The sequence below is a fragment of the Carcharodon carcharias genome, chromosome 22, assembly GCF_017639515.1.
Source record: "Carcharodon carcharias isolate sCarCar2 chromosome 22, sCarCar2.pri, whole genome shotgun sequence".
Lineage (NCBI taxonomy): Eukaryota > Metazoa > Chordata > Chondrichthyes > Lamniformes > Lamnidae > Carcharodon > Carcharodon carcharias.
The window spans coordinates 54,084,164-54,156,252 of record NC_054488.1 but is presented as its reverse complement, the minus strand read 5'-3'; the positions used below and the strand labels follow the sequence as shown (position 1 = coordinate 54,156,252).

At 43.1% G+C, this 72,089-nt stretch overlaps 1 protein-coding gene across 1 annotated transcript; it reads right to left on the bottom strand.

Annotated features, from left to right (window-relative positions):
* Positions 1 to 31,319: 31,319 nt before the first annotated feature.
* On the bottom strand, positions 31,320 to 54,283 carry chmp6b (charged multivesicular body protein 6b). Its single transcript, XM_041217431.1, has 8 exons — positions 54,105 to 54,283; positions 41,744 to 41,853; positions 39,467 to 39,554; positions 38,288 to 38,374; positions 37,294 to 37,359; positions 37,086 to 37,166; positions 35,595 to 35,658; positions 31,320 to 33,555 (listed from the first exon to the last, which is right to left on the bottom strand). Exons 1-8 carry the CDS (start codon positions 54,165 to 54,167, stop codon positions 33,503 to 33,505), a joined length of 612 nt encoding a protein of 203 aa, XP_041073365.1. The 5' UTR covers positions 54,168 to 54,283; the 3' UTR covers positions 31,320 to 33,502.
* Positions 54,284 to 72,089: the final 17,806 nt, after the last annotated feature.

The window sequence follows — 72,089 nt, the reverse complement described above, 5'->3', positions numbered from 1 at the left end:
ATGTTTATAAAATATTTTTGGGTTCCCTTTTATGCTACCTGCTAATATTACTGCATACATTCACTTTGCCTTTTTAAAATCCTTTTACAATTTCCCGCTGCACACACTCTATTATACCTGGTTTTTGATTGTACAGATACAACCTCTGTTTTATTTTAACTTCTCTCCTTTTTCACCTAAGAAGCTCTATTTTGGTTGCCCTATCTTTACTCCTTACAAGAATATGCTTGGTTTGTACCCAAACCATGTCCATCGCAAAGCCCTGTCCTTGCTTATTTCCTGTTTTCTGATCCAATCTTTGTTTCCAGTGCTAGCTCCTTTGTCACAATACTGAAATTGGCTCTCTTCCAGTTGGGTATTTTCACTTTGGGTTTTTCATTGTCCGTCTCCATAACTACTTTAAACCTAATTATGTTATGATCATTGTTACCCAGATGATGTCCCCCTGAAACACACTCCACTTGCCCCACTTCATTCCCCAGAATTAAACCCAGCACTGTTTCATTCCTCATTGGGCTTGAAACATATTGATTTTTTAAAAAGTTCTCCGGTACACATTTTAGAAATTAATCGTCTTTCTTAACCTTTAACATAGTCTGCGGTAATTGAAGTCCCTACTATTACTGCTCTAGTTTATGTTGGTGGTTCTCATGGTGACTAGGCTTCATGATCTGTCTTGCTCTTGGTGTTCCTTTATCCTTGTCCATGGAAAAACTCAGCATTGTGAGGTGGGCTTTGCCTGGCAGTGGCCGTGACTAACATTATGCTGACATTTATATTTTCACTGCTGTGAAATCGTGAGAATTGGGAGAGCAACATGAACGTAACAGAAGGTAAAATTACAGAAATACACAGAAGCACAGTATGGTGCTTTTGAACTCATCCTAAAATTGCATCTGTTTTGCTAAAGGATGATTACTACAGTTCTGAAAAGACCAAGAACCTCACACGTTAATATCAAACAGGACAGGAACAAATGAAAGCATTAATCTTCCTTTAAGCATTCCATGTGGTAATGACAGGAGAGGGAACATTCAGTGCTGAGCACCACAAATACATTTTAAAAAATGATTTGACCACTTGAAAACCACCAGAACAATGGTATATTGAAACTTTAGTCTGGAGATAACAACAATACATTCAGTATCTTGAAATAGTACAATAATGTTGCCCAGAAGCTAACACTAACTCAAAAAGCCCAGGGAAATTTTTCCAGCAACATTTTCAGAACATATTGTGCATTTCAGATTCTTTAGGAATGAGAAAAAAAACAATCATCTGATAAGGATGGTGGAAATTTGGAGCATTTTCCCCCAAAAGTTGAGACCAGGTTAATTGAAAAATGCAAAACTGAAATTGATAATGTTTTTGTTAGGCAATGGTATTAAGGGGTACAAAAGCAAGGGGAGGGGAGAAGAATGTCTAATTAAATGGCTTTACAGGCTCTAGTGATTGAATGGACTACTCCTGTTCAGCACTCAGGGGTAATGACGGCAACAGAACTGAACATCAGACAGCCAATCTGATTCCAGCCTGACACCTTGGGTGGAATTTTTCATTTTTGAGACTAAGTGCAGTGGTGAGCGGGTTTCATGGCGCATTTCCCACCGAGTGTCATGGCGGGGACTTGCACCTCATTTCACGCTCGGAACTTCATTAATTATGCATAGGCGAGTAGCCCACCAAAACACACAACGGAGTGGGAACGGATTCGCCTGTACCACCATAACCTAATGGGTTGGTGGTCCGGGCGCCATACTTAAACACCTACCCAAACACACAAATTCACTCTCTCTAGCTCAGCTGTGTGGAGGAATCGTTTCAAGATGGCTGCGCCCAAGAGAGAAGCTGCATCAAGGTTCAGCAATGACTCCCTTGAGGCCCTCGTCCGTGGAGTCCGCCAACACCAGGCTGTCCTCTACCCCAGGAAGCCCACCAGCCTCACCTTGCTGCCCTGGGAGGTGGTGGCAAGGGAGGTCAGTTCATCGGACACCCACCCAAGAAGCGCAATCCAGCGCAGGAAGAGGATGAATGATCACATCTGCTCTGTCAGGATAAGTTAACCTTCAGCTCACTCCAATCTCACACTCTCATAATGGCACCATGCACTCAAAGGGTTGCACAGCTTAAGGATTGTACACAATATTAGCGGGGGACACATCAACCACTGATTGTCTCACGGACACTTTAACATCACCAGTATCTCATCTATCATGCTGCACAAGCATCATCCACAGCCCTTACAGGGGTCGGCTCAGCACACACAGTAGGCATGCATGCTTCCAAAACTCTCGTGCGTCACATTCCATCCATTTGTCTCCATGCAGGCCAAGCTTGCCCATAGCAAGAAGGAGAGATCCCAGAACGGAGGGGGGAGGGCCGCCATCCAGGAGCTCTCCAAAATCAAGGAGGATGCCACCGAGTTGGTGGGAGAGGACAGAAATCGCTCCTGTGGGTAAGGCAAGATCGGCCTCTCCCAGGAAGCCAGTATGGATGTGCCCTCCATGAGTTCATCACATCCTGACATTCTCAGTGAGTGACATGCAATGTTGCATTCAGCCTGTTCATGAACTAAATCTATCTTGCCTCTCTTACAGGCACCAGCAGATCCAGATAGGCAAGCAGAGCTACCATAAGCCTCAGCCCACCTCAAAGGAGGATGATGAGGCTTCATATGAAGAAGACCAGTCACTGCAGGGTAGATGCTGAGAGGCTGTTTCCCCTTGTGGGAGAGTCTAGGACCAGAGGGCATAATCTCAGAGTAAAGGGTCACCCATTTAAGACGGAGATGAGGAGGAATTTCTTCTCTCAAAGGGTACTGAATCTGTGGAATCCTTTACAGCAAGGGACTGTAGGGGCTGGCTCGCTAAGTATATTCAAGGCTGAGATTGACAGATTTTTAATCAGTAAGGGAATTGAGGGTTATGGGGAAAAGGCAGGAAAGTGGAGTTGAGGATTTTCAGATGAGCCGTGATCTCATTTAATGGCGGAGGAGACTTGATGGGCCGAATAGCCTACTTCTGCTCCTACGTTTTATGGTCTTATGGAAATCTTTGCAAAATGCTTTAGTAACTTATACTCCTTACAAGACAAAAGGAATTAGGCATGATCAGTAGCCTTGGAGGCTTAGCTGTAATTAGTCCTCAGAATCAGAAGGCTGTCTTCATTGGTAGTGCCAAAGCACAAGACCTGCAGTCATGATGGTGTCTCCAAACATGCACACATCTCAGTGTCTGCTAAAAGTTTCTCATTAAGGTAATGACAACTGCATCAAGTCCTTTGACGGAGCATTTGCACTGATGTGCAGACTTTCACTTCCCAGAGCGCAACGATACAGGTTTTGCCGGTGACCTTTCCAAAGATTAGGGCCTGGTGAATCATGAGGGTTGAAGGTGCAGTCCGAATGCTGAAGTTGCTCTCGATGTTACTGGTTGTAAAGACTTTCAGTGCACTGGCATGGCACTAAGGAACAGAAGAAATGTGGCCATGTCCCGTTGCCTTCACCTTACTCCTGCTGGAATCTTGTGGCTGTCAGCGTGGCACGGGCACATCTTCCACATTCTGCTTCTTCGATGGCGTCTTCACGTAGAAGCTGATCCTCATCTCCCTCTTCAGATTCCTGCCCTTCTTGTTCTTCATCATCTGAGGAGCTCTCGGCCTCCTCCATGTCTCCCTCTGGCAAGGGATCCCTCAACCTTTGAAGCACCAGGTTGTGAAGGGCATAGCAGATCACGATTATGGGGGCCGCTCTCTGTGGGGAGTACTGCAGAGCCCCACCTGAGCGGTCCAAACAACGGAAACACATCTTCAGGATGCCAATGGCCTGCTCAATGATGAATCGTGTCAACCTGTGCACCACATTATACCTCTTCTCTGCGGCACTCTGAGAATAATGCACAGATGTCATGAGCCATTCTTTGAGCTGGTACCCCTTATTCCCAAGCAGCTAGTCCTATATTCGCTAAGGCCCTTCAAGTATGTGAGGCACCCGGGAGTGACGCATGATTTATGAGTCATGGGAACTCCCAGGGTACCTGGCACAAACATACATGATGTGCTTCTGATGATTGCACACCAATTGAATGTTTAGGGAGTGAACCCATTCCTGCTAACGAACTTCAGAGACTGCTGCCCTGGAGCTCTCAAAGCCACATGTGGGCAATCGATTGCATCCTGTACTCTGGGGAAGCCTGAGATCGCTGCAAATCCCAGAAATCTAGCAGCCTGGCTAGCTTCATCAAGTATGAACTTCACATAATGATGAGCCTTACTGTACAGGGCATCTGTCACCTCCTTGATTCATTTATGTGCTGAGGACTATGAGATGCTGTGTAGGTCCCCTATGGAAACCTAGAATTATCCACAGGCAAAAAAATTGAACCTTCAGCGACACTGGCAGGTGATGTCCTCCCAGGGCAGTTAGATCCTCCTGCAGAATGTGGCATTTTTGATCCACTACATCTCTTGACAAGCACAGACAGGCGCAGCCTTGTCTGTCGGACATCCCCGATAAACCCTTGGTCGTGAGTGTCGCCTCCTTGGGATGGGTTTAACATCCTCATACTCTGGGTCTTGCTGGGGCTCCCCTGGACCATGGACCCCAGGCTGGGCCTTCTCTGAAAGCTGGACTAGGCCGCAGCAGCCCTTCTTCTCCTCCTCAGTCGGATCATTGCCATCAAGAAGGCAGTATTGAACAGAGGCGTCATTATTCAATACACCTTCTCCCTGGACTGATAGATGTAATAGCTTAATGAACACTAGACAGATACAGTAGACCTCTCACTCACAAACAGAAAGCCAATGTCATGCCCTACAGCTGTGTCTGCACTACTAGCTTTTCGCTGTACAGCCTTGCAGCTGAGGTGCACACTCAGACCTAGGTGGCCACGATGCCAACCCTGGTACTTGACATCTCAACCCCACAGAGGTTGGAAGCGGTTTGGACACATTCATGAAATGTGCCACCTTCCCAAAGGCACTCCTGCAATCTCTGACCTGCTATGCTGATCAAGCTCAACTTGAACTTCAGCAATGACTGGATGCCCTTTGGCCCATTATCGATGCCAATTGGAGAAAGCACATTAGAGGCTTTCATTGATGATCTGGTAGATATGTAGCAGCTGTGCTTCCTTAAGGGTTGCTTGCATTTTCCATTGTCACATACCCCTCTGTTAAAGCTCAAACAGAGAAACTGCATTCCAAAGTCAATGACTAGCCCAGTGGTTATGGTACTGGGTTTATAACCCCAAGATCAAGAGTTCAAATCTTACAATGGCAAACTATGAAACAATATAACTTCATCTGAAACAAATGGAAACGGGTTTGTACTCAAAAGAGTTACTTTCGGTGAATGTTGGCTGTGAACACACTAATGCCTAAACCAATATAGTGTGCCGTGTGATTCACCTCAAAAGTTTGAAGTCAATGACTCCTGCAGTCTCTCGTTGAAGCACACCAAAAGGCAATGGCTCCAACTGATCCATCTTAAGGAAGTCTTTTCTCTCAGCCCTGACTCTATTTCAATGTCGAGACTTCAAGGGTGCCTCCTGAGACCTCCCACACTTACTCAGACCCCTCCCGTACAGATTCTTTTCTACTTTCGATTTCAAATTGCGCAACAATTTTGGGCTCCAAGATGGTAATGCTGCATTTTTACTTTGAAACCAGCTTTGACCCTCCTCCTGTCATTGTTTGGGTCCTTCCAATCTTCCTCAGATAGAGCTCCCTCTGTTTATTCTCCATCCTCCCCTAGTAACTCTGGATTCCACTTTAATTGTAGTGGTCATTCCAGCCCACCCACTTGAACTCACCACTGTAGGAATGGTGGACAATTAAATAACTCACCCAAATATCCTCATCCTCCACAATGGAGGAGCCAGCACATTGGTGCAAAAGATAAGGCTGAAGCATTCATAACAATCTTCAGCCAGAAGGGCCAAGTGGATGATCCATCTCGGTCTCTTCCGGAGGTCCCTAGCATCATAGATGCCAATCTTCAGTCAATTTGATTCAATCCACGTGATATCAAGAAATAGCTGAAGCCACTGGATACTGCAAAGGCTATGGACCCTGACGATATTCCAGCAATAGTACCGAAGACTTGTGTTCCAGAAATTGCCACGCGCCTAGCCAAGCTGTTCCAGTACAGCTATAACACTGGCATCTACCCAATGTGGAAAATTGCCCAGGTATGTCCCTGTACACAAAAAGCAGGACAAATCCAACCCGGCCAATTACCGCCCCATCAGTCTCCATCATAAGTAAAGTGATGGAAGGGGTCCTTAACAGTGCTATCAAATGGCACTGCTCAGTGATGCTCAGTTTGGGTTCCGCCAGGGCCATTCAGCTCATGACCTCATTACAGCCTTGGTTCAAACATGGACAAAAGAGCTGAATTCCAAGGTGAGGTGAGAGTGACTGCCCTTGACATCAAGGCAGCATTTGACTGTGTGTGGCATCAAGGAGCCCTAGCAAAACTGGAGTCAATGGGAATCGGGGGAGAACTCTTCACTGGTTGGAGTCATACTTAGCACAAAGGAAGGTGGTTGTGGTTGTTGGCGGTCATTCATCTAAGTTCCAGGACATTACTGCAGAAGTTCCTCGGGGTAGCATTCTAGGCCCAACCATTTTCAGTTGCTTCACCAATGACCTTCCTTCCATCATAAGGTCAGAAGTGGGAATGTTCTGTGATGATTATACAATTTTTAGCACCATTCGCAACTCTTCAGGTACTAAAGCAATGCATGTCCAAATGCAGCAATATGCAGGCTTGCACAATATCCAGGCTTGGGCTGACAAGTGGCAAGTAACAATCACACCATAAAAGTGCCAGATAATGACCATCTCCAACAGGAGAGAATCTAACCATCGTCCTTTGACATTCAATGGCATTACCATCGCTGAATCCCCCACTATCAACATCCTGGGGGTTACCACTGACCAGAAACTGAACTGGACTAGCCATATAAATACCGTGGTCAGAGGCTAGGAATCCGGCAGCGAGTGACTCACCTCCTGACTCCCCAAAGCCTGTCCACCATCTACAAGGCACAAGTCAGGAGTGTGATGGAATACTTTCCCATTGCCTGGGTGAGTGCAGCTCCAACAGCATGCAAGAAGCTTGACACTGTCCAGGACAAAGCAGCCCACTTGATTGGTACCCCATCCACAAACATTCACTCCCTCCACCACCAACGAACAGTAGCAGCAGTGTGTACCATCTACAAGATGCAATGCAGGAAATCACCAAGCCACCTTAAACAGCACTGTCCAACCCCACGACCACTACCAATTAGAAGGAGAAGAGCAGCAGACGCGTGGGAACACCACCACCCAGAAGTTCCCCTCCAGGCACTCACCATCCTGACTTGGGAATATATCACTGTTCCTTCACTGTCGATGGATTAAAATCCTGGAACTCCATCTCTAACAGCACTGTGGGTGTATCTACACAACATGGACTGCAGCAGTGCAAGAAGGCAGCTCACTACCACCTTCTCAAGGGCAATTAGGGATGGGCAATAAATACTGGCCTAGCCAGTAATGCCCACATAAGAACATACATAAGAAATAGGAACAGGAGTAGACCATTCGGCCCCTCGAGCCTGCTCCACCATTTAATAAGATCATGGCTGATCTTCTTGTGTTTCGATTTCCACATTCCCATCTAACCCCGATAACCTTTGCTTCCCTTGCCTATCAAGAATCTACCTACCTTTGCCTTAAAAATATTAAATGACCCCGCCTCCACCAGCTTTTAAAGCAAAGAATTCCAAAGTCACACAACCGTCTGAAAGAAAAAAATTCTCCTCATCTCTGTCCTAAAATTTTAATTTTAAATCAGTGCCCCCTAGTTCTGGACTCACCCACAAGAGGAAACATCCTTTTGATGTCCAACTTGTCAAGGCCGTTCAGGATCTTGTATACTTCAATCAAATCACCTCTCACTCTTCTAAACTCCAGTGGAAACAAGCCCAGTCTGTCCAACCTTTCCTCATAAGACAACCCACTCATTCCAGCTATTAATCTAGTAAACCTCCTCTGAACCGCATCCAATGCACTTACATCCTTCCTTAAATAAGGAGACTAAAACCACACACAGTATTCAAGGTCTGGTGTCACCAATGACCTGTATAACTGAAGCATAACGTCCTTACTTTTATGTTCCCTCTCGTAATAAAGGATAGCATTGCATTAGCCTTCTTAATTACTTGCAGTACCTGCATACTAACTTTCTGTGACTCATGTACCAGAACACCTAGATCCCTCTGCATCTCAGAATTATGCAGCCGTTCTCCATTTAAGTAATACTCTGCTTTTTTATTCTTCCTGCCAAACTGAACAACTTCACATTTTCCCACATTAAACTCCATTTTCCAGATCTTTGTGAACACACTCAACCTATCTATATCCATCTCCAACCTCCTCATGTCCTCTTCACAACATACTTTCCTACCTATCCTTGTGTCATCTACAAATTTAGCTACCATGTCTTCACTCCCCTCATCTAAATGTTAGGTGTAAATCGTAAAAAGTTGAGGCTCCAATACAGTGTTACTCCACTCGTCACACCCTGCCAATCAGAAAAAGACCCATTTATGCACACTCTCTGCTTTCTGCCAGCCAGCCAATCTTCTATCCATACTAATATGTTAACCCCTACACCAAGCGCTTTTATTTTCTGTAATAATCTTTGATGTGGCACCTTACCAAATGCCTTCTGGAAATCCAAGTACAGTACGTCTACAGGCTCCTCTTAATCCACTGTGCATGTTACTCCTTCTAAAAACTCCAATAAATTGGTTAAAAATGATTTTCCTTTCACAAAACCATGTTGACTCTTCCCTATTGCCTTGAGTTCTTCTAAGTGCCCAGCTATAACCCTCTTAACAATCAATTCTAATAACTTCCCCACAACAGATGTCAAGCTAACTGGTCTACAGTTTCCTGTTTTCTGCCTCCCTCCCTTCTTGAATAGAGGGGTTATATTTGCTACTTTCCAATCTGATGGAACCTTTCCAGAATCTAGCGAACTTTGAAAAATTAACACCAGCACACCGTCTACCTCATTAGCCACCTCTTTCAAGATCCTAGGATGTAGTCCGTCTGGACCCGGAGACTTGTCAGCCCACAACTCTATCAATTTGATCAGTATCATTTCCCTAGTGATTTCAATTTCACCAAGTTCCTTTCTCCCATTCACCTCCTGATCTGCAGCTATTACTGGAATGTTTTTTGTATCCCCTAGAGTGAACACAATATTTGTGTAGAAGCAAAATATTTGTTCATTTCTTCCGCCATTTATTTATTATCTACAATTAACGCCCCACTGTCATTCTTTAGAGGGCCAACACTCACTTTACTTACTCTTTTCCTTTTTAAATACCTGTAGAAACTCTTGCTATCCATTTTTACATTTATAGCCAGCTTTCTCTCATACTCTAATTTCTTTCTCTTGATTAACCTTTTAGTCATTCTCTGCCATTCATTAAATTCTGGGCAATCATCTGTCCTGCCACTCATCTTTGCGGAGTTGTATGCTTTTTCCTTAAGTTTGATGCTTTCCTTAACATCTTTAATTAACCAACAGATGGTGGGTCCTCCCCTTAGAACTTTTCTTTATAGTAGGAATGTACTTATTCTGAATACTCTGAACTATCCCCTTAAATGTCTCCCACTGCTTCTCTATTGATCTATCCTCTAGTCTAGTTTCCCAGTTCACTTCAGCTAGCTCAGCTTTCATCCCCACATAGTTGCCCTTATTTAAGTTTAAGATACTAGTCTTAGACCTGCTCTTCTCCCTTTCAAACTGGATGTAAAATTCAATCATATTGTGGTCATTGCTACCTGGGGGTGCTTTACTCTGAGGTCATGAATTAATCCTGTCATATTACCAAATACCAAGTCTAATATAATCTGACCTCTGGTTGTTTCCAGAATATGCTGCTCTAAGAAACTATCTCAAAGGCATTCTAAGAACTCCTCATCCAGGTTACTACTGCTAATTTGCTTTTTTCCAGTTTATGAGATTAAAATCAACCATGATTATTGCTATCCCTTTATCACAAGTATTCTCTTGAATACTTTGTCCTACACTGTGGCTACTGTTAGGGGCCCTGTTGACCACTCCCACTAAGGACTTATTTCCCCCACTATTCCTCATCTCCAGCCAAACCGATTCTACATCCTGATCTCCTGAACCAAGGTCACCTCTAACTATTGCACCAATGCCCTTTTTGATTAACAGTGCTACCCCTCCACCTTTACCTAGCTTCCTATTCTTCTCGAATGTCATGTACCCCTCAATATTAAGGACCCAGTCTTTGTTGCCCTGCAGCCACATCTCTGTAATTGTTATCAGATCATATTTATTTACTTCAGTGTGGGCCATCAATTAAATTACTTTGTTATGAATGCTAGGTGCATTGAGATAGAGGGCCTTCAGTTTTGTCTTTTTGTTACCTTTGTAACATCTAGTCTTGACTGCTGATGTATTCTTAGGCTTTTTCTCTTTGTCCCTTCCTGCCATCTCTGACCCTCATTTCTCATATTACTATTTTGCTCTCCTGTCTTGACTCTACACCTTGACTTGCTACCTGTACCATGCTTGATCCCTCACCCATCTTGTTTAGTTTAAAGCCCTCTCTACTTCCCTAGTTATGCGATTTGTAAGGACACTCGTCCCAGCATGGTTCATGTATAAACCGCCCCAACGGTACAGCCCCCACCTTCCCCAGTACTCATGCCAGTGCCCCACAAACCGGAACCCACTGCTCCCACACCAGTCTCTGAGCCACACATTCGTCTCTCTTATCTTATTTGCCCTTTACCAATTTGCACGTGGCTCAGATAAAATCCAGACATTATTACCTTTGAGGTTCTGCTTCTTAATTTGGTACCTAGCTCCTCATACTGACTTTGCAGAGCCTCTTTCCTAGTTCTACCTATGTCATTGGTGCCTACATGGACCACGGCAACTGGATCCTCCCACTCCCACTCCCATTGCAAGTTTCTCTCCAGCCCCGAGCAGATGTCCCGAACCCTGGCACCGGGCAGGCAACACAGCCGTCTGGACTATTGCTCTTTGCTGCAGAGAACAGTGTCAATCCCTCTTGCTATACTATCCCCTACTACTGCTACATTCCTCTTGCTCCCCCCCCACCCTCCGCTTGAATGGCTTCCTGTGCCACAGTGCCATGGCCAACCAGCTCATCCACCTTGCAGACTTCGCTTTCATCCACGCAAGTTGTGAGCACCTCAAACCTGTTTGACAATTGCAAAGCCTGAGGCTCCTCCCCTCCTGTCTGCTCGGTCCCATTACCTGCCTCACTGACAGTCACATTCTCCTGTTCCTCACTGCTGACCAAAACAGATGACCCTCTTCTAAGAGGTGTAACTGTCTTCAGGAACAAAGTATCCAGGTATTTCTCCCCCTCCCTTATGTTGCGCAGTGTCTGCATTTCGGCTTCCAGATCAATAATCCTGATTCGGAATTCCTCAAGCTGCTTGCACTTCCTGCAGACGTGTTTGTCGTGGATCACCTTGGTGTCCAAAAGCTCCCACATCTCACAGCTGCAACATAACACCTGTCCCGCCATTCTAACTTAGTGCTTTTTAGTTAATTTACTTCAATTAGCTTCTTCCTATGTATGCTACAATTTACTGTGTTTATTGAATACCAGTACCACTGACAACTGAAGGTTATATGCTTCTTAACTACAAGGTATGTGATTTAGATGTTTGTTTAAATTACTTTATTTTTTATCACTTTTTTAAATCTTTATTGTTTGATTTTAATTTTAAAGTTTTCACATTTTGTTATTTTATTTTAATGTTTTAGTTCTTTTTATTTATAGATCTACCTAAGCTGCTTTTTCACACACTGTCCCTTTGACTGAGCACTTACCAGCCAATCAACTTACTAGCTTCCTGTGACCTCACAGTTGCTTTTTTACTTTTACCCCGAATGCAGCCTCACAGCAGCTAAATCAGTGAAACAGTGAAACAGCAAAACAGCGCGTTCTTCAGCTCCACTCCATCTCCCAGCCACGTAGACTGATCTGCAATCCCCGGTCTGTATTTACAGGCGTTCCTCAGCTCCCAGCTTTTCCCCGCAGGTGGGCTCCACTCCAACTCCCAGCAAGGCATCCCATTAACGAATTAAAAAAAAGGTGTCCCCATGCCCCATGTGGAGCTCAGCCCTCCCCATCTCGAAGCTGCGTGCACTGTCACATACCAAGGACCAATGCTCCCACCCCTCACCAGCCAACCAGGAAAGCTTTGCGTACCCTCTCCTTATTATGTTTTCCCGAGTTACAGGTTGCAGATGCTTCCCCTAACCCTGACCATCTCATCCACAACCCAGTACTGAGCCAGACAAGCCCATGGCCACCAATGGTAAGACCAAGCTGTGCCTTATCCCAATTGAGCACACAAACCTTATCCCTCCCTGCAGCGAAATTATGACCTGCATGCCACATATAACCCTGTAGCATGGCCTGCTAAACCCCAGGGCTGCCTTTAATCTCTCATCCTGACTGAGAGGTCCACAGAGCCCCAGGATTGCCTTTAATCTCTCACCCTGACCAGGGACTATGACTGTCTTTCAATGAGCTCCCCTATTCCTTCCTTCTTTATTGATGACAACACAGTCTCTCTCTCCGCACCTGCCTCCTCCATGCAACCTGTCCCTTGTGCAAGCCTTTCCCCTCCCCCACCTCCATGAGTCTCCATGCAACCCATCCCTCTTGTGCCACACTAGCACAACTCCCACCTTGCCCCCCTTATATTCTGGAGTCTGTGTACATCCCCTCCAATTCCCATCCGCCCCATTCTGTGTCTGTTTTCTGGTCTTCCATGTCAGGCTCCAGCTTCCCCACCCTCGGTCACACCTCTGCCTGCCATCATTCCCTACCCCTTCAACCCTACCATTGTCCTCCATGTATCTGTCCTCCTCACCCTCCCCCTCAACCCCACCATAGCCCATTGTCCCCAATATCTCCGTAATCCTTCTCACCCACTACCCCCTCTCCCGGTTGCAATGCTGGTCTCTGTCTCACAGTGCAGTCCTGCCTGAGCCCTGCAGGACACACCCTCCCAGGTTACAGAGGAAGCACGTGAGGAGACCTACTCTGCGCCCCCACCAGTGTGGCATCACTGTTATTGGTGAGAACCCAGGGCTTTGCTGCTGCAGGTCGGCTTTGAATGTTGCACTCAGCTCAAAGTCATGAGTGAAGTGAGGGCCGACAGCTGCACGCCACTCACTTCCAAACGTGATTTAGACTTGTCTAATTTCCCATTGATGTGGGACAAGATTGGGAGGTGGAATGTAATTCCAACGAGTAGTGTTTTTAATGAGTATTCATGACATGGTAATGCATGCAAATGGGGCTCCCCCCATGGATCAGCGGGAAATCCAGCCCACCATGAAAGGGGCGAGGGGAAAATTCCAACTGATTTCCCATCGGCGGGATTCTGATACTTGGCCGCTCTCCGAAATTTCCACTCCCGCCTGCCACGAAACCCGTCGCAGGCACCACCCCCCCCGCCCCGACCCCGCGGAGATGAGTTTCCATCCCTCAGTATGTAGCTCCTAATAGACTCTCTCAGTCGTGCCTGGCAACAGACTGCTTATCCTCCTTCTTAATTTGGAAATAAATGTGTGTGCGTGGGTGAGAGAGATGTGGGGAACCCTACTGCCACAGCAAAAGAGAAAAGCAATTAAAAATGTAGGAGCGGGTGCTGGAACTGTTAGCAGTGCTCAGGCTTAAAAAGAACTAATGGCAACAAGCCAGGCTTTGGATTTGTACAAGGACCTCCTAATGTCAGGTTCAGAGCCTCTTAGGTGCTGCAGACCTCTGAAAGGGAAAGGGAGCACATCTTACATTTAAATAATAAAAGGCAAGATCAAAGTCATATATACCACTTGGCTGTAGTGAGGAATATTTAAGACTAACACGAGATTCACTGTTTCAATAAAATGTTGAAACTAAAGTAAAAATGGCATTACAGCGTACCACTTCAGAACTTAAAAACATAAGGTCAGCCATAGTCAGCAAATTTGCTGACACATCACTGGTGAAGTGCAATCTTGGGAGTGTGGGACTGGACTTGAAAGTCCAATTCCCACAGAGAGGAAGTGAAATCCAAATCATGCAGTGAGACATCAAGATAATGCTCAGGAGTGATATTCGGCAGCAAAAAACTGAGTCAGGCAGCAAGCCCATTTAAATTCATATGCATGCACTGAATAAGGTGCATTGATTTCAAATAAAAAGGTCAGATTTCACAGGTAATATTCTTAGCTTGACGTCGGCACTTGCAAGTGAGTAGCAACAGGAACTACCAGTGGGAAAGCTGCCAGCGTCACTGTGACTCTGGAGGGTGCAGTTCTTCTGACATGTTTAAAGTGCTGTGGCTGACTCAGACAACCCAATGAAAAAAAATGTTTCAACGTGGGAAGAGTATGAAACATTGCTACCCTTGCAGCCACCCACCAGCTAATTTACATTATTTTACAAGAGGCTTAGTCATCAGTAACAATATGTTATGCGCACATGTTAACGGAGGAGACATATGCCACAGCCAGAGTGTCATCCGAACATTTTTTTAAAATACTGACTGTTGCATTTGTGTATTTGGATTAAAACGTGGTGTTTCCCCCTTTTTGACTACAGGACAGCTGATTTTAAACAGCCCAGTCCATTGTAAAACAATAACAGTTTAACAGAGTGTTTAACCAATTTTTCATTATTGAAGTGTGATAAAGAGCTTCTGCATGAGCAGAGCAAGCTATATATTTCATTTACCTGTATGTGAATGTGTACTGGTAATTAAGTATAACTTCTAATTGTGTCCCTGATAGCTCATCTGGATAAGTAGCTGACCAATACACTTCAGGCTCACTCCCTTAACCCTGCAGAATATTCTGCACTTTCTTGGTTTTTTTAATTCTTTCATGGATGTAGGCATCGTTGGAAATGCCAGTATTTGGTGGGCATCGTTGGAAAGGCCAGCATTTGTTGACCATCCCTAATTACCCTCGAACTAAGTGGCTTGCCCAGCCATTTCGGAGGGCAGTTAAGAGTCAACCACATGGTTGTCGGTCTGGAGTCACGTGTAAGCCAGACCAGGTAAGGGTGGCCGATTTCCTTCCCTAAAGGACGTTAGTGAACCAGATGGGTTTTTACAACAATCTATAATTTCATGGTCACCATTACTGAGATTATTTTCAATTCCAGATTTAGTAACTGAATTAGAACTGAAAGTCCACCAGCTACCACAATGTCCCCACAGCAATAGCCTGGGCCTCTGGCCTCACTCCAGTTACATGTCCACTATGCCAGTCTGGCACCAGGGAGGCAACAGAGCATGCAGGACTCATAATGAGTTACAGAAATGCCTGTCTGACCCCCTAACTACGGAATCTCTTATAATGACTGCATTTCTATTCTATGCTGTTCTCTCCTGTGTAGTTCCTTGCCCACTAGTGTCATAGTTTGGACTGCAATCCTTAGGTGTCGTCTCTCCCAGCACTTTCCAGTCTCGTGTACCCATTGTATGCGGCACGCACCCCGAAGCTTCCTGCACCTCCTGCCTTTTCCAGATGGCCAACTACCAACTATCCTGAGCTCGTCCTGCCTATTGGATGACCAACCCTTAGAACATTCAGGAGACTCTCATCCTCAGTTATGACCCCAGCTGCTTCTTAGGCTAGGAAACCCAGAGCTCGAGCTCAAGCAGCTGGAGACACTTCCTGCACATGTGGTCCCCTAAGATGCACAAAATTTCCTTAAGTTTCTACACGGTACAGGAATCAGCTGCAAACAAACTTCAAATCCTCAAACTGCTGCAGTAAGATTTGAACGTAGATTTTCTGTATTACTAACTTGCATAATGACCACGACACTTCCATCCCACTGAATACATTGATGAACCCAGATGGGTTTTATGACAATCCAGTAGTTCATGATCACAATTATTAATAACAGCTTTTTAATTTTGGATTTATTTAATTAATTGAGTTTACATGTGCCAGCTGCCACAGTGGAATTTGAATTTATGTCCCTGGCACATTAATCCAGGCCTCTGGATTATTAGCCCAGTAACATAACCATTGCGCTACCAGACCTGTGAAGCAAGCTGAGCCGTGAATTGGATTCAAGGTGAGGTTGTCGCAGACACAAGGCAGGATACTAACCACTGTTCAATCACTACGTCATGCGTGCACTACTGCAGATCCACCCACCAAAGTGATGGAAGATGCCATCAACAGTGCCGTGAAGCAGCAATTACCTATGCTCAGTGTGGTTTCCATCAGGGACACTCAACCCCAGACCCCATTACAACCTTGGTCCAAACATGGACAAAAGACCGGAATCCCATGGGTGAGATAAGAGTGACTCTGCCCTTGACACCAAGGCAGCATTTAGCTGAGTGTGTTTGCTAGGAGCCCTAGCAAAATTGAAGTCAGTAGAAATTGGAAAAAGCTCTCCGCTGGTTGGAGGCATACCTAGCCTAAAGGAGGATGATTGTGGGTGTTGGAGACCAATCATCTCAGTTGCAGGGCATCACTGTAGGAGTTCCTCAGGGTAATATCCTCGGCCCAACCATTTTCAGCTGCTTCACCAATGTCTTTCCCTGCATAATAAGGTCAGAATGGGGATGTTCACTAACGATTGCACAGTCTTTCATACCATTCACAACTTCTCAAACAGTGAAGCAGTTCTTACTTGCATGCAGCTAGACCTAGACAAGTTCCAGCTTGAGCTGATTTTTTTTTATTCATTCATAGGATGTGGGCTTCGCTGGCTGGGCCAGCATTTATTGCCCATCCCTAGTTGCCCTTGAGAAGGTGGTGGTGAGCTGCCTCCTTGAACTGCTGCAGTCCATGTAGTGTAGGTATACCCACAGTGCTGTTAGGGAGTTCCAGGATCTTGACCCAGCGACAGTGAAGGAATGGCGATATATTTCCAAGTCAGGATGGTGAGTTACTTGGAGGGGAAGCTCCAGATGGTGGTGTTCCCATGTGTCTGCTGCCCTTGTCCTTCTATGTGGTAGTGGTCGTGGATTTGGGAAGTGCTGCCTAAGCAGTCTTGGTGAATTCCTGCAGTGCATTTTGTAGACGGTATAAACTGCTGCTACTGTTCATTGGTGGTGGAGGGAGTCAATATTTGTGGATGTGGTGTCAATCAAGCAGGGTGATTTGTCCTGGACAGTGTCCAGCTTCTTCAGTGTTATGGGAGCTGCACTCACCCAGGCAAGTGGAGAGTATTCCATCACACTCCTGACTTGTGCCTTGTGGACAGGCTTTGGGGAGTCAGGAGGTGAGACACTCGGCACACGATTCCTAGCCTATGACCTGTTCTTGTAGCCACAGTATTTATATGGCTAGTCCAGTTCAGTTTCTGGTCAATGGTAACCCCCAGACTGTTGATAGTGGGGGATTCAGTGATGGTAATGCCATTGAACATCAAGGGGCGATGGTTGGATTCTCTCCTGTTGGAGATGGTCATTGCCTGGCATTTGTGTGGTGCGAATGTTACTTGCCACTTGTCAGCCCAAGCCTGGATATTGTCCAAGTCTTGCTGCATTTGGACATGGACTGCTTCAGTATCTGAGGAGTCATGAATGGTGCTGAACATTGTGCAATCATCAGTGAACATCCCCACCTCTGACCTTATGATGGAAGAAAGGTCATTGATGAAGCAGCTGAAAACGGTTGGGCCTAGGACACTACCCTGAGGAACTCCTGCAGTGATGTCCTGGAGCTGAGATGACTGACCTCCAAACAACCACAACCATCTTCCTTTGTGCTAGATATGACTCCAACCAGCAGAGAGTTTTCCCCCTGATTCCCACTGACTCCAGTTTTGCTGGGGCTCCTTGATGCCACACTTGGTCAAATGCTGCCTTGATGTCAAGGGCAGTCACTCTCACCTCACCTCGGGAGTTCAGCTCTTTTGCCCAAGTTTAAACCAAGGCTGTAATGAGGTCATGAGCTGATTGGTCCTGACAGAACCCAAACTGGACATCAGTGAGCAGGTTAATGCTAAGCAAGTGACACTTGATAGCACTGTTGATGATGCCTTCTGTTACTTTACTGATGATGGAGAGTAGACTGATGGGGCAGTAATTGGCCAGGTCGGATTTGTCCTGCTTTTTGTGTACAGGACATACCTGGGCAATTTTCCACACAGCTGGGTAGATGCCAGTGTTGTAGCTGTACTGGAACAGCTTGGCTAGGGACGCAGCAGGTTCTGGAATGTAATATGTGGAAAGTAACATTTGCACCAGACATGTGCCAGTTAATGACCATCTTCAATGAAAGAGAATCTAACCCTTGATATTCAAAAGAATTATCATTGCTGAATCCCTGACCATCAACATCCTGGGGGGATTACCATTGACCAGAAACACAACTGGACTAGTCATGTAAATACTGCGGCTACAAGAGCAGGTAGGATCTGGGAATTCTCCTAGTTTCCAAAACCATGTCCATCATCTACAACATACAAGTAGGGGGTGTAATGCAATACTCTTCACTTGCCTGTATGTGTGCAACTCCAATAACAATCAAGAAGGTCAACATCATTAAGAACAAAGCAGTACACTTGATCAGTACCCAAGTGACCACCTCAAACATTCATTCCTTCCATCACAAAAATAAAAATATCTGGAAAAACTCAGCAGGTCTGACAGCATCTGCGGAGAGGAACACAATTAACATTTTGAGTCCGTATGACTCTTCAACAGAACTAAGGAAAAATAGAAAAGAGGGGAAATATAAGTTGGTTTAAGGGGGGGTGGGACAGGTAGAGCTGGATAGAGGGCCAGTGATAGGTAGAGATTGCCAAAAGATGTCAGACAAAAGGAAAAAGAGGTGATGAAGGCTCACTCCTTCCATCACTGGTGCACAGTGACAGCAATGTGTACCATCTACAAGATGCACTGTAACAATGCTAAGGCTTCTTCAACAGCACCTTCTAAACCCGCGATCTCTACCATCTAGAAGGACATGGGCAGCAGACGCATGAGAACATCACTAACTGCAAGTTCCCCTCCAATTCTCACACCATCCTGACTCAAAACATTTTTCACTGTTCCTTTACTGTTGCTGGATCAAAATCATGGAACTCCTTCTTAACAGCACTGTGGGTGTACCTGCACCACATGGAATGCAATGATTCAAGAACACAGTTCACCACTACCTTCTCAAGGGAAATTAGGGGTGGGCCTTGCCAGGCACATTCATAATCCCATGAATGAATTTTAAAAAGTGCTGAGGACAATCGTTGAACAGCAGTCACCAATGTGGCTGAGGTCAATACAAACTGCCGAAGATTAGGTAATGGCTTTGTCGCTCAGGCATTGTGTTGGCATTGGGCTACATCAAGAGGGATTCCCAAACATTACCGCTTCAATGCTGCTCCACACATAGGGTTATCAATGCTGCATTTTGAAGCACAGAACACATGAGCTGTTCTAATAGTAATGCAATACATCAACATGATGCCTACAAATTGAAGGAGGGGTTGTAATGCTGCATTCCCTGAATTATTAAAGAAAGTTAGTAAAGTTTCCTTCATGTTGCATCTTAGCCATCCTGAAGCCCATTGTTAGCAGAGAACTCACAAGTAGAATTATGGGAAGAAATGAGCAGCCAGTATCCGGTGCCAGTAAAAAGGTTATGGCTTTAAAACATGTGTGGCTTCGGGTAAACCAGGTTGGTACATGAGAGACGGGCTGTATTTTTAAACAGGCCAATTACAGGCAAAAGACCGGCTATCAATATTGAGAGTAGAGATTCACTGAAACAAGATAGGGAGGTGAAGTTGCAAAGAGTTTAAAGAGCATCATATGTAGTTAAAAGGAGGAGTGAGCAGGATAAAAAGGGAAAATAAATGTAGGTAAAAGGAAACAGAAACCAAACAGAAAAAAAAGTGAAAGGATTAGTAAACCTCCATACTTGAATCCAAGAAGCATTCATAATCAGAAGTCATAGAGGCATATATAGTAATAAGAAATTAGCTTATAGGGTTGATCTGAAAGATGATAATTCATTCAAAATACAGGAGCAATGGAGAGGCATGCAAAATGTTAGGAAAGACAGGGAAAGACAGAAGAATTCATAAACTTGGTAACCAGGAGGCGGACTGGAGCTCTGTTCCATTTTCCACTAGTGCTGCTTAGCAGATAGGAACACTTTTGGTTGGCATATGCAAGTGACACAATAAGGACAGTACAATCAAAGAGGAATCCTATTTTGCACCAGTTCCATTCATTAGAACTAGTTAATAATCTTGCCAGTATAAAAGGTAACAACCTGAGCTGTTGGGAACTAGAGAAAAAGCAAATATTTTAATATAAGTCCAGTAATTAAACTGGTAGCATATACAAAAGCCTTAGCTGCAACTGCATTTTGGTATTTCTTTTGTGGTTGCCAACTACCTTACCTCTGCACCTCTGCCATTTGCTGTAAAACGGACATTTTTCTCCTCCTCTCAGAACCTTACAGGTTGCTCATTGGGAGTACCCCCTTGTTGGAAGAAGTTGTGATTGTAGAGGTTATAGCTATCCTGAACTTTACTCCACAGGCCCATTCAATGCTGCCTCTGAATACAACTCCATCATTAGTTAATCAGGTATGCAGATACATTAAGCAAGTGCTAAATGCAAAATTTGCCACAACAATAAATTTGATCTGCTTCCCCATAGCCAACAAGCAACAAAATGGCAAGGCACAGCAATTTCGGAGTCTGGAAGATTCATGGTTCAAAATTATTTACATCAATACGGACATACGAGTTAGGAGCAGGAGTAGGTTACTCAGCCCCTCGAGCCTGCTTTCCAATCAATAAGATCGTGGCTGATTGATTGTGGCCTCAACTCCACATTCTGCCTACCCCCGATAACCTTTAACTCCCTTGTTAGTCAAGAATCTATCTACCTCTGTCTTAAAAATATTTAATGACCCTGCCTCCACTGCTCTCTGGGAAAGAGTTCTGGGCAAAGAATACAAAGGTTCACGACACCTTGAGAGAAAAAAAATCATCTCATCTCCATTTTAAATGGAAGACTCTATTTTTAAACTGTGTCCTCTAGTTCTAATCTCTCCCATCCTTTCAGCATCCATCCTGTCAAGTCCCCTCAGGATCTTATACGTATTAAAAAGATGACATCTCAATCTTCTAAACCCCAATTGATACAGGCCCAGCTTGTGCAATCTTTCCCTGTAAAATTATGCCCCCTCACTGGTATCAGTTGAGTGAACCTTCTCTGAACTGCTTCTAACGCATTTTATCCTTTCTTAAATAAGGAAGCCAAAACTGTACACAGTACTCTGGGTGTGGTCTCACCAACACCCTGTACAACTGTATCAAAGCATGCCGACTTTTATATTCCATTCCCCTTGCAATAAACAACACCATGTCATTTGTCTTCCTCATCACATGCTGTTCCTGCATACTAACTTTTCCTGATTCATGTAACAGAACACCCAGATCCCTCTGTACCTCAGCAATCTCTCTCCATTTAAATAATATGCTGCTTTTCTATTCTTCCTGCCAAAGTGGACAAGTTCACATTTTCCCACATTATACTCCATCTGCCAAAATTTTTCCCACTCACTTAACCTATCTGCGTCTCTTTTCAGAATCCTTACATCCTCCTCACAACTTACTTTCCTGCCTGTCTAATGGTTTTGAGCAAAGGAGCCAAATTTATAAAGGTAGCAAAAAAGCATTCTTGTTAAGCAGCTTTTGAGTCAAGCAAGTAAATGCTTACTTTCCCAATTGGGTTCATGCATTGACATAAGTCCCTTTCCTACAAGCAACAATTCACTAAGTTCCGGTTAATGCAACCTTATGAAACCAATTTCTAGATTGTCCCAAAAACAATGCCTTCACACACAAGAATCGTGCCACATAATTTAACATAAGAAATAAGAACAGTAGACCATATGGCCCTTCAAGCATGCTCCACCGTTCAACGTGATCATGGTTGATATTCTGCCTCAATTCCACTGTCCTGCCCTCTCCCCATATCCCTTGATTCCCTGAGCAATCAAATATCTATCTATCCCAGCCTTGAATATACTAAACAGTAGAGCACCCACAACTCTCTGGAGTAGAGAATTCAAAAGATCCACAACCCTCTCAGTGCAGAAATTTCTCCTCCTTTCAGTCCTAAGTAATCAACCTCAACCTGAGGCTGTGCCCTGTGTTCTAGATTCCCCAGCCAGGAGAAACAACTTCTCAGTGCCTATCAAGCCCCTTCAGATCACCTTTCATCCTTCTAAACACCAGCATGTGTAGGCCAAATGTGTAGGTCTCTCATCATAGGACAACCCTCTCATCCCAGGAATCAATCTAGCAAACCTTCACTGGATCGCCTCCAAGGTAAGTATAACCTTCCTCAGATATGGAGACCAAAACTCTGCACAGCATTCTACAACTGATCTTCACCAAAGCCCTACACAATTGTAGCAAGACTTCCTTCTTCTTGTGTTCCAGTCCCTTTGCATTAAAGACCAACATGCCATTTGTTTTCCTAGTTGTTTGCAGTACCTGTGTGCTAACTTTTGTGTTCCCTGTACAAGTACACCCAACGGTGCTAACTGAGTGGCAGCAGGGTTCAGTGCTTGGCTGCTGCAGTCTAACAGGACCTGAGATGACTTGCATTTCACAACAGGTAGGTCCCACATCGACCCTGCTGTCGGCTGCATGTCTTATATAGCTGTATAAACTGTACTTGCGCAGGCAGTGGAGGTGCTTGGCAGAAAGATATAATTAATACAACATTATCTGGCACAGCTTCTATATGGCCACTAATCTACGGGAAAGCAGAACTAATGATACCAGTGAGATCAGTGAAGCCTCGAGCAATGCTCTCCTGCAACTGTTCACCAAGCTGCTGAAGCCAAAAGACAGCCTTCGTCAATATGGTAAAATACACCTTTTACTGACTGCAGTCTAAACATCCATTAACGATGTGAAGACCACCTTTGAGCCTCTACTTCAAAATTACAGAAGCTGCTGCAGACTCCATGGTGGCCTACGGTTGTGTTGAAACATCTAGTGCAAAGTTCTTTTGCAGACTCTTGCAGCTGAGCCCCAGTCTGCGACACAGTCTGATGCAGCTCACTATAGCCTGCCCCAAAATGTGATGCTTCGCCAGGATGAATCTTTTAAACTCAGAACCTCCCAATGTCCCAGGCTTTTCATGCAGCTGATGATCCCTCTGAATCCTCCACAACAGATGGAATTTGCTGTAAAGTGTTTGCTTTGTTACAGGCTTGTGTGTTCTGTAGCACAACTAAGGGTGTGGAAAAAAAAATAGTATGGTTTCCTCAACTGCATAGCTCACATCGCTTTGAGCAGGAGCGAGAAAGCAATTTCATCGTATGGCTCACCAACAATTCATGTGGAGGACAATAGCAACAGAACATGTCCTTCTCCTTGCCTTCTTCATCATCGTTTCTTCAGACTCTGTTCCAAGCTTCTTACTGCTTTTTCAGCGTTGGCAGTTTGGGGGTGGGGAGGCCCCTCTGTCAAATCTCCTCTCAGCCTTCTCTTCTCCAAGGAACCTCAAGGGTGTAACATTTGGACAGAGGAACCTCATGTCACAACTTCTCTTTGAAAAGTAACAGTAAACCAAGGGTAATCTGGAACGCAGTAAAACCCAGAAATCACAGAATTGTTACAGCCATTTGGCCCACTGTGTCTGCACCCACTCTCCAAACGAACAAGCCACCTATTGCCATTCTCCCGTCTTCTTCCCATAACCCTGTATGTTCCTACTTTTCAGATATCAGTCTAATTCCCTTTTGAATACCTCAATTGAACCTGCTTCCGCCATACTCTCAGGTAGTGCAGTCCAGACCCCAACCACTTACTGCATGAAAAAGCTTTTCCTCATGTCGTTTTTGCTTCTTTTGCCAAATACTTTAAATGTGTCCTCTTGTTCTCAAGCCTTTCATGAGTGGGAAGTTTCTCCCTATCTACTCTGTCCAGGCCCCTCATGATGTTGAATACCCCTATCAAATCTCCTCTTAGCCTTCTCTTCTCCAAGGAAAACAGTCCCACCTTCTCCGATCTATCTTTGTAACTGAAGTTCCTCATCCCTGGGCCATTCTTGTGAATCTTTTCTGCACTCTCTCCAATGCCTTCACATATAAAGTGCAGCGCCCAGAACTAAATACAATACGCCAGCTGAGGCCGACCGAGTATCTTACACAAGTTCAACGTAACCTCCTTGCTCTTGTACTCTATGCCTCTATTACTGTATATTTCATTAGCTGCTCTCTGAACCTGTCCTGCCACCTTCAATGACTTTTGCACATATGCACCTTGGTCCCTCTGCTGCTGCACCTTTTCAGGGTTGCATCCTTTATTTTGTATTGTCGCCCCATGTTCTTCCTATCAAAATTAATCACTTCATATTTCTCCGCATTGAACTTTATCTGCCTCTTGTCTGGCCACCACCCCCCCCAACCCCACCCCCCGCCCTGTCTATGTCCTTTTGAAGTTCTAAGCTACCCAATTCACAGTTCACAATGCTTCCAAGTTTTGTATCATCTGCAAATTTTGAAATTGTGCCCTGTACACCAAGGTCTAGGTCATTAATATATATCAGGAAGGACAAGGATCCTAACACCAACCCCTGGGAACTCCACTACAAACCTTCCTCCAGCCTGAAAAACATCCATGAAACACTACTCTTCGTTTCCTGTCATTCAGCCATTTCATATCCAGGTTACTACTTTCCCTTTTATTCCATGAATTATAATTTTGCTCACACGTCTGTTGTGCGGCACTGTATCGAATGCCTTTTGGAAGTCCATCAAAAACATTATCCTCATCAACCCTCTCTGTCACCATTTCAAAAAACTCCGCAAGTTAGTTAAACACGATCTTCCATATGCATGCTCTTTCCTTAGTTAACCCGCATTTGTCCAAGTGACCATTAATTTTGCCCCAAATTACAAGTTTCTCCACCACCGAAGCTAAACTGACTGGCCTGTAGTTGCTGGGCTCATCTTTACACCCTTTTTTGAACATTTGCAATTCTCCAGTCTTCTGTAACCATCCCTGAGCCTAAAGAAAACTGGAAAATTTATGGCCAGTGCCTCTGCAATTTCCACTTTCACTTCCCTCAGTATCCTTTGATGCATCAGTAAGGGGTGCATGAGGAGACAGGCAGCTACGTCAGAGGGATGCAGTGACTGAGTGAGTAGCGAATTTTAGCCTGCAGTGACAGTATCTGTCAATCACCTGAAAACAGTTGGTTCAAGTGGTGTTAAGTACTGTAACAGGAAGCTAAACCAGCTAGTGACTCAGAGGGTCTACAAAAGAGACAGGCTTTTCAAACCGCATGACTGGTAAGGGGCGCACAAGGAGACAGACAATGATGCTGTAATAATCTCTGGATTATTACCTGAACTATGTGCAAATTGGCATAGGGCAGATAAGATTAGAGAGATGAATACGTAGCTCAAAGACTCGTGTGGGAGAAGTGGGTTCCGGTTGTGGAGCACTGGCACCAGTACTGGGAAAGTGGGAACTGTATAGTTGGGACGGTCTACACCTGAACCATGCTGGGACAAGTGTTCTTGCGCATCGCATAACTAGGGAAGTACAGAGGGCTTTAAACTAAACAAGGTGGGGGGACTGAGAGATCAAGCTTGGGTCGATGTGGCAAATCAAGAGGTAGATTCAAGGCATGAGACCATAATAGTAATATGGGAAATTAGGGTCTTAGAATAACAGGAAGGGGCAGAGAGATAAACCTAAGAACACACCAATAGTCAAGACTAGATACTAAAGATAACAAAAAAGACAAAACTAAAGGCTCTGTGTCTGAATGCGCATAGCGTTCATAACAAAGTAAATGAATTGACAGCGCACATTTAAGTAAATAAATATGATCTGATAGCCATTACGGAGATGTGGCTGCAGGACGATAAGGATTGGGTTCTGAATAATGAGGGGTATATGACATTCAAGAAGAATGGGAAGCTAGGTAAAGGTGGAGGGGTAGCATTGTTGATCAAGGATGGCATTGGTGCAATAGTTAGAGATGACCTTGGTTCAGGAAATCAGGACGTATAATCGGTTTGGCTGGAGATGAGGAATAGTAGGGGAAAGAAGTTACTAGTGGGAATGGTCCACAGGCCCCCTAACAGTTTATGACAATTTATGACAAAGTATACAAGAAGAAATATTGAATGCTTGTGATAAAGGGATGTCAGTAACAGGTGATTTTAATCTAGATATAAACTGGAAAAATCAGATTGGCAGTAGTAGCCTGGATGAGGAGTTCATAGAATGCTTGAGATAGTTTCTTACAGCACTACATTCTGGAACCAACCAGAAAGCAGGTTATATTAGACTTGGTATTGTGTAACATGACAGGATTAATTAATGACTTCAGATGGACTTCATCCTAGGGTCTTAAAAGAGGTGGCTGAGGTAGGAGATGTGTTGGTGTTAATTTTCCAAAATTCCCTAGATTCTTGAAAGGTTCCATCAGACTGGAAAGCAGCAAATATAACCCCTCTATTCAAGAAGGGAGGGAGGCAGGAAACTAATCGGCCAGTTAATTTGACCTCTCTCATGGAGAAAGGGTTAGAATCAATCATTAAGGAGGTTATAGCTGGGAATTTAGAAAAACTCATGGTAATCAGGAAGAATCAGCATGGTTTTGTGAAAGGGAAATTATGTTCAACCAATTTAGTGGAGTTCTTTGAATGAGTAACAAGCACTGTGGATAAAGGGGAGCCTGTAGATGTACTAGGATTTCTAGAAGGCATTTGTTAAAATGCCACATCGAAGGTTATTGCAGAAAATAAAAGCTTATGGTGTAGGGGGTAACGTGTTAACATGGATAGAAGATTGGCTGGCTGGCAGAAAGCAGAGAGTATGCATAAATGGGTCTTTTTCTGATTGGCAGGATATGACAAGTGGAGTCCCACAGGGATCTGTGCTGGGGACTCAACTTTTTACAATTTATACCAATGACTTACATGAGGGGAGTGAAGGCATGGTGGCTAAATTTGCAGATGACACAAAGAAAGCATGTTGTAAAGAGGAGGTGAGATGGTTGCAGATGGATATTGATACGTTGAATAAGTGGGCACAATTTTTTTAAAGATTCATTCACGGGATGTGGGCTTCGCTGGCTAGGCCACCGTATATTACCCATCACTGGTTGCTCTTGAGGTGGTGGTGGTGAGCTGCTTTCTTGAACCTCTGCAGAACATGTGGCGTAGGTACACCCACAGTAATGTTAGGAAGGGAGATCCAGGATTCTGACCCAGCGACAGTGAGGGAATGGCAATATATTTTCCAAGTCAGGATGATGAGGGACTTGGAAGGGAACTTCCAGGTGGTGGTACTCTCATCTATCTGCTGCTCTTGTCCTTCCAGATGGTAGTGGTCGTGGGTTTGGAAGGTGCTGTCAAAGGAGTCTTGGTGAATTCCTGCCGTGCATCTTGTAGATGGTACACACTGCTGTTACTATGCGTCAGTGGTGGAGGGAGTGAACGTTTGTGGATGTGGTGCGAATTAAGCAAGCTGTTTTGTCCTGGACAGTATCAAGCTTCTTGAGTATTGTGGGAGCTGCACTCATACAGACAAGTGGGGAGTATTCCATCACACTCCTGACTTGTGCCTTGTAGATGGTGGACAGGCTTTGGTGATTTAGGAAGTGAATTACTCGTTGCACGATTCCTAACCTGTAACCTGCTCTTGTAGCCACAGTATTTATATGGCTAGTCCAGTTCAGTTTCTGGTCAATGGTAACCCCCAGGATGTTGATAGTGGGGGATTTAGTGATGATAATGCCATTGAACATTAAGGGGCTATGGTTGGATTCTCTCTTGTTAGAGATGGTCATTGCCTGACACTTGTGTGGTGCAAATGTTACTTGCCATTTATCAGCTCAAGCCCAGATATTGTCCAGGTCTTTTTGCAATTGGACATGGACTGCTTCAGTATCTGAGGAGTCACAAATGGTGCTGAACATTGTGCAATCATCAGCGAACATCCCCACTTCTGACCTTACAATGGAAGGTTGGTCATTGATGAAGCAACTGAAGATGGTTGGGCCGAAGAACTCCTGCAGTGGTGTCTTACCTCCAACAACCACAACCATCTTCCTTTGTGCTAGGTACGACTCCAACCAGCAGAGTTTTCCCCATGAGTCCCATTGACTCCCGTTTCGCTAGGCTCCTCAATGCCACACGATGTCAAGGGCAGTCACTCTCACCTCGGGAGTTCAGCTCTTTAGTCCATGTTTGAACCAAGGCTGTAACAAGGTCAGGAGCTGAATGGCCCTGGCGAAACCCAAACTGGGTGTCAGTGAGCAGGTTATTGCTAAGCAAGTGCCGCTTGATAGCACTGTTGATGACCCCCTTCCATTACTTTACCGATGATCGAGAGTAGACTGATGGGGCAGTAATTGGCCGGGTTGGATTTGTCCTGCTTTTTGTGTACAGGACATACCTGGGCAACTTTTCATCTCGCTAGGTAGATGCCAGAGTTGTAGCGGTACTGGAACAGCTTGGCTAGGGGCGCAGCAAGTTCTGGAGTTCAAGTATTCAGTACTATTGCCGGAATATTGTCAGGCCCCATAGCCCTTGCAGTATCCTGGGCCTTCAGCCATTTCTTGATATCACGTGGAGCGAATCAAATTTGCTGAAGACTGGCATCTGTGATGCTGGGGACCTCCAGAGGAGACTGAGATGGATCATCCACTCAGCACATCTGGCTGAAGATTGTTATGAATGCTTCAGCCTTATCTTTTGCACCAATGTGCTGGCTCCTCCATTGTGGAGGATGAGGATATTTGGGTGAGTTATTTAATTGTCCACCATTCCTACAGTGGTGAGTTCAAGTGGGTGGGCTGGAATGACCACTACAGAGGAGACTGAGATGGATCATCCACTCAGCACATCTGGCTAACGATTGTAGCAAATGCTTTAGCCTTATCTTTTGCACTTATATGCTGCTTGGGATGGGTATACTTGTGGAGACTCCTCCTCCAGTGAGTGGTTTAATTGTCCACCGCCATTCATGACTGGATGTGGCTGGACTGCAGAGCTTAGATTTGAAAAGATCCGTTGGTTGTGGGATCGCTTAGCTCTGTCTATCACTTGCTGCTTATGCTGCTTGGCACGCTAGTCGTGCTATGTTATAGCTTCTCCAGGGAGACACCTCATTCTTAGGTATGCCTGGTGCTGCTCCTGGCATGCCCTCCTGCACTCTTCATTGAACCAGGGCTGATCGCCTGGCTTGATGGTAATGGTAGAGTGGGGGATATACTGAGCCATGAGGTTACAAATTGTGTTTTGAGTACAGTTCTGCTGATGGCCCACAGTGCCTCATGGCTGCCCAGTCAAGTTGCTAGATCTGTTCAAAATCTACCCCATTTAGCACGGTGGTAAGTGCCACACAACACAATGGAGGGTATCCTCAATGTGAAGGCAGGACCTTGTCTCCACAACAACTGTGCGGTGGTCATTCCTACTTAAACTGTCGTGGAGAGATGCATCTGCGGCAGAGGTTGGTGGGAATGAGGTCGTGTATGTTTTTTCCTCTTGGTTCCCTCAGCACCTGCCACAGATCCAGTCGAGCAGCGATGTCAGTTAGGGCTCGGCCAGCTCGGTCAGTAGTGGTGCTACTGAGCCACTCTTGGTGATGGACATTGAAGTCCTCCACCCAGAGCACATGCTGTGCCCTTGCCACCCTCAGTGCTTCCTCCAAGTGGTGTTCAACTTGGAGGAGCGCTGATTCATCAGCTGAGGGAGGGAGGTACGTGGTAATCAGCGGGAGGCTTCATGGGGTCTGGAGCTGATGTTGAGGACTCCCAGGGCAACTCCCTCCTGACTGCTGTATACCACTGTGCCACCACCTTTGCTGGGTCTGTCCTGCTGATGGGACAGGATATACCCAGGGATGGGGATGGCTGTGTCTGGGACATTATCAGCAAAGATATGATTGCGTGAGGATGACTATGTCAGGCTGCTGCTTGACTAGTCTGAGAGGCAGGTCTCCCAATTTTGGCACTAGCCCCCAGATGTTAGTAAGGACGGCTTTGAAGGGTCGACAGGGCTGAGATTGCCATTGTCGTTTCAGATCCCTAGGTCGATGCCGGGTGGTCCAACCGGTTTCAATCCTTTTTTGAGACTCTGTAGCGGTTTGATACAACTTAGTGGCTTGCTAGGCCATTTCAGAGGGCATTTAAGAGTCAACCACAGGTAATACAGGTCAGGTAAGGACGACAGATTTCTTTCCATATAAGGAATTATTGAACCAGATGGGTTCAACAATCGACAATGGTTTCACGGCCAGTGTCTGCCTTAGCTGGTTAAATCGGTTTTTAACTTTCTGGCATACACAAATAAGACTGGCAGGAAATTTTGACATAAAGTACCTGACCATCAAGATCAATGCAGAAACCAGTGTAAATTCTGATGTTATTTTCTAATTATAACAATCCTGGTATTTCAGGCCATTGAGAATGTGGACACCCTGCAGCAGTCAAATAGAGCAATTATTGCTCTAAATGAGCGTGCAAGATCTAAATTGCAAAGGCTGTAAAAACAAAAGCAAATACAGGCAACAAAAGCTGTGTGAGACAAATAAATCATTTGAAACAGGAATCAGCAAGCTGAAACAGCACTGATAAATGTTATAAATAAAGTAAATCAAAATTACTTCAAAGTAAGCCAGGAAAAGCTTCTTCAATCAGTGACAATTGGCTAAATATCAGCCATGATATTAGAGGTGAAAAAAGGTGCACATTTCAAATGTAGCTGGAGGATATCATGAAGGAAGAATTGGGATAGTAGAGGCAAAAAACATTGATTGGCTAAATTACCTTTTATCAATCCCAACCTTTCTCCTGAGTCATCAATGTGATCATGTTTCATTTAAATGAAGACTCATGGACAGATTACGTTATCAACCCCTGTAATCTTTAAAACATTTTCTAAACTTTCATCCCACATATGCACACACATCATATTGTCAGAGATGGTTAGTCATAGTTAGTCACAATTAATTTTACAATTTTTTTAAAAAAAGACAAAGAATTGACATCACAACTAAAGCACATCTAATAATTTTTTTAAATGTTAGCCTTATTTGCCCCCCTCAGTACTTCAATTGAAAGTGACTTCCACATTGTCCTTCTCCAATAATTATTTGTAACACAAGTGTTGCTTTGAACACAACGGTCCCTAAATGAACGAGCATAGTTTCAATTTCAAAATGTTTCATATGTATTAAAAGACTAAAGCAACATTTCCACAAAAAAAATTGCATTCCCACTTCTATTTATTGAGAAAACATCAAAATTCAAATTATGGTTATTTTTATTCTACTTTGTAATAACAAATACAATTTGTAGAAATTTTTTTGTTTTTACAGAGGTCAAAAAAGCTGTGAATTTGTAAGTTTTAAAGCACAGTACCAAAAAGGTCATAACACCAAGATTATAAGGCAATTGCCACAACCATTAAATCATCCTTGACAGAAATTTTGATTTTGTTTGGCAAAATACTTCTGGGCACAAATCTTACATTCATGTATCCAAGTACAGTGTTTGATACATGCACAAAAGTTTATCAGGTTATGTGCTATAAGTAAGAATTTCAATCAAGCTGTAATCTTCAAATTTTAATGATGAAAACAAGTTTTATTTTAGGTATGAAAGCAAGCTTACCCCTTTTAAAAAGAGTACCTACTACAACTGATTAAAAATAAATATACAAGTAATTTCTTACACTTCTGTGACTTGTCATTCGAGTTTGTCAGAAAAAAAGGTTCTTACTCCCTGCATGCACCAGACACACTCACACACACACACACACGCATACACACACACAGTACACCCAAACACTTTGCCAATGCTGGTCTTGAACTGCTTTCAACAACAGTTGGGTGATTTGCCCTCACGTTTTCTTCCCTGTGGCGAAATGCTTGGCCTCTATTCAGCACCACCCTCATGGCACAGGCATGATTAAGAATCTCAATCATATCGCCTGGCCTTTCACTTGTACAAGGTTGTTAGTGTAAGGACCAACCACCATTCTTCTCTCACCACCTTGCAATACGTAAAAAAAAACTTTTTTTATAATAAAACATTTCTCAATAACTATGGTTGTGCACAGTAGGATTTACGACAAAAATGTGTATCCACTCAGGGTGACTGAGTTTTCATAATGTTCTGGAGGTGGCTTTAACAGAATAGTTCCATGTTGAACAGATCTTCACTACATGCAAACAGAACCTAGTATAAGGTGACCAAAGGATACAAGTACAAGACAAGAAACATGTAATTTAACCTTGTGGTACAAAACTATTCTGTTTGGTGTCTAAGGAAATCAAGCTGCAATTAAATAACATATTTGTAACATGATTATAAAACAGAACAATGAAAGTTTGATTAGCAGCTCAAAAATCATTTTCAATCTTTACTTACAAAGCCCAAACCTTCCATTTCAAATTCAGCATCACACAGCAAGAGATTTTACAAGTACCCAGTGGCATTACAAAGTAGTTCCAAACTTTTTTTTAAAATAATTTGGATAACTATAATGGAACCAGGTGAAACCTTGATCAACTTATTACATTCCATTTTGTAACCATTATTTCAATTCTATCCATTTACAAATTTAGCAATGATGCTCAACTCTATCCATTTACAAATTTAGCAATGATGCTTAGCCCAAAGCACTGCCCGCAGAATTCCATCGCACAGTGTTACAGAGTTCATTTGAGGCTCTTATTTATGTGGACGTTACAAATATAATAAAGATTTTATAATACTGCTTTTAGCCCTATAAATTAAAAATCTTCGGTATAAGCCTTTTTAAATACAGTTCAAATTTTTTAATGTTTCATGTCAGAGAATTTGTTAAAAGAACAGAATACATTTACAATGAGTATCCCATCACAGTGCCAAATGTTCTATATCTATGGGGACTTTTTACACACCTGGCTATTCATTCCCTTAGTGATTGCATTCCCTTCAATGCTGTACTGCCTAGAATCTTACTTAAATAGTATAAGAAAAGTTGAAAGTTTACAGATATAAATGCATCTTGTCATATTTATCCACTATTATATTACTGGGTCAGTGCAGACTTATCTGGAAACTATTTCAAATTTTAGGACTAAACAGATCCTGAAATGTGTACGTTAGCTTGATTGAGAATACGTCTCATATAGGAATATTAAGGAAACACTGGCTTTAGGATTCTGCAGCACGGCTCAGTTTTTGGACTTTTTAAAAGTAAAAACTACATTAAAAAAAAGTCAAGATGGAATTTTCATTTTAAAAAAGTAAATAATGTCATGAAAGAGTAAAGGTTCTCCTGATATGCCTGTAGAGTCTGAATTTCTCAACCCTCAAAACGGGTGGTGAATCATGATCAACCCTATAAAACATACTGAAGAGAAATTATATACGACAATGTCACTGAAAGTCCGAATTTCAGTTATGATGCTGCCACCATCTCTTGTTTTGCTGTGTTTTTAACTGGTTCTTTTCCTGTTTAAGAAAAAGAAAAAAGTTAATTCCCCATCTGAATTTGCTTGAAAGAATATAACTTTTAAAATCCACACAAGACACAAACTAAACTGTACCTGAATGTTGAAATCCAATGTCAGCATCAACCGCTCCTAGTTCAGAACTAGGGAACAGCTCCCTCCACACTGTCCCAATCTGCCATGCTCCAAACCCAAGAACATCCTTTATCAGTGTACCATTTCCTACTCCCCATCCCAGCTACCCAATTAATTAAATCCAAGTGTTCAAAATATTGCTTGGTAGAGCACCACATGTTTTTGTACAGTGGAATTAAACAAAATAAATATTTTAAACATTCAATGATGTCAATTTATCATTTTAAACAGGTAAGCGATGTCTGAACATGCAAGATTCATTGAGCACTTGTGAAAAAGAACATGCTCAAAAGTTAACATCCAACCGCAAGCGCAGTATAAAGTCGTGTTTCACTTCAACAACCGTCACTTCTGTATAATTTATATCTATTTTGTTTTTGTTGTCTCTCATTTACGAATATCTGTCATACAAATCCATCATTTTACTCATTTTTCTATGTTTTAAAAAGAAGTTGGAAAAACTCCATCTACCAACACGTTGCTGGTAGGCTTATAATAATATATCTTGCTTCTTTTAAATCCTATCAAAAACAAGCAGACTCAAATAGATCTTACACAAAACCGTGGACAGAAGATAAGCAGGCTTCAGCTCCTAAATCTACTTGAAAAGATGTTATGTATGGTTCCCCACTGGTCCTCGGATCCTAATCAATTATTACATTTGCTCATATTCAAAAGCTGGGGTGATTTGCACTGGCATCCAGAAGTAAATCTTTCGAAAAAGGACATTGAGCTCATCCAAGTGACTCCAAAGATAACTGGTCCTCACTACAATGAGTGATATCTCAGCTAAATATTGGGCTATAATTTGCTGTGGCAGGGTATTTAACTTGCTCATCATGTTTAGATTTCTATATTATTTGCGTGACAAGCTGCTGAAAAGAAGAGCTGATTATGTCACAATTAGGTAAACCTGGGATCTGAGTGAACATGACAAACAACCGTCCATCTCCTTAACCAACTGGATTGTGAAATTAACAGCTCAAGAACAGGGAAGCAAGTGTTAAATTAAATGGCTAAATTCAATATCAAATCAGGTACAGAAAGAGAAGGAAAGACAAATTGAATTTAAAGAAGGAGAAATAAACATTTACAACAATTTAAATCTGAAGTAGAGATTTTACACTTGTAAAAGTTAATTTTCAGTGCCAGAGAGGGTGATTGACTCTGATTAACAGCAATCACATTGTTAAAAGGGCATTTAGACTAAAATGGACAGAATTTCACTCTGTGATGAGGTCGAGTTTCTATCTACCACATAAATATCATAATCTAATGCATTTCAACAGTGAGGCAGACAACGAGGTACCAATTTTGCCAAACTAAACGGTAGGGCAACTTGACCACCAATATTACATATTGGTGTTAAACGACACATCTGTCCTTTGCCTGAAGTTGCTGTACCATTTAGGCATAAATAACAGAGCAACATCATTTTGACAACAAATTATGAACCATTAGAATTTAGATACAACAATTGAAAGAAGAGGAAAAAACACTCCCTCCTTTAACTACATTCACATCCACAATAAATATATAAGAACCGTTAGAGGTAAAGTGGAGCTACATCAGCTTTCTTTCAGAATACACCACAAAACCTAGAAAAAAGAAAAAAAATATACACAAGATCCTGAGAGTCCTTTCCTGAGCTCGTGCTACTGGCAGGGAGTTTCAACCACCAATCACAAGTTTCACCCACTGACCATGCACATCAAAAATTCACAGATATGCTACCCACCATTCACTGTTCATTCATTTTTCAAATGGAGTACTATAAGTGAAAATTATGTCACTAAGGAAAATTATGCCAGTTAAAATATCCAAAACAAAGTGGACAAGCTCTTTATGTTTAAAGACTTCCTACAAAACTGAATTTAGCTAATAAATTATAAATCGCTTGTGTACCTTTCTCCCTTGCAGATATGGTCGGTAGCGGCTCTGTAGGAACTTCTGGTAATTCAATTTCTTCCTGAAAGGTTAAAAGATGACTTTTCCATTAGTAACTAATGCCTATGCAGGTATCAGAAAATATGTACTTCCTGCAAAAGCTTTCATACGATTACGTACCCAGGCTACAAAACAATAATTCACAATTGGAGGAACACAAATATAGATAAGAAAATTGCGAGAAACCTAAAGTGGTCAGCAGTGAAGGAACAGCACTTGCTGCTCACTCCACTTTCCACTGACCATAGACTTCTGGCAAGATTTTGAGCAGCACCTTGTTATCACTGGTCATCTAATATAGCGCGGCACTGTCAAGAGGTGATGTGTAGCATATGTGCGCAGGGCAAGTAACCAACCATGAGCTGAATTTTTCAACACCAATAGGGGCGAGCAGGTGTGGTATTTCCAGTTAACTTACTGATTTCCCTGCACCACCTTGCCTCCTGGCTATTATCCTAGAGGTGGCTTAGGGTTAGCAGGGCTACCCGCACAGAAGGGACGGATAGCCAATTAAGGGTGTTTAAAGGCCCACTGTCAGAGGCTGGTTGAATTTTCTGGGCTTTGAGGCCCTTCCTGCCTGCCTGACCAACTCAGCCACTGGCTTCCCTGTAGAGGGTTTACCTCTCCACAACAGTGGCCTGATTGCTAAGGACAAGTTAAAAAGGGTGAAAAGAAGGTGCCACCGTGGGCCTGCATCCTGGGTCTTGATCTCACAAAGGCAACCTGCTGTAGGGTCTCCTATTGGCCATCAATCTTCGAGAGCCTAGACGGGCAAGTCTAGCCTCTGGTCATTAATTGGCCAATTTAGGGGGTAAAAAAAAAATCACGGTTGGGTGACTGTTCCCCACACAATGCTGGCTTCTGCTCCCCCATTCACCCTCCCCCATTTAACACTGTCATTAGGATCCCTAGGCCTGCAGAAAGAATCCTTCCCAATACATCTTTTCAACCATTCATCGTAAAATTATGCACAGAAAGTGAAATAAAGTGAAAGGAACAAAGATGGGATTAATAGAGATAAGGAAGTAAAAGAAAATATTTAAATCCCCAACAATACATTTTGAAGGAATGAGATTCCTCAATTGTAAATTAAATTTTCAATGCCAGGGATATTGTTTGGCAGCAACTAATACTTATCGTGGCACTAAAACTTCACTTACACCTGATTGTGCTAGTCTTAAATTTTTATGGTGTGTTTAGTGAGCAATACTGCAACTTAACATCCTAACATGGATTTCAGTGCCAAGTCTTTTTGGAAAGTATCGGAGCGTAGCTTGGGGAGGAACAGGGCAATTTGAGTAACAATTTCCAGATTTCTGTATTTGGCTACAGGTGTGTGATCCAACTTAGATGGTCAGAGTAACAACGTAGGAGAGCGGGTTGTGTATTAAGGGGCTGGTAAACTTTAGGTGTTAACTGTTGAGTAAATAGATGAATTCATATCCTCACCTGAGTTATAACATCTAGTTCAGCCAGAATGGCCTCCTCATCTTCTTGAGATATACCCCCAGATAAAATTTCATCAATTTGCTGAAATAACAGAACATATTGTTATAACATATTGTTTAGAACACATTGGACAATCTTTCATTTTTCTTGTTTTAATCCTACATTTGTAGGCATGTGTAAAATTGTAGCTGTGTATCATATCACTCACCCGCTGGTATTCAACAGCTTCCTGGGTCTCATCCATTATTCTTTCTACTTCTTCAATAGACATGATCTAAAAGAAAAAAGTTTCTTCAGTGCTACCACACTAATTTAAGAACACGGACATTATACAGGGGAAAAAAAAGAAATCACTGTTATCTGATGTGCTCCGGAAATGGGAGGTGCCAGTTAATCAAATAAGCCAGTTAACTAAGGTGCAAGGTGTGTTCTGCATTTTCATCCAGAAAGGTCCAGGGTGATCATGTAGGCGTTGAGGTCTCGTGAGAGGTGCGGGAGCACACGAACTGAGTGAGCAGCACTGAGGGGAGATGGTGCTGCAGAGCAGTGGGAAGCTGAGACCGGAGCAAGGACAGGCTCCTGATAGCAACTACCGGCAAGTGCGATGTCTCCAATCTAAAAGTAGACCCAACAGACCCAAACCCAGAACTCCATTTAATTGAGAATTCTAGTTTAAAAAAATTACTGCAAGATCATTCATTTCAAAAGAGAAAATGCTTTTGTTTGCTCTGAGCTGGGGAATTTAAATTTAATTAATTCATTAATCTGGAATAAAATTGCTAGACTCATTAATTGTGATCATAAAACTACCAGATTGTCATCAAAAGCCCATGTGACACACTAATATCCATCAGGAGACAAAATCTGCCAACCTTAACCGGTCTGGTCTACATATGACTCCAAATTCACAGCAATGTGGTTAACTCTTAATTGCTCTCTGAAATGTGTAGCAAACCAGTGAGGGTCGTATCAAACTGCTACAGATGGAACTGTTGGTGTACCAATGGGTTTTCTTACTACACATGGACAGCAGCGGTTCAAGAAAGCAGCTCAACACCATCTTCCCTAGGGCAATCAAGGGACTGCCAATAAATGCAGGCATTACCAGCAATGCTCCCATCCAAGAATGAATAGAAGAAAATTTAAAAGGTAGGAGGTTTCACCAATTCTATAAATAGTTTCTACTTTTCACGGATACATACCTCATGCATTTTTTGAAGACAATCATTTCCAATTTTTAGTCCTTCAATAACTTTCATTTCTATTTGAGCAAATTCAATATCCTGAACCTTTAAAAACAAACAAGAATAAAGTAAACGTATTACTTTCACACTTCAAGAGAGAGACAGGTTTTATTTGTTACAGCAAGGCTTGTACTAGGAAAGGGGAAGAAGAGGCTGTAAGGAGACAGAAATTAAGTGAGCAGGGGATAGCAGCTTGCTATTATAAAATTGTGAAACATTCTTGGCTACTTAGTCATAATTAGACAACCTAAGTCAACTTAATTCAACAACATACCAAAAAGCAACCTTTTCCCTTTCTGTGTACTCATTATGAGGAATATTACTGCTGTGTGACAATTTGCCAATTCCAACACTCAGTATTTATTGTAAGCATTGAAATTCCCAAACTGGGTGTACCATTTGGATGCACAGTAAAGCTCTCTACACTTTGCCTAACAAAGTGCTTCACACCAACCCCAAAAAACATCTCTCGCTACATTTCCATTTTACACTGTAGCAATTCTGAGTGAGTGGCAAATTAGGGATGTTTGTATTTTGCACCAGTGCTGACTAGGAGTTGGAGTGAGTCTATTCAAATGCATTTTACACAAGGAACTTACTCAGAAGCCTCTCAAACGCATTCTGGGGTAGATTTTAAACCACTTTTTTTTAATAAAAGAGGACCAGTATACAATGCATGGCACAATTCAGTTTCGTCCTACCCAGTAGGTTTTGTTTTAAGTAATCTTGCCTAAATAATTAATTGGAGTGAGGAGAACTTAAATGGGGTAAAGAGAGGCTGAGGAGAAAACCAGGGGTTAAACATAAGGAAAAGGGAGGTAGGGATGACAGAGGCATGGAGTAGGAGTAGAGGAGAAAATGTGGAACAGTGGGAAGTGGAAAAAATGGTGAGGAAGAAGGATCAGAGCAAAAGAAAGAGGAAGGATTGAGCAAGGCTTGGGAAAATGCTAAGGCAAGGGAAAGAATTTCTGTAGTGAAGCTCAGGAGAATTTGCCCAGCAAGGTAATCCTACATTCCCAGTAAGCTCAAATTAGGGTGCGTGCACTTAAATCAAGATCATAACAACAGATAATCTTTCCTTTCACAATCCGACACATTTGTTATCCACATTATCCAGAACTGAAAACATTTCCTTACCATTTTCTCAAGGTTGCTAATCTGAACTTCAGTTTTATCAAGAAGTTGCTCCTGATATCGTTTCTTCTTGAGCAAAAATTTGGCTTTCCTGAAGAACAAAGGGAGTCTTAAGCGAGTGACATTCAGATCTTAAAAACTTGTTGAGTTGGTGCCAGTTTATCTTCTATGATTCTACATGAGCATACGAGAGCAAAAGTTTGTCACGGTCCTTCCCTCCCAGTATACTGACCATCTGTCTTATCAGCTACCTCTAATGAAAATCCATCAAGGGATCAAATATAACTAAAACAAAAATCTTCAAATCTATGTGAGAAGAATACACAAAGATATTGTAACCATTGTAGTAACCTGTTCAGGCTGAAATCAGGGATTAAATATTCTGAGTAACCCATATCTGCTAACTCTGATAGTTTAAATGCATTTAACAGAGGCTGACCCAGATAATCCAACTGAGCTTCCTTGTCTGTGCTTATCTTTGAGAATTTAGACAGCAAATATATTGAATCCTGCTTCCTCACCAACTATCTTAGTGGCTTTAAATCTGCAGAGATGAGATGAGAGACACATGATGACTGAGTGTTTGGAAAAATCTGAACTGTTCAGAGAGTCACCATACATTTCTAAAAGAGTACGTCACATCTAATAAACTTAGTTGAATTTTTTGAGGGGATATCTAAAAGGATATATAAGGGATTGTCAATGGATGTTATTTATATGGACTCGCAGAAGGCATTCAAACAAGGCTCCACATAAAAAAAGAGACTGCTAACAAAAATGAGTGTGTATCAAATTAGAGGCAACTATTGGCTTTGATGGGGAATTGGTTAGGAGGTAGGAGACAGAGAGCAGAGTTATGTACTCAAATTTGGTGGATGTGACTAGTAGTGTCCTCAGGGACCTGTACCAGGACCAAAGCTTTTCGTTGTACTTATATAAATTACATGGATAAAGGAATAGAGAGCCACATATCCAAGTTTGCAAACAACAGTAAATTAGATGGCACAGTGAATGGTCTAGATGGCAGCGAAAAGTTGCAAAGGGACCGTGAGTGGGATGGACCTCAATGTGGCGAAATATAAGTACATCACTTTTAATCTAAAATGATAGATCAGGTGTATTTCCTAAATGGTGAGAAGCTAGGAACTGTGGAAGAGCTGAGAGGTTTAGTAGTCTACATACAGAAGTCACTGAAAGATAGTGGACAGGTACAAAAGTGAGTTGAAGGGCTAATGGAATGTCAGCTTTATCTTAAGCAGGCTGGAATACAAAGGGGTGAATGCTATATTATAGCTGTACAGAGCTCTGGTTAGACTCCGTCTGTAGCACTGTGTTCCATTTCGGGTAAAACGCCTTAGGAACAGCAACTGGGCCTTGAAGTGGGAGCTGCGCAAATTCACCAGAGTGAGCCCAGGGCTAAAAAGGATTAAATTATGAGGACAGTGTACAGATTAGGGCAAAAGTAAGATGCAGATGCACGAAATCTGAAATAAACTCAATAAATGCTGGACTCACTCAGCTGGTCAGGCAGCATCTGGGGAGAGAGAAACATAATTTGACAGTTCTGATGAATGATCACTAACCTGAAACATTAACTCTGCTTCTTTCTCAAGATGCTGCCTGACCTGCTGTGTATTTTCAGCATTTTCTGTTTTTATTGCATAGACTAGGCTTGTACTCCCTAAAACATAGATCAAGGAGTGATCTAACTGAAATGTTTAAGATGATTTAAGGGTTTGATGGGAGAGCCAAAACAAGGGAGCATAACATTAAAACTAAAGCCAGGTTTTTCAGGCATGGTGTCCGAAAGCTCTTCTTCACATAAGAAGCAGTGGAAATCTGGACCACTGTCCTCCAAAGAACTGCTGAGGCTAGATCAATTAAAATTTCAAAATGGAGATTGATACTATTTTTTGGGCAAGTGTATCAAAGGTTATGGAACCAAGGCAGATAGATAGAATTAGATACAGATCAGCCATAATTCATTTGAATAAAGAACATGTTTAAGGGGCTGAATGGCCTACTCATGTTCCTACATTGTGAAGGAAAAGGGATTTGATTTTTTGTAAAAGAATCATCAAACTTAGAAAGGGCCAGACATTCAGCATTTACATTCCCAAGTTCCCAATATCACAGCATTTTTTCCTACACACTTAAGCTACTAAACAGTGGAAGATCAATATGGACTGGTGTAGAATACTACAATTAATTGTTGAATTTTAACAAGTCAGTAAGTTTCACAGGTTTACAAAATACTTAGTCTAATCCTATGATACCCACTCTTTTTTGCCACCACGAAGCAGCTGTCGAGCTAGTTCACGCTCCTTTTCAAGTTGAATAGCAATCTTCTTCTGGAACTGCTTCAACTTATCACGTTGCTGCTTTAGTTGCTGGAGAAATAAAATGGAAAGAATTAAGTACAATTTTTTAAAAATTAAATCAACATTTCACCAACCAATTTAGAAAGGGGTTGGAACACCCAATACAGTTTACTTAATACAGCATTTTGTGTTTATTTTATTTGGATTTTAGATATTCCCCTATTTCTTAAATAAAAGCAGCGTTTGAAGTAATCAACTGGAATGATAAACTTTTGTTCACAAGGTTGAGAAAGGTAAAGGAAGCCATCTTAATTCAACCACAAGAAAAAATATCACATTCCACCACTCCATCCACACACCACCCCATCCACTCCCAGGAGTCCTAGACCCCAGTGTGTGAACCACTGCAGTAGCAGACTGGCAACTTGCAAAATTGAGAGATGAGTCCCAGTACAAAATCATGAGCATTGCTCAGAAATGGTGTGTCTCATGATGAATTTACAAAAGCTGGCATATCTGATCATTCTGGATTTTCAAAATCCAAGTGCCACATAAGAAGTTATGACACAAGATTGGGGCTCACAGGATTGGGAGTAACGTATTAGCATGGATTGAGGATTGGTTAATGGACAGAAAACAGTAATAATAAACAGGTCATTTTCAGGTTCAGTGCTGGGACCTCAACTATTTACAATCTATGTCAATGGTTTAAATGAAGGAACCAAGTGTATCCAACTTTGTTGACAATATGAAGTTGGACAGAAATTAAGCTGCAAGGAGGACACAAAGAGACTGCAAAAGGATATAGATCAGGTGAGTGGTTGGGCAAGGAGGTAGAAAATGATTTATACTGTGGGCAAGTGCAAAATTTGGTAGAAAAATAGAAAAACAGGATTTTTTTTTAAAGGACAAGAGACTAGAAAACGAAGGTATTCAGGGGCACTTGGGTGTCCTTGTACGTGAACTACAAAAAGTTAACGATTGCAATGAGCAATTATGAAAGGAAATGTTGGCCTTTATTTCAAAGGTTTTGAAGGATAAGAACAAAGAAGTCTTACCGCAATTGTACAGGGCCTTGGAATACTGTGTACAGTTTCTCCTCGTCTTTGAGAGAGTGTAACAAAGGTTCACTAGACTGATTCATGAGATGAGGGGATTGTCTTACAAGGAGCGATCGAGTAAACTAGGCCTATTTTACCAAAAGTTTAGAAAAATAAGAGGTGATCTCACTGAAACATATAAACATTCTTAAAAGGCTTAACAGGGTAGATGCTGGGAGGACATTTCCCCTTTAATCACTTTTGAAGTGAAGTCACTATTGCAATGTAAACATTGTATCAATTTGAATGCAGCAAGGTCCCACAAATAGCAATATGATAACAGACCATTTATGTGATGTAGGTAGGAGGACACTAGAGTTCCTTTGCTCTCCAAATATTTTATATCCCCTTGTATAGGGAAGAAGAACCTCAGCTTAATGAGTTCTTCTGGATGATGGCACCTCTGGCAATGCAGCACTCCCTCTGTACTGCAAGTGCCAGCCTGGATTATATGCTCAAGTCTCTAGGTTGACACTTGAACCCACAACCTTTTGACCTGGATGAAGTGTGCTATTATTGAGCCAACTCTGACACAAAGCAACATGAAAATTCGCACAAATTGTGCGAATACTGCACAGATATTGAATAGAACGATCCCATGGATAAGAGTACCTGTATAACTCTCAAGTATGCAGTCTCCTTCACTTATGGAAGGAAGCTGGTTCGCTTATCTACCAGTCTGAACCACTTTGGATGCATCATCCGTTCAAAAAAAATCCCATAAGTAAAAACAAACTGAATATTTAAAGTATAACTGAGGTGACATACTGAATATTAGAATTTTCAGATCAGTTTTGACAAAATAGTCTTTGCCTCATATGCATTTATAATACTTTATAATTCATTGACAGAAATGGGTTCACCAAGAATAAAAAGAGCTAAAATTCAGCTAAATGTTATACTGCACAATTACAGAATATCAACCACCCATAGCAAGGTATTTTGAACGTTATGTAAATTGGTGAAATGAAGCAATGGCATCCCCCAGTGGTGAGAAAATACAAACACACAGTTTAAATTGGATTTCTTCACAACACGTAGCATAAAACATGAACAGTGTTTCAAAACTTAATTTCAATACATTTAGAATATCACATCTAATAGAAAAAGCTAAACAAAATAAATTGTAAACAATAGAAAGCAATGCTTTAAGCATATAAATCTTAACTAATGCTGAAAGCAGATCATCTGGTCATTTGGAGCTTGTTGTGCACAAATTGGTTGTTAGATTTGCTACGTTACGACAGTCACTGCAAATTACAAAGTATTTAATTGGTTGTAAAGCACCCTGGGGCCTCCTGAGGTTGTCAAAGGTGCTATGTGAATACAACGTTGCTCCATTATTTCTGATTTGCTTGGCCTAAATAGCCAAGTGGTTATGGTACTGGGTTTGTAACCCTAGGATCAAGAGTTCAAATCTCACAATGGCAAACATGTAACTTCATCTGAATAGGAACAGATGGAAATGTGTTTGTGCTCAAAAGAGTTACAACGTTGCTCTTTTTAATATGGCATTAAACTAGAAGAGACGCAAGTAGTGAGTGGAAGGAGATGAAGTTGATCCCCACTTTTGAACAACTGCTTTAGTCAGGAAAAATCACCTTAATTTCAATCAGGACCAGATGGTGCACTTGAATAAATTAATTTCTGCAAAGCTCAGGCATGACCTGACTGCAAAACAAAGTGGCAAGAAACTCTGTCTGAAATTGCATGGAATGTTAATCCAGTGTGACACCAAACCTAGCTTAGAGTGTATGTCTTCAACTTATTTAAGAGCTCTGTAAATATTTAGCTTTCCAACTGCTGGGAGAGGGTTCTGCGCTAGTACATGTCCAGGCATGCACACATATCTTTCCTAAACAGGCGGGTGATTTTATTATTGCACACAGTTCTATGGGTCCAGCAGTTCACTGGCACTGTCATCAGTGCCAGAGGTAAACGCATGGTTAGAGTGGGGAGTTGCCCAACATTTTCCCTACTCCCCAAAGACGAGGAACTTGACATGGGTGGGAAGTCAAATCTACAAGTCCCTCCGCTGGTCAGCATTGGATTTGTTCCATCATCGCCGGTTCTGGCTCCCCTGTGGATATGACAGGTGTTGGTGGTCAGAATTTTCACATTATAGATGCACAATGTCACGAATGAAAAATGAACAACTGTGGCACAATGAACACAAGTTTAGTAACTGATCAGTAATGACTGGGGACTACTATATAATCATCCTGTACTTTAATAACTGATCACAAGACTCAAATGGCAGCATTAAATTTCAGTTTCACAGCAACTGGAATATATTTACCAACCATTATAGTCCTTGCCCACAACACGCTTCACAATAATCAGTTCTGCTTCCACCAACATGGCATTAATATGCTTTTATGGGGAGATGGTGGCATAGTAGTAATGTCATTGAACTAGTAAACCAGACCAATAACCAGATTCAGTAGCCCCAGGCTAATGCTCTTGGGACATAAGTTGAAATCCCACCATGGCAGCTGGTGAAATTTAAATTCAATTAATAAAATATGGAATATAAAGCTAATCTCAGAAATGGTGACCATGATAACTATCGAGTGTCATTAAAACCCATCTGGCTCACTATTGTCCTTTAGGGAAGGGAATCTGCCATCCTTACCTGGTCTGGCCTACATGTGACTCCAGACCCACAGCAATGTGGCTGACTCTTAAATGCCCTCTGAAATGGCCTAGCAAACTACTCAGTTCAAGGGCAATTAGGGATGGGCACCAAGTGCTGGCCCTGCCAACAATGCCCACATCCCATGAAAGAATAACTTAAAATTTCAAAGGCAGCTTCTCATTTTCATCAATCCACAGAAAGCTTAATTTATCAAACCAATGCCAGTCAGTCAGGGATCTGTCATACAATTAGGCAAGTTTTATTGGAGGGTGGGGAGGACAATAAAAACTCTTTCAAGGTAGCAATTGAACAGCTATGGATTGCAAAGACTACCTCACACCAATCAAAGGATTGTTGAGGGCAGAATAAGTGCAGTTTAGTTTTTCAAAAATGACCAGCAGGTCAACATCCTGCTACTACAGTCAATCCATTCTCTTCTATGTGTCTAACAATCCCGGTATGACAAGCAACCAATAGGTTAAACATCTCTTCCATGACATATACAGCCAAAACAGTAGCCACTTCAAAACCGTGGGCAGTAAAGAGGAAACAGTGTAGCTGGAATGATTTTCAGTACTTCTTGGATTCTTTATCAGTAAAAATTAGAACAAACCAACTTGTAATTTTGTCCCATTCGTGCTCCTGGAAAATGATGGAAGCATTAAACCATTTAATTCACACTGAAATAAGACACAATCAACTTCGGCAAAGAAATTCCAACAAATCATTGCCATTTCACCTTTGTGAAAACCATAAACACAAAGTGGCGTGAACGGCCTCTAACTCTTAATTGGGGAGTCAAAGATAGGAGATTCAGCCTTTACTATCCAGCCTGTTTGTCTAGAAACAAAGCCCGCCAAAATTCAGGATACAGTGGAGCTGCCCGAGAAAGAGAGGGGCAAGTTGGATTATGAGTTTAGTTTTTTGGTAAATTTCCTGAGGTGTGCTAGCCCTGTGTCAATCTGAAGTTACCGATGTCAAACCAGCTTAGGAAATACAGAACTAGAGTGTGATATTCTTATCAGCTCTTTATTCTGCGACTTGGTGCTTCAAAATGGTTTTGAATACATAGGTTTTTGCTTTAATGGAATTCCCAAGTGCAACATGCTCAAAGATGCGGGGAGGAGCAGCTCTGATTTGGATTTGTGGTTCCAAGCATCTAGATAGACATAAGCTGAAGAACTATCATTTTAAATTGTTGACAAAGCCAAATGGAGGTCACTTTCTGAAACAATCACAATCTTGTTTTGCAAACAGGACAGACTTTCCTCATATTTTGAACCCATTTCATTCCCATGCACCTTCAGGAAGTCTTAAGACTGAGATTTTTTGTTGTGAAGAATACAGTTAAGGCAAGATTCATATGCTGTACCGAGTCAAAAATGCATTAAAATGTGCACTGTGTCAAAGATTGAAAAGATCAGCTGAACCCGAAACAATAACAGAAAAACTCATGTTGGGAATTTTACACGAGATATTTTCCTCATGTTCAATATCATGGTTCACTACAGTCCAACACGTACCCATTTCTGTTCCATATTTGGATAAATTATAATGAAACCCAGAGATTGTAACAGAGCTCTTACTCTCTACATTGGATCATGAACCAATATGTGATTCTTCTGTTTGAAAACAGACTGAAAATGAACCCTCATTAGACAGACTTATGGTCTGAGCTAACAAGTGACTTTATTTTCATAAAAAAAGATATGTCAACAGTGAACTATATATTTCTCTCACCTCAGCATATAAAATGGACACAACTTCTTGTCTCTCCATAAACAAGGTCGCTTTGATTTAAATTCACTTCTTTCCCAGTGGAACAGCTAGCTTGTGAAAGCTGGCTCAGCTATTCTGTGAGCTGGCCTCAAGCTGCTGGCTACAGAACTGAAACAGAGTCTAAGGATAATCTGTAATTGGAGATCCCCAGCCACTGAACTGTCCATCAGAGAAGACTACAGCAAATGGCCCTGTGTCACCATTGTCAAAAAAGTTCTCAAACACAAACAAAACAAACACACTATTCCAGACAGGAGCTAGTGTCAAAATGACATGACACCAGTTATACAATGTCATGAAACAAAGGGCAGTACATGACTGTAACTCAGTTACATTAGACCAAGCAGCCATTCATCAATATTGAACAGAAAACTTATATTTGTAATTGAACATAATATGATTCAAAGTGAACACCTTGGACAACGCATTGTGTTGCCAGTAAAAACGCATACCTTGTAGAACTCAGGCAGAAGTATCTGGTCTGAGGTGATCGTGTTTCTGTTGAAAAACACTTGTGTGAGATGTTGGGTATTAACCCTTTACACATTGGGTATTAACCCTTTACACATAGCAATATACAAGGGAAAACTCCTGACACAGGGAAACAATAAATTTTTGCCACAGATGCACTACAGGCCTGCAGAACAGACACCTAAAGCGTAGCACAACAAACATTTCAGGAACTATAAATACAATTAATTAACTTATCCAGTACATGACGGCACCAACACAATAGCGCACAGAATGGATGATGAGGCTTCATAATCACTTCACATGGTAAAGAAAAAGTAAATACAGCACTCAGCTAAAAAGCAGGGCTGCCAGAGGCCTGGATATGGAATTACAGAATAGTATAGCAAAGGAGGCGGCCATTTGCCTCACCAAATCTGCAGAAGATCCTTCAAAGAACAATCAGATAGTCGCACTCTCTTGCAGAATTTTGTTTTTATCTTGATTCAGATTATGATAGGAGCAACTGAGTTTGGGATGATATGGCGGATGTGATTCCAATCAGGACAGCATAAGAATAGTCAAATATGGAGGGGACAATGGCACTGAGGCAGGCTATGTTAGAGATGGATTAGACAGCCGTTGTGATGGCAAGCATGCAGGGTCAGAAGATTAGCTGGGGGTTGAATTGGTCGAGGTTGTGAACAGTCTACATAATAAAGACATGGGATCTGTTCTGTGACTATGACATGATCCATTTCACCCTTGTACCTCCTCCAGTCCAATCCTCCTGTCTTAGTTTCAGTCTTACCTATACATCATCAGCAATGTCTCTAGCAATGGCTTCACCTTCTGCCAGTGACAGGGAGGGGATGAAATCAATGGCAAAAATATGGAGTTTTCAAAGAGGGCAGAAGACAGCAGGACTGGTATTTCAAATGCACAAATAGAAAATTGCATCTTATCCAGGACAGGATATCAGGCAAGCAGTTTGAGAATACAGAGGCAGTAGAGGGGATAAGAAAAGTGGTAAAGAGTTACAAATGCAAAATACTGCAGATGCTGGAAACTCAAAATAAAAACAGAAAATGCTGGAAATATTCAGCCAGTTAGGTAGCTTCTGCAGAGAGGGAAACAGACTTAATGTTTCAGGTCAATGATCTTTCATCAGGGTTGAGAGTTTTTAGATAGTTTTAAAAAGACGGAAGAACAGTACTCAAGAAGAAAGACCCCCCCACCACCACCACCCCCTAAACCAGCTTATATTTCACCCCTTTCCTAATTTTACTTAGTTCTGTTGAAGGGTCATGAAGACTCGAAAGGTCAACTGTACTCTTCTCCGCCGATGCTGCCAGACCTGCTGAGTTTTTCCAGGTATTTCTGTTTTTGTTTTGGATTTCCAGCATCCACAGTATATATATATATTTTTTTTTTTATTCATTTATAATGTCAGCTAGCACGAGGACATCATCAAAAAGTCAGGAGTTTTCACATGTTTGCTACTGACAATACCCAACTCTACCTCACCAGCACCTCTCACCACCAAACCCCCACATTGTCTCAAATTGTCCCACAACTTGACTGACATCCAGTATTGGATGAGAAATTTGCTTCAACCAAATATTGTGATAAGCAAAGCCACTGTCTTCAGTCCTCACCACAAACTCCATTCCCTAGTCAATGACATCATCCTTTTCCCTAGCAACTGCACAAGGCTGAACAATACTAGGCTATTCACAGCCCTGGTGTCATATTCAACCCAGAAATTAGTTCCTGACCTCAGCCTGTCTCCTAAGCTGCCTATTCCCACCATCATAACATCATTCAACTCCACCCTTACCTCTGCTCATCCATTTTTGTTACCTCTAAACTTGAATATCCCAATGCATTGCTGGCCAACATCCCATGATCTATCATCTGAACTTGAAGTCATCAAAAGCCAGTCATATCCTAACCAGTGCCATGTCCCATTCACCCATCATTCCTGTGCACACTGATCTACAGTGGTTCCCAGTCAAGCAACACCTCGATTTTAAAATTCTTATCCTAGTTTTCAAATCCCTCCATGGCACCACCCCTCCCTATCTCTGTAATCTCCTCCACCTCCACAACCCTGAGATATCAACACTACTCCACCTCTGGCCTCTTGCACATCCCCATTTTAATCTCTCCACCATTGGTGGCAGTGTCTTCAGCTGCCAAGGCCTAAACTCTGGAATTCACTTCCTGAACAGTCACTTGGTAGAGCAGAATTTTATCATTGCTGAAAAGAGAGACATGTAGCCAAAAAGCTTTTCATCTTGCACTCATCAGAACAAATGCAAGAATGCCAAATTTCAAACGATCGCAACAATTTTTACTACAGATGAAAAGCATGCTGATTGGTTGGCAAGTTGACTCTGATTGCCACGGAGAAAGCAATGGTGAACTATAGGCTCCCCAAGCTTCCTGTTAATTCAAAAAAGTCACAGGGTTTGAACACAGTCCTTTTGTTTGCAGAGAATGGGTCCCTGCGTGAACATGTGTTGCTTCTCGAAAGCATAAATGATCCATATTACAAGATCGACTGATTATCTTAAATTAGTAGTAACTCTTTCGAGTACAAACACGTTTCCATCTGTTTCAGATGAAGTTACATTGTTTCATAGTTTGCCATTGTGAGATTTGAACTCTTGATCTTAAATTAGTACTAGGTGTAGCTATTAACGATGTTGCTCAATTGTGTGATAGGTAGAACCCTGTTAGTAGAAAATATTATTCTCATAGCTACTGCATAGTAGCTGTGTGAAACAGCTTGTTTAACCTGTGTTCAAATTTTTGAGATTCTTTGCCTTTCCAGGGTAATTTACATAGGAAATAGGAGCAAGAGTCGGTCATTCAGCCCAAAACCAGCTCTGCCATTAAACTAGATCATGGCTGATCTTCTACCTCAACGCCATTTTCCCTGCACCAGCTCCCTATCCCTAGATGTCTTTACTATCTAGAAATCTATCGATCTCATTCTTCAACAGATTCAATGACTGAGCCTGCACAGCCTTCTAAGGTGGAGAATTCCAAAGATTTACCACCCTCTGAGTGAAGAAATTTCACCCCATCTCAGTCCTAAATAAGCTACCTTTTATTCTGAGACTGTACTGTCCCTGGTTCTAGACCCAGCTGGGGGAAACATCCTATCTACATCTATCATGCCCTGCAAGAATTTTGTATGTTTCAATGAGATCACCTCTTATTCTTCAAAACTCTAGAGAATATAGGCCCAGTCTCCTCAATATCTCCCTGAAGGACAATCCCACCATTCCAGGAATCAGTCAGGAGAACCCTCGTTGCACTCCATCTATGGAAGATATATCCTTCCTTAGGTAAGGCAACCAAAACTGTACACAATACTCCAGGTGTGGTCTCACCAAAGCTCTAAACAACTGCAACAAGACATCTTTAGTCCTGTACTCAAATCCTCCTGTAATGAAAGCCAACATATCATTTGCCTTCCTAATTGCTTGCTGCATCTGCATGCTAGATTTCAGTGACTCATGGCCAAGGTCGCCCAGCTCCCTTTGGACATCAACACTTCTCAACCTCTGACCATTTAAAAACATTTTTGGTACTTGTCTCCCTTTTCGGCAATATTCCCTTCCTAAACCTCTCAGGTTAAGACACTTTAAATCTACCTCTATTACCAAGCATCTTACTCACTAGGATGACCTTGGACTAGTGGCCAATTCTGGCAATGGACAGCAAGGCCCAATAGTGCTTGATATGGCCAGCCGGGTTTGGTGATGATAGCTACACCCATTATATGCTAGATACACTCGACTGCACCCTTTGGACTGGAAGAAAAGAGCAGGGACATAACACGGGCAGCAATCCAGACAGGAAAGATTAAAGACGTTACTTGGGGCAAGGGTTACAAATGCTGGAGGTGAGGAACTGTGAGAGCAGATTAACAGCTGCAGATGTATTGAGGTGAACAGAAGGCCAGAGGCTCAGCAGTTGGTAGCTTGAAAGTGCAAATGCAAGTGACCAGGGAGTAATTTTTCAGGGGTAGGTGCAGGAAGAGTGGGTTGGAAGATTTATATCTGAAATTTTAACCTATTTTTCTATGTTTTCATATGCTGATAGAGCAAATATTACCCCACATGTCTATGCAAGTCTGACACCAAGTCAATCCTCTATGACAGAAACAACAATTGGCACTAGAACCAGGTACGTTTATTGATGATAATTCAGCAGTTTGACTGATGGGATCTGGAGATTTAGATTCTTCCCACTCAGTTAATACTTTAATAGTGAGTTGGTTTTAAATGGACAAGCAACAGCAAATTTACCAGTCCTCTGTGTTAAGTAAGACCCAAGGCTTACCTTCACCAACTTGAATCCAAGTTATGTAAGCCTAAGTGAGAAGCATCCCCTTCTGGAAAGCATATATCCCTTATCAGGTAAAATAACCAACATTCTCTGTTGGGATTCCAAATTGCTAGCATTTACATATTTTTTTCTCATTGTAGCCCTGGTAGTTATACCTCATAGAACCAATCTTGCATTGACATTAATTGATTTAATATTGGTACATTCAAAGATGTCATTTAACAGCAGCAAAGAGGTAATAGATCATTGAAGAACATAAAGGTGTGTTGAATAATGAACTTGATTCAGTTCTGATCTGAGGAGATGTGAAATCTAATATGTCCCTATCCATCTGCACTTGTTTGAATCAATGCATGAAAGGGAATAAAAAGCACAATTACCTCAAAAATACAGGGTCAGTGTCTGCAGCTTAAGGGAACTATTGACTTAGGAAAGAATTAAAAAAATACAATCTCAGAAGCGTGTATTTAAAGACAGGGCTGACAACTTTAACTGGACATGGGTTTCATCATTTCCAATCAATTTTACTTAATATTTTTAATAAGTAAAAGAAATTGGCCAAAACACACTCATTCAAAATATTTTTTTCTGCAGTTTGCTCAGAGCAGATTACTCTTGGATACTTAGCAACCCTAATTGAAGCTGCAAGTGTGATAGGAGGTTTCTGGACTGGCAGTTTCTGGTTTCACTTTCCCCATTTCCTTTTAGAGTAATTGTGTGATGTCAGTGTTGGGGCTGGCTCCCAAAGACAAAAGACTTGCATTTCGATAGCACCTTCCATGACCACTGGACATCTGAAAAAAGTTGCAAAGCAAGAAACAGCAGCCAATTCACGCACAGAAAGCTCTCACACGCAGCAACTCAATGATCATCAGGGCATTTTTTTTCTCGGTGTTTGGATGAGGAATATGGACCTGAATACTTGCTCCTCTTGGAAATGGTGCCATGGGATCTGTAACGTCCAACGAGAGTAGGGCAGACATGGACTCGAGTAAACATCTCATTTGAAAGACGGCACCTCTGACAGTGCGGCGCTCCCCCAGGACTGCCAGCCTGGGGTGAACTCAAATCCCTGGAATGGGATTTGAACCCAGAGCCTTCAGACACAGCGGGGAGGGCGTTACCCACCGAGAGCCGGCTGGTACCTCAACATCGACCCGTGGGGAAGGGGCAGAGACAGAGGCGCCAGGGGGTCTGAAATGCGGCCCCGGGGGCGATGAGTGGCTCCCGGGCCCCGGGGAAGCGGCGCCTCCATCCCCCCACCCCCCCGGCTCCATCCCCCGGCTCCATCCCCCGGCTCCATCCCCCGGCTCCATCCCCCGGCCCCCACCCACCCCGGCTCCATCCCCCGGCCCCCACCCACCCCGGCTCCATCCCCCGGCCCCCACCCACCCCGGCTCCATCCCCCGGCCCCCACCCACCCCGGCTCCATCCCCCGGCCCCCACCCCGGCTCCATCCCCCGGCCCCCACCCATCCACCCACCCCGGCTCCATCCCCCGGCCCCCACCCACCCACCCACCCCGGCTCCATCCCCCGGCCCCCACCCATCCACCCACCCCGGCTCCATCCCCCGGCCCCCACCCCGGCTCCATCCCCCGGCCCCCACCCATCCACCCACCCCGGCTCCATCCCCCGGCCCCCACCCCGGCTCCATCCCCCGGCCCCCACCCCGGCTCCATCCCCCGGCCCCCAGCCACCCACCCACCCCGGCTCCATCCCCCGGCCCCCACCCCGGCTCCATCCCCCGGCCCCCAGCCACCCACCCACCCCGGCTCCATCCTCCGGCCCCCACCCCGGCTCCATCCCCGGGGAAGCGGCGGCTCCATTCCCCCCCCCCCCGGTCCGGGCCCCGGGGAAGCGGCGGCTCCATCTGCCCCCGCCCCGCCCCGCCCCGCCCGGCCCGGGCCGGGCCCCGGGGAAGCGGCGGCTCCATCCCCGGGGCCCCGGGGAAGCGGCGGCTCCACCCCCCGGCCCCGCTCTCACTCACCAGGACGGCGCGATCCTGGTCGGTCACTCGGGACCGCTTCTTCCGGCCGAATAAGTTCCCCATTTGCGCTGCTTCGGACTCGACCCCGGCCGCATACCCACCCGGAGGGAGCCGCAGCAATTCACGGACTGCCGGCGCCTCGGGCCCAGGCCGCACCGTCACCACGGTAACCACACCCGGGACGGGACGGAGAGCTGCCAGGGACAAACCGTACCGCGTTCCTCCAACTCGAAATCCCACCAACTTCAATCACTCTGAACCTCCCCACAAACAGCATTAAAGTTTCTTGCTGAGCACTTGTGGTGCATATTCCTACTTAAGAAATGAAAAGGAATGAGGATAGCAAGAGTGAGACCAATTGCAAGCCAAACTGCACCTTTTTTGGGCTACAATACTTTCCACTTCCAAAAATGCCCTGAATAAAGCAACTTTTGAGTTTGCTCTGTTCATGTACATCGAGGAATTTCCCTGGCTTTCTCTCTTTGTCTCTACCCCTTTTCATTGTCTCTGTTCACATCTCACTCGTTGACTGGATTTCCAAACTCTTCGTTTGCCCCTCAAATCAAGTTTGCCACTTAAATACTTGGGGGAGTTTTCCTCAGAGTGGGTTTCTTTACTTATCCATCAAGCAGAGGCAAGTTTTGCTCCTTTTAGCTTTTCTCCATTTAGGAACACTCGTCTACTGCACAGGACAGGGAGCAGAGCACAACATGGGGCTGGAGAAATAAAATAATTAGATTCACTGGGTGCCCGCCATTCCTTTGAGGAGTTGAATTTTGACTGACAACTATGAGAAACATGCACATTAAAGCTCAATAAAATGCACAATTTTGACTAAAATAAAGTAGAAATCTGCGTAACGCTCTAATGAATCAGTAAATACGTGACAACTGGAGAAAGGGCTCAATGCCAAAATTAAAATAACTCGGAAAACAAATTAATGATCAGTAAAGATGTGAAACCTGGAATGAAATTGGTCATTCCAATTGAATTAGGACCATGACACCACCACTGAACATCAAGCCATTGTTTCCAGGACTGTCACTGACCTCATCTCCTCTGGGGATCTCCCTCCCACAGCTTCCAACCTGATAGTCGCCCAACCTCGGACGGCCCACTTCTATCTCCTACCCAAAATCCACAAACAGAACTGCCCCGGTAGACGGATCGTCTCAGCTTGCTCCTGCCCCACACAGAACTCATTTCTCATTATCTTGACTCCCTTCTCTCTACCCTTGTCCAGTCCCTCCCCACCTACATCCGTGATTCCTCTGACACCTTACGTCACATCAACAATTTCCAGTTCCCTGGCCCCAACTGCTTCCTCTTCACCATGGACGTCCAATCCCTCTACACCTCCATCCCCCACCAGGATGGTCTGAGGGCCCTTAGCTTCTTCCTCAAACAGAGGCCCGAACAATCCCCATCCACCACTACTCTCCTCCGTCTGGCTGAACTTGTTCTCACGCTGAACAATTTCTCCTTCAACTCCTCTCACTTCCTCCAAATAAAAGGTGTGGCTATGGGTACCCGCATGGGCCCCAGCTATGCCTGTCTCTTTATGGGGTATGTGAACATTCCTTGTTGCAGTCCTTCTCCGGCCCCCTTCCACAACTCTTTCTCCGGTACATCGATGATTACTTTGGTGCCGCTTCATGCTCTCATCGGGACTTGGAAAAATTTATTAATTTTGCTTCCAATCTCCACCCCTCCATCATTTTCACGTGGTCCATCTCTGACACTTCCCTTCCCTTCCTTGACCTCTCTGTCTCAATCTCTGGTGATAGACTGTCCACCAATATCCATTACAAACCCACCGACTCCCTCAGCTATCTCGACTACAGCTCCTCACACCCCGCTTCCTGTAAGGACTCCATCCCATTCTCTCAGTTCCTTCGCCTCTGTCGCATCTGTTCCAATGATGCTACATTCAAAAACAGTTCCTCTGACATGTCCTCCTTCTTCCTTAACCAAGGTTTTCCACCCACGGTCGTTGACAGGGCCCTCAACCGTGTCCGACCCATCTCCCGCGCATCCGCCCTCACGCCTTCTCCTCCCTCCCAGAAACATAACAGGGTCCCCCTTGTCCTCACTTATCACCCCACCAGCCTCCGCATTCAAATGATCATCCTCCGCCATTTCCGCCAACTCCAGCATGATGCCACCACCAAACACATCTTCCCTTCACCCCCCTTATCGGCATTCCGTAGGGATCGCTCCCTCCGGGACACCCTGGTCCACTCCTCCATCACCCCCTACTCCTCAACCCCCTCCTATGGCACCACCCCATGCCCACGCAAAAGATGCAACACCTGCCCCTTCACTTCCTCTCTCCTCACCGTCCAAGGACCCAAACACTCCTTTCAAGTGAAGCAGCATTTCACTTGCATTTTCCCCAACTTAGTCTACTGCATTCTTTGCTCCCAATGTGGTCTCCTCTACATTGGAGAGACCAAACGTAAACTGGGCGACTGCTTTGCAGAACACCTGCGGTCTGTCCGCAAGAATGACCCAAACCTCCCTGTCGCTTGCCATTTTAACACTCCACCCTGCTCTCTTGCCCACATGTCTGTCCTTGGCTTGCTGCATTGTTCCAGTGAAGCCCAAAGCAAACTGGAGGAACAACACCTCATCTTCCGACTAGGCACTTTACAGCCTTCCGGACTGAATATTGAATTCAACAACTTTAGGTCTTGAGCTCCCTCCCCCATCCCCATCCCCTTTCTGTTTCCCCCTTCCTTTTTTTTTTCCAATAAATTATAAAGATTTTCCTTTTCCCACCTATTTCCATTATTTAAAAAAAATCCCCACTAGAGCTATACCTTGAGTGCCCTACCATCCATTCTTAATTAGCACATTCGTTTAGATAATATCACCAACTTTAACTTTAACACAGAGATCAAAACAAAAAAACTGCGGATGCTGGAAATCCAAAACAAAAACAGAATTACCTGGAAAAACTCAGCAGGTCTGGCAGCATCGGCGGAGAAGAAAAGAGTTGACGTTTCGAGTCCTCATGACCCTTCGACAGAACTTGAGTTCGAGTCCAAGAAAGAGTTGAAATATAAGCTGGTTTAAGGTGTGTGTGTGGGGGGCGGAGAGATAGAGAGACAGAGAGGTGGAGGTGGGGGGGTGTGGTTGTAGGGATGAACAAGCAGTGATAGAAGCAGATCATCAAAAGATGTCAATGACAATAGTACAATAGAACACATAGGTGTTAAAGTTAAAGTTGGTGATATTATCTAAACGAATGTGCTAATTAAGAATGGATGGTAGGACACTCAAGGTATAGCTCTAGTGGGGGTTTTTTTTATATATATATATATTTTTTTATAATGGAAATAGGTGGGAAAAGGAAAATCTTTATAATTTATTGAAAAAAAAAGGAAGGGGGAAACAGAAAGGGGGTGGGGATGGGGGAGGGAGCTCACGACCTAAAGTTGTTGAATTCAATATTCAGTCTGGAAGGCTGTAAATTCCCTAGTTGGAAGATGAGGTGTTGTTCCTCCAGTTTGCGTTGGGCTTCACTGGAACAATGCAGCAAGCCAAGGACAGACATGTGGGCAAGAGAGCAGGGTGGAGTGTTAAAATGGCAAGCGACAGGGAGGTTTGGGTCATTCTTGCGGACAGACCGCAGGTGTTCTGCAAAGCAGTCGCCCAGTTTACGTTTGGTCTCTCCAATGTAGAGGAGACCACATTGGGAGCAACGAATGCAGTAGACTAAGTTGGGGGAAATGCAAGTGAAATGCTGCTTCACTTGAAAGGAGTTTTTGGGTCCTTGGACGGTGAGGAAAGAGGAAGTGAAGGGGCAGGTGTTGCATCTTTTGCGTGGGCATGGGGTGGTGCCATAGGAGGGGGTTGAGGAGTAGGGGGTGATGGAGGAGTGGACCAGGGTGTCCCGGAGGGAGCGATCCCTACGGAATGCCGGTAAGGGGGGTGAAGGGAAGATGTGTTTGGTGGTGGCATCATGCTGGAGTTGGCGGAAATGGTGGAGGATGATCCTTTGAATGCGGAGGCTGGTGGGGTGATAAGTGAGGACAAGGGGGACCCTATCATGTTTCTGGGAGGGAGGAGAAATAAAAAAAAAATAATATATATAAAAAAAACCCCCACTAGAGCTATACCTTGAGTGCCCTACCATCCATTCTTAATTAGCACATTCGTTTAGATAATATCACCAACTTTAACTTTAACACCTATGTGTTCTATTGTACTATTGTCATTGACATCTTTTGATGATCTGCTTCTATCACTGCTTGTTCATCCCTACAACCACACCCCCCCCCCTCCACCTCTCTGTCTCTCTATCTCTCCGCCCCCCACACACACACCTTAAACCAGCTTATATTTCAACTCTTTCTTGGACTCGAACTCAAGTTCTGTCGAAGGGTCATGAGGGCTCGAAACGTCAACTCTTTTCTTCTCCGCCGATGCTGCCAGACCTGCTGAGTTTTTCCAGGTAATTCTGTTTTTTTTTTAACTTTAACACCTATGTGTTCTATTGTACTATTGTCGTTGACATCTTTTGATGATCTGCTTCTATCACTGCTTGTTTGTCCCTACAACCACACCACCCCCCCCCCACCTCTCTCTCTCTCTCTCTATCTCTCCACCCCCCACACACACACCTTAAACCAGCTTATATTTTAACTCTTTCTTGGACTCGAACTCAAGTTCTGTCGAAGGGTCATGAGGACTCGAAACGTCAACTCTTTTCTTCTCCGCCGATGCTGCCAGACCTGCTGAGTTTTTCCAGCTAATTCTGTTTTTGTTTTGAATTAGAAAGCAATCCTGCCACAAACAAATCAATGGTCTACAATGAATTATGAGAGAGTTGGCAAACCTGTCAGCACCTAACTAGAGAAAGGGGTCACCAATAACTTGCCAGAAAGGGACATCACACCACTACCTGGAACACAATATCCCTGCTCAATTATTTTTAAATATCTAAATGTCTGTTTTTAAAATTCAATTGTTAAAGGTCCAGTTTTTAAAAGTTACATGCACAGAGCAAGTTATAAGAACATAAGACAAAGGAGAAAGTAGGCCATTCGGCCCATCGAGTCTGCTCCACCATTCAATCATGGCTGATAAGTTTCTCAACCCCATTCTCCCTCCTTCTCCCCGTAACCTTTGAGCCCCCTACCAATCAAGAACCTATCTATCTCGGTCTTAAATACGCTCAATGACCTGGCCTCCACAGTCTTCTGTGGCAATGAATTCCATAGATTCACCACTCTCTGGCTAAAGAAGTTTCTCCTCATCTCTGTTCTAAAAGGTCTTCCTTTACTCTGAGGCTGTGCCCTCGGGTCCTAGTCTCTCCTACTAATGGAAACATCTTCCCCACGTCCAGTCTATCCAGGCCTTTCAGTATTCTGTAAGTTTCAATCAGATCCCCCCTATCCTTCTAAACTCCATCGAGTATAGACCCAGAGTGCTCAAACATTCCTCATATGTTAAGCCTTTCATTACTGGGATCGTTCTCGTGAACCTCCTCTGGACCCTCTCCAGGGCCAGAACATCGTTCCTGAGGTACGGGGCCCAAAATTGCTCACAATATTCTAAATGTGATCTGACCAGAGCCTTATAAAGCCTCAGCAGCACATCCCTGCTTTTATATTCTAGTCCTCTCGAAATAAATGCCAACATTGCATTTGCCTTCCTAACTACCGACTCAACCTGCAAGTTAACCTTAAGAGAATCCTGGACTAGGACTCCCAAGTCCCTTTGCACTCCAGATTTCTGAATTCTCTCCCCATTTAGAAAATAGTCTATGCTTCTATTCTTCCTACCAAAGTGCATGACCTCACACTTCCCCATGTTGTATTCCATCTGCCACTCCTTTGTCCATTCTCCTAACCTGTCCAAATCCTTCTGCAGCCTCCCTGCCTCCTCAATACTATCTGTCCCTCCACCTATCCTTGTATCATCTGCAAACTTAGCCAGGATGCCCTCAGTTCCTTCATCTAGATCATTAATGTATAAAGTAAAAAGTTGTGGTCCCAACACTGACCCCTGCAGAACTCCACCAGTCACCAGCCGCCATCCTGAGAAGGACCCCCTTATCCCCACTCTCTGCCTCCTGCCAGACAGCCAATCTTCTATCCATGCTAGTACCTTGCCTCTAACACCATGGGCTCTTATCTTACTTTATATTACTATCTTATCTTACTATACTGTTATATTGGACTTTCTGTGCGGTTAGTTTGTTTTTTAAGAAGCAGATAGAAGTGGGGGAGAGGAAGTGATTAACTGAGTTCAGAGGATTTATCTCACCAATATTATTTTTGATAAATTTGAAAATTAGGATCAGAAGTAGGTTATGAAACTTGACCATGAAATTGGTTTCTGTTTCCATCACTGGCGCTAGGCTTTCGACAGTGTATTTGAAAAGAAAAAAAAATTGCAGCATTATGGGGAAAGAATGGGGAAGTGGAGTAATTGGATAGCTCTTTGAAAGTGCCAGCACAGACATGATGAGCTGAATTCCTCTGCAGTAAAATTCTATGAGTCCAGCCTTCTGTGACTTCTGAAAGTGCAAAACTGTGTGACCTAATTTTATAATGTTTCCATTAAACTGTTTCCCCCCCACATTGCTTATCTTCACAGTCACCATTCTCTACATTATCCCTTTTCTCTTTGCTAATTTTCCGCAGCCACTCCCTTTCCAGGAGGCCTCATCTCTTTTATATGCTATGGTTCCACTGACTACCTTCTGCTATCTCACCCCTAAAATCTATATCTACAATATACTATCAGAGCCGCTTGTTTAGAGTAATGACCAAAGTGAAATTTTGTTTTTATTACAAAGTATCTGCTATAAGTCCATGCTGTTGTTTTGGTTCCCAGATGGTGTTAATAACCAGACTTTCAGTTTGTAACTCTTTAGGTTTAATTTTCCATGTTGTCTTTTAAAAGTGAAACCATCACTCAGCTTTTTTTCCTACTAACTCATGTGGGCATTGCTGGTTAGGCCAGCATTTATTGCCCATGTTCAGAGGGCATTTTTAAGAGTCCTACTGCCTCATGTGTAGGCCAGGCCAGATAAGGATAGCAGATTTCCTTCCCTAAAGGGCATTAGTGAACCAGATGGGTCTTTACAACAATGGTTTTGTAACATCATCAGACTTATAATTCCAGATTTTTTTTTTGATTGAATTCAATTTCACCCATCTGGATTTGAACCCTGGTCCTCAGAGCATTACCATAGCTCTGGATTATTAACCCAGTCACAATACCAATACACCACTGCCACCTTCTAGTGCCACTGTGAAATGTGGCTCCCTGGAACACTTACACAAAACACATTAACTCCTAGCTAAGTAGTTTCTAACTATTAATAGATATTTACAGTGAATACAATATATAACATATCAAGGAAATTAAAATTACATGACTTTCTCTGTATATCTGTGGAAGTTACACACCTTGATCATTAGAACATTTGTTTTGAACTCAACTTTCTTTTAAAGTCCAGAATCTATTGAAGGATCTTCCAGTTTCTCATAGGGAGATAGACGGGTAGCGATACTGGAGATGGCAGCAATGGGAGAGTGACGATGGGGCGTGGGAGGAGCAGAGGGTCGGTGGAGTAATGGAGAGGAAGATCTTTCTGTTTTGGAGCAGTGAAATGATTTTCTGAGAATTAAGAGTTGGGCAAAGCAATGGGGTGGAAAGAATGGAATGGTAGGGTTGGAGAGGTAGGAACAGTTGGAGTGTGGTAATAGGGTCTGGGTGTAATGGGGGATAGATGGTGCAGTTCTGGAGCAGTTAGGCTCTGGAAGTAGGGTGAAGAAAGGACACTGCAATTTGGGAAGGGGGGTGATGTCATGGGAGGAGGAAAGAGGGGAGTGATTAGACTCACTGCTGAAAAGTGGTGCTGCATGGGTCTTGAGGGATTTTGGAGTTTGTAAGACTTGGGGTTACTGGAGACATGGAATGGGGAAATCTAACCCCCTACCAACAGGAATGACCATGGGGGTTAAGGCAAACAAATAAAACCCAACCCCAAGCCACTTCAAACACCCCTATTTTTGGTTTGGCAATGGATTTGGATGCATCAGAGACCCTCTGGAGAAGCGGGTCTGTGATTATAATATCCTAATGAGATTCTGTGGCCCAGCTTTTGGCAGCCATTTGAATTTTAAACTGGACGGCCAGATTTCCTGGGGCTTGGGAAACTCAGAGGCTAAGGGGAGACAGGAGCCCCTGGATCAATCAGCTAAGTGTTTTTTTATGTCACTGGTTGTGGGCCAGGAGGTGCAGGAGTGCTTCCCCCATCGCTTCAACCGAATCTTCTACCACAGTCAACTGACCCTGCCTCCACCCCCCAATGCCCCTCAACCCAAACCAATGATCTCTTCCAGTCGCCTCCCTCCCATTGCTGGTCTCAATTCTCGTCTGGCTGCCAGGGACCATCCCCAAGGGCTGTGGCCTTTGCTTTGGTTTTGCTGCCTAGTAGCCAGCCAGTCACTTAACCAGTCTGGTGACAAAAAAGGAAAAGGTCCTGCCATTAAATTCAGCAGGACCTCCCCACCCCCCCCCCCCCCCCCCCACCCCCCGCCCCCCCAACCCCCCCAACCCCCCCACCACCCTCATCCCATTACATGTTGTGTATCTGTTACTTTGCTGTATTGTGTTACATATCTGATTTCCTCAGAGCAATGCAGAGATGACACTAGTTCTAACTCTACAACAGGTTAATTTACAGTGCTTTAATATATCTCAGTAATTACAAGATGTCTCCACACATGTCCACAGTACTGGATTCTCAGGTCGTCCTGTGAGTTTCTGTTTACTTTAGCTCTCAGGCACTACAGCCAAGCTTAACCAATCAAGGACAGTGAACATAGATCAGTCAACTAATATAACCAAACACAGGTGAATTAAACCATTGAACATTCCCTGTCTTTCCATGAACACAAGACCAATTAGGGATAAGCAACAAATCCTGACCTTGCCAGAGATGCTTGCATCCCTTGAAAGAATTTAAAAAAAACAAGCCACTGTTTCAACCCCACCTCCTGTAAATATTGGTGACTTAGTATTCTTTGGTGGACAGGGAGGATGAATGAAGGACAAAGGTTGTAAGTCTTCCTGAATCTCCCACGCAAAAGGTTTACAGTGGTGTATTCCCAGCTCTGAGTTTTTGTTATTGGAACCAATGAGTGGGTTTATATGAGTACAAGCATCACGCATTTTAAATAACTTACAAAGATTTCCCAGCTGGAGAAACACTTTGCAAAACTTTGGGGGTGTGTGGGGCAAGGGCAGAGGCAGGGGCAGGGTGAGGGGCAGGCTGGGGTCGGTGGGGTGGTGGGGGCTAGGAGGTTCATGAAAGTTTACAGCCTTTATCCATTTCCTGCAACCTCTCAATAATTTAATAAAATCCTGCCCCACCCCCACCATCCATGTGAAAAGCATTTTCATTGTGTCTGCAGCTGTGATACAAGAACAGGCTTTAAGTTCTTTGAAACATTTAATGTGGTCTTGCCACTCGCTGACCTACATTGACGTTCATTTAAGCAACACCTCAATTTCAAAATTCATATCCTTGTTTTCAAGTTCCTCCATGGCCTTGTCTCTCCCTATCTCTGTGGTCTCCTCCAGTCTCACAGCCATCCGAGATATCTGCACTCATCTAATTCCGGATTCTTGAATATTCCTGACTTTAATTACTCCACCATTGGTTCCTTCAGTTGCCAAAGCCCTAAGCTTTGGAATTCCCTCCCTCAACTCTCCTCCCCAACTCCCTTTCCTCTTTGAAGACACTCCTTAAAACCCACCTCTTTGACCAAGCTTTTGCCCATCTGCCTTGACATCTCCTTGTGTGGCTCAGTGTCAAATTTTGTTACGAATCACTTTGGGACATTTTATGACATGATATGCAAGTTGTTGCTGAGAGAAAGGACAGGAACCTGGGGTGGGGAAGTGCAGGGGTGGTAAGAGATGTCAGGAGGGTGGGGTGGTCCTCAATGCTCATGGGCTGGAGAAGCAAGGGAGAGGAAGAAGGCAGCATAGAGAGATTGGTCAGATTAATGTAGGATGAGATGCCCAACTTGTGGACAACTTAGGCAAGTAGCAACATGAAAAAATAACACAATCTACCTTGGAGGCAAGGTTACAAGAACCCGATGTGAGGTACACATCTCGATATAAGGTATATATATTATATATACATAGTGGTAGTGGGGGCAGTCAGTCAAAACTAAGTACAGCCTTCAACACTTGCTAACCTTTTGTCAGCTTTGTCAATCATAAACATGCTGCTCAAAGTGTATTGAGCACATTGGCTGTTTTGCACTGTTCAGTGCTTACCCATTTAAAAGCTCTGCTGATCTCAGGCAAATTCAGATCTTGAAGGAGCGTCATTTAGCTGTTTTCACTGTTACCAACGACAGAATGCAGTCAGAAAGCGGAGACTTGGAGCAGCTTTGGACAGTTGCTTACTTGTGACAACCTGTTCTGTTCTGGTTTTACCAACCACACTTGTACAGTGGGCAAATCACATTAGCATAAGCTGCTTTATGTGGTGGAAACTGTGCAATAAATGGGTAATTTTAGACATTACAGGCAGGAGGACTGGAAATAGAAACCCAGAAAAAAACATGAGAGATTGATAAATAAATAGATTGATAAATAGGTGGACCACAAGCAACCCAACCCCAGTGCCCAATGGATGTTTTACCCCTTGCCAAGCAATGACTTTAGCCCTTCCACTGAATAATATTAACACCTAACAGTATACAAGCTTCAATATATGAGTATATATAATGTAAGTAGGTACTGTATACTGCCCTGTGACTCTATTCAGGAGGGAAATTAGGAAGCCTGTTTACACACAAAGGGTGATAAAAAATTGGAACTCTCTCACTGAAAAGGGTGTGGATGCGGAGACAACTGGGGCTTTCAAGGCTGAGATTGATAGATTTTTGTCAGGTAAAGGAATCGAGGAAAATGGAGCTACAGCAAGAAAATGGACTTGATGTGCAAATCAGCCATGATCTAACTGAATTGCAGTGCAGGTTCAAAGGGCCAAATGACCTCATCCGGTTTCTATGCTCCTAAGAAGGTGCATAAAGGTGTTGAACTCAATTTTTAAATTAAGTTCTGGTGAAGAGTCATACGGACTCGAAACGTTAACTGTGTTCCTCTCCGCAGATGCTGTCAGACCTGCTGAGTTTTTCCAGCTATTTTTGTTTTTGTTTCAATTTTTTAAATATTCCTTACGATCTAACCACTAGATGGCACTAAAGGATTTGTGTTTAACGTGATATTTCCCACACACACCTTTGTGGTATGAAACTGCAAAGCCTTGTTCAAATCAAAATTAAAATGTATGTGCTCCATTCTTTTAAAAGATCTGAAAACACACCAGTGGACAAAACTGGGATATTTACCTTTCAATCCTGATCTTAGCTAAAACATTCATTCAGAGTTGGTTATACTGACCAACCAGGGTCCTAAGAAAAATTGGCTGGGTTGCCAACTAAGGGAAAAAAAGACTTGCATTTATACAGTGCCTTTAACAACCTCAGGATATCTCAAAGTGCTTTACAATCAGTATAGCCCTGAGGCCCTGAAAGGCTCTCCATAACCATAAGTTATTTTTTCTTTATTGAAATAACTTAATAACCAGATATGCATGAACACACATTGTGGAGTTACTTTATTTCATAACAACACCAGTCCCAAAGATGGAAGGGCAGCAGGAAACAGTTACTTTTATTACAGAACTGTACGGTCCAATTACAAAAATAATGCAGCAATTGTAATACAAAATATTTAGTCTCCATTAGATACAGCACTCCACAGAACAAGTTCAAGTTAAACAGATTTTCACTGAGATTAAATGCTACAATATAGATTACAGCACTTAAAGGTAGATTTTGTGGCAATGATTTGATTTTTCCCAAGTTTTGTGGGAAGTTCATATGACAGTACTGGTTTGGCAGCTGCTCTCTAAACAACATATTTCCCCAGTGAACCTTGGGATACAGGTAATGGTGTTATACTGGCAAAGCTAACAAAAGCTGACACTGGTCCCAGAAAATGAAAACTCAAGGATGACCTTGATTGTAATAGAATCTCGCAGCATTGAAGAAAGCCATTCAGCCCATCGTGCCTGTGCCAACACGTTTGAAGGAGCTAAGCAAACAATCCCATTCTGCTGCTGTCTCCCCCACAGCTTGGAAAATTTTTCCCCTTCAAGTATTTATCCAGTTATAAGTCCAAAAATATGTGAAAAACAGGTAAGGGGAGACAGTGGTGATGTCACTGGGCAAGTGATCCGAAGGCCCAAGCTAATGCTCTGGGGACACGGGTTCAAGTCCCACCACCAAGGCAACTGGTAGAATTTAAATTCAATTAATAAATCTGGAATTAAAAGCGAGTGTCATGGTGACAATTAAACCATTGATAATTGTTGTAGAAATCCATCTGGCTCACTAATGCACTTTAGAGAAGGAAATCTGCCATCCTTACCTAATCTGGTCTACACGTGACTCCAGGCCACACAACAATATGGCTGACTCTGAAAATGGCCTAGCAAGCCACTGGGCCTGCATGAGGCTCTACAAAAAGTAATGAAACTGGACAGAACAGTTGGCATCAACCCAGGCACCAGAAATTACAAAAGCAAACCCAACCCTGCAAAGTCCTCCTGGGGCCTGTTGTGATATATCTTTAAGAGAGAATATGCTAATGAGTAAGTAGCCAGGATGTTAACCTTGTGACCAGCAGACATGGCACAGAGTAACTTTCAGTTTAGCTAGCAGCATGTGGTGTGAAGGAGCTGCAGCTGTACTTTCCTGTTAACAATAGCTGTTGAATCCTTATATTAAATCTGTCTGCTAAGCAGTCCTGTACTACATCTTTAAATAAACCAAACCTACATTTAGTTTACCAGTTCTGTGTGAGATTGGTGAGTTGTTGCACAGACTAGTCATGCAACAACTTGACATAAACATATTCACTGAATCATACCTTACAGACAATATCCCAGACACCACCATCACCTTCCCTGGGTATGTCCTGTCCTCCCACTTTCCCAATTTCTTCCTTATTCATAAAGAGTTAGGAATTACTTGTTATGTGAATGTACATCCGGGTCAGGTGCCAAGCAACACGTGTGTCGGTCCACCAGCCACATAGAGAGCTGTAAGAAATATACCTCAATGAAGCTCCAGCATTTTGAGTCTAAGAATGTGATTATTTCAAACTCCTAGAAACAAGAAGATATAACAGGCACTTTTTTCCCTCTACAGCCTCAATTCAACCTGGGACGTTTTTCTAACTGCAGCCCCATTCAAGCTGGTGCTCTTCAAACCCTCCTCAATTCAGGTACTCTCCCTGACCTTCCCACTGGCTACTTTACCATATTATGTTAATTTCTTCCTTAAATTCCCATCCTCTGCCCTTCCCCTTCTCTCTCCTTTTCATTGCTTAACCTTTCACTTCCCTCAACGCCGCCCCTATCTGAGCCCTGTTGCTAATGCAGATGATACGAGCTGCTTTTCTTTAAATTCATTCATGGGACATGTGTGATACTGCCCAGGCCACTATCTATTGCCCTTAACTATATAACTGAATGGCTTGCTAGGCCATTTCACAGCCAAGAGTCAATAACATTCCTGTGGATCTGGAGTAACATGTAGGCCCAGACTGGGTATGGGTGGCAGATTTCAGTTCCTAAAGTTCAGTGTAGAATTAAGTTGATTCATTTTTCTTTATGATGGAGGAAATCTATCTTTTCATCGGCTATGTCGGTGATGTATAGTCTGTCATCTATCTCTTCAGACACAAGATTGGCAACCATCCATTCCTGCAGCATCAAATTCTCCAGTGAACCATATGGGCTTTTACAACAATCACTGTTACCAATACAAGCTTTACAACAGCATCATCAAACAAAATTTAACCTCAATCCACATTAAGAGATATTAGGTCAGATGATCAAAAGCTTGGTCCAACAGGTAGGTTTTAAAGAGTGTCTTAAAGGGGGGAGAGAGCTAGAGGTGCTGAGAGGTTTAAGTAATTCCAGAGCCTAGATCCTTGGCAGATGAGGACTCAGATCGTGGAGCAATTAAAATTGGGGATGAGCAAAGGACCGGAATTGAAGGTTGGAGATAGAGAGGAGTGAGGCCGTGAAGGGCTTTGAAAACAAGGTTAAGAATTTTTAAATTGAAGTGTCACTTGACTGGGAGCCAAGGTAATTAATTCAGTTTGCACAGAGGGTGATGGGTTTGTCTTGCATTAACTGGAGGGTAAAATTCCATTAACCTTTCCTCAATAACCTGCCCCCATATTTTGCCACAGTGTATCATAAGCAATGGAGCGAAGTTTGGATTTGGACTTTCAAAAACAAAAATGTTTCATCTGCAGAACTCAGTGAGCTAAAATAAACTTTGAAATGGTAAACTTTGGAGTGGCAGATTTGCTTCTATGCCACGTAAATATTTCTGTCAGGATTTGTCTGCCTCCGTCAAATTCTTTCAAATGATCTAAATCGGATTCTCTCCCACGCCTGCCATCATTGCTGGTTTACATTTCAGTGTTGTGTCAATAAACCACTAATATAACTGTGCTTCCGAGAACTCAAATAGCTTGCAGCTTCAAAGGAAAGGACTTAGCTCACAAGATTTGTAAAGAATTCTGAATAAACATTTATTTTCTAAATTCAACCAGCCTCTAACATATCAACCTCTGTATCTCTCACAACTTCCATTCACAACTAGTGGACAAGAGAGTTACTGGGCAGCCTGGCTATTGACCAATGGCTGGTGGTGTTCTTGACCAGGTGCTAAGAACCCTTGCACAGTTCTCCGGCAGGTGATATCTGGCCAATGCTCCCCAAAGCTGCATAGCCACAATGAGGAACTAAGCATTGGCCCTATGACCCTTCACTGTACAATAATGTCACACAACATAAGAATTCCCATGTGGGACTGTGGTACCCAGTTAACCCAAGTGATAGTAATTGGCTTGAAAGCCTAAATTGAATGTGAACGTGACAAATTAATGACAATATGAGGAAATGTAATATAATGAAAACTAAAGGAAAAGCCCAATTTTAACCTGAAAAAGTGAGTGGGAGTTTGGGAGCAAGTGGCTGGTTAAGGGGGTTAAAATTGACAGCATGTTGGGAAACTGACTTCCGTCTTTAACTTTGCAGTACATTCGGCTGCATGTGAGAAACCCCTTGGGAGAGACAGGTCGCCAAGTTAAATACGTTGAAAGACAATTAGCAGTTGTTTTGGCTTTTCAAAGTGCTCAGGTTTTTCAGTCTTCCTGGAACTCAGCAGTGAAAGCAAGTGGAATTGAGGGGGCTAATCAAATGTTAGACCTAAAATTTGTTAAGCACACAGATATCACACCTGCCTCCTTGCCTAAGTGATAGGCTTTTGCTCACAAGATTTGGCCTGAGAGTGTGTTTTCACTGCTTTGGAATGATTGCCAATACATTGGAGCTCATTACTAGTACTTTAGAATTCTATGCAACAGTTTCCATCTGTCAAACATTACTTCAGCATTGATATCACTTATACAGCTTTACTTTGGACCTCAGATGGGGAACTACAGGAGCAGCAGAAGCCCCAGTTCCTCTGCTCCTGCTTCACAGGATGGAAGGGCTGAGCCCAGAGCTCCAGCTCGTGGAAGGCGATGCCCTACATAGGGTTCACAGGCAGAGGCATCACCCATACTATTTGAAATCTGAGTTAATTACAGCTATGCAATGAGAGTGCTGTAAAATTTGAGTTGAAACTTCACAGAGCAACATTAGAGTGTGGTTGAGGTTAATAGAAGACAGAATAATAGGAATGTGGTAAGCGTCACTAAAAGTCAACACAGACTCGCACTAAAGAAACGAAAGGTACAAGTGTTACAAATTTTGGATCTGCCCTGCATAATCTTTTGGGTTCAGTGTCATTGATTTCAGCTTGATTTAGTGGTAACACTCTCACCTTTGAATCTGAAGGCCATGGGTTCAAACCCACTCTACAGCCTGAGTACGTTATCCAGGCTGTAATAGGGAAGTGTTTAATTGTTACAGATACTGTCTATCAGATAAGCACTTAACAAGGCCCACATGCTATTTCAGGTGGATGTAAAAATGCAGCATTCTGGCTAATATTTGTCCCTCAACCAATATGGCTAAAACATTATTAGTTGGTCACTTATCTTTGCGCTGTGTGTGTGGGACTTTGCTGTGTGGAGTTTGCTGCCAGATTTACCTACAGGGTAAAAGTGACTGTACTTGAAAACAGTCAACTAGCTGCGAAATATTTCGATGTATCTCAATGTAAATGCAAGTTCTTTCCCTCATTGATTACGATCCAAAATTTGCCTTTACAGCCCAATAGCTAACTTTGAGGTATCATGAGCCAGTGTCCCATGTGAGAAGCTTTTATCTAATAATTCACTTCCGGCAAACAGACCAGTTTGTTGCGTCCTAACATCACATTAAGGTAGGCATGTATGATTTATTTTGAGAACCTCCCAACTCTGTATATTCTGATCTGTAAAAGGGAAAATGATATTCAACTTTGGAACAAATATATCAAATAAATGGAGGGATATGACATCTATCCATGCATATAACGGAAGTATTGTGTTTAGTGCCTCTATTGTACATCAAAGTATCACAATTGTAAATGTCACATATGCAAAATCTCTGTCACACTTCTCTTGGAGTAGCTCAAATATATTCTTAAAATAAATAACAGGCTGGGAACCTGCAAAAGGAGCACTTAGCATTTAAACAAGAAAGCCAGTGATCTCCCACTTGTTTCTTCTGACTGTCACAATACAGTTGTCTTCAAGAGGAGGAGACCAGGATTTACAAGCAGCTCAAGTCAAACTTCCCTTGACGACAGTAACTGACTTACATGTAACTGGAAGAAACTAAATATACGCTAATTAGATATTGTGATCTTAAAGGAACAGCCATGGTTAAACATGTCTCTTCTTCCCAGCAAACAACTTCACTTGACATGCTTCCTTCATGCCTATTGGAAAAGGAACACCAAGACTCAAACATAGTTTTCATATGCAATACATGGCATAATACTACTGCCATTACAAAACAGCATATCCTCTGACTTACCATGAGGAAGATGACCGGAAGTCCCATCGTACTTAAGTGATTTATTGCTCTATGATACACAACTCATATCTCATTACTATTTCCACCATGTGCATCTGCAAGATGAAACATTTAATTGGGTGAGCACATTTTGTGATTAACACAAGCCTGGAAACCCACAAAATGCTTCTCATACAAAGCAGTTATATTTCGGAGGAATTGTTAGCGAAGGACCAGTACCACAGGCGCTGGTCTATCCACTTCCAAAGTAGGGGCTTCTGTGTTTGGGTCCCAGAGGTGTTCATCGGTTAAATCTTTTAAGATGCTGCTTAAAATTTACCTCTGACCAAGCTTTAGGTCACCTGATATCGCCTAATGTGCCTCGGAGCCAAATTTCGTTTGATAACGGTCCCCGGAAGTGCCTTGGGTTATTTTATTACATTGAAGGTGCCACATAAATGCAAGTTGTTGTTGTTGTCTTTGTTGAGGTCACACTTCATTATTTTCAGCTAGAAGTGTTCAGTTTAGTCTTAGGAAACTTGTGCAATCACCAGAATTCTTTGATTCTCAATACGATTTTACTAAAACAGAACATAGAAATGCTGTTGACACTCGCTCCTACATTAGCTACACAAACACCGAACTCATTTCCTTCTTGAGCACTGACTGGCTGAAATGTACAGTCCATATTCAGTGTGAGACAATGCTGAAAATATTCCAATCGTATTGCTTTCATCTCAGAAGACCGCATGATCTTTCCAGAATTTCTGTTTCCGTTTTCTCAAAGTTGAACTGGTTTCATTAGTCCCTTGTGTGTGTGTGTTAGAACTTCTTTGTTGGTAACTTGACTTTATAATATCCAGTTTAGAACAATTTGAAACAAATTCCACTGCAGCTGACAA

Bases quoted from the DNA above. Each gene is read 5' to 3' on its own strand.
- chmp6b (XM_041217431.1), bottom strand. From the start codon at position 54,167: ATGGGGAACTTATTCGGCCGGAAGAAGCGGTCCCGAGTGACCGACCAG. The intron at 41,854-54,104 runs GTGAGTGAGAGC...TTATTTCTCCAG, and splicing joins ACCAGGATCGCGCCGTCCTG to CAACTAAAGCAGCAACGTGA. The intron at 37,360-38,287 runs GTATGTATCCGT...TTTTTCTTTTAG, and splicing joins GTCTTCAAAAAATGCATGAG to ATCATGTCTATTGAAGAAGT.